General features: G+C 47.5%; 1 protein-coding gene across 2 annotated transcripts; it reads right to left on the minus strand.

Annotated features, from left to right (window-relative positions):
• Positions 1-1,223: 1,223 nt before the first annotated feature.
• PDE7A (phosphodiesterase 7A) lies at positions 1,224-53,866 on the minus strand. Of its 2 annotated transcripts, none has more exons than XM_054394783.1 (13): positions 53,729-53,866; positions 24,980-25,040; positions 18,760-18,843; positions 12,010-12,161; positions 11,044-11,107; positions 9,605-9,700; positions 8,167-8,267; positions 7,246-7,377; positions 6,858-6,949; positions 3,337-3,481; positions 3,112-3,208; positions 1,886-1,966; positions 1,224-1,444 (listed from the first exon to the last, which is right to left on the minus strand). In XM_054394783.1, the coding sequence occupies exons 1-13, from the start codon at positions 53,864-53,866 to the stop codon at positions 1,224-1,226; spliced, it is 1,464 nt and encodes a 487-aa protein (XP_054250758.1). The 2 variants fall into 2 exon arrangements, with proteins under 2 accessions (XP_054250758.1, XP_054250759.1); XM_054394784.1 differs by lacking the exon at positions 53,729-53,866 and adding an exon at positions 28,168-28,227.
• Between the last annotated feature and the right edge of the window lie 237 nt (positions 53,867-54,103).

The raw sequence follows: 54,103 nt of genomic DNA on the forward strand, positions 1-54,103 counted from the left end.
CCCCCCCCCGCAACCCCAACCCCAGTAAAGCCCAGACAGGGACTTGCAGTCCCTCGCCCCCTCCCCACCACCCTCTCCCCTCCCCTATGCTCCGCCTCCGCAGGGCCGCGCAGCGCCAGGGGCCTTTGTACCCTGCTGCTGTAGAACTCTCGTCCCACCCCACCGCATTCCGACTGGCGAATACCCTGAGCTGATGGTGGAGTCTGTTGGTTGTGTTTTCAGACATGGCCCCTGGCTGTGTCCTCCTCCTCCTCTTGCAGGTGCAGTTCAAGTGTGCAGGAGTGGGAGCCGCATGCTGTGCTCCCACTGCCCATCGCAATGCAGGCCGGACCCTTGCCCCCCTACACCCCAACCCCACCCCACAGTTTGTTTGGTTTTGTTCCCCCCCCTTTTTTTTTTTTTTTAAATCTTTTTCCCCCTTCCCAAATTCCAAAAACGTTTTGTTTTTCCACCAATAAAAAATTGCATTCCCATACAGCACTGGAGTGAAGCTGTGCTCAGTTCCCAGTGCTCAAACTGAATTATGGCAAACAGGGAGAGGTTTGTTTCTGGCATCCAAAGAGCTGCAGTCTCCAATTTGATCTTTCTGTTATTTTGTTTTCTTAAAAAAAAAAGTCAACTAAAAAAACAAAATCAAAACAAAACAAACAAAAAACCCCAAACCAATCCCAAAAGTTTTTCTTTTGTTAGTGGTTCCTTCACAGCCATGCGCAAAGGTTTTGAGTCTAGAACCGACAGTTTCAGAGTTCTTTTGTAAACATCAAGTCTTGCCAGAGGCAGCAGAGGATGGGCACTTCACATTTCCGTATGAAAAGAGGGGCTGAAGGCAAGGGGTCTGCTGTCAACAGGTCTCACTGAATCCCAGGGAAGTGGAACAATCCAAATCTTGGATTTTGAAGACCCTTTTTTTTTTCTTTTTTTTTTTCTCCAAACGAAAACAAGGAAAAAGAAGGAAGCCATGAGGCAGGATGAGGCTCTGGCACTGCTCCTCCACGGCTCAGTCCCTGCTGTGCTTTGCATATTGGAGGTTCCGAACGCAATCCAGCCGGGTATTGCTCTGGGTTCTGGTCTGGCAAGGGGTCAGATGGGCTGAGTCAAAAGGAAAGCTGGAAATAAATAATGCTGGCATCACTTCGGACCAAAACCTGGGGCTGGGGAGTGGCTCCTGTCATCCAACCCTGCAGATACCAAGGGAAGAGGCAGTTTTGTCATGAAGGTTGAGGTCAGGACAATCGAGGTTCCTGAGGTAATAAGTCTGAGTCCATCTCCTCGAAGGCAGGGTCCACGTCATCACCACCACCAGCACCAGCAGCCTGCTCCCGCTGCACCCCCTTCCAGCTGGCCTTGTTGAGTCCCAGGTGGCCCAGCATGGTCTGAGAGAGCCTCGTGTTGGAGAAGCGTGCCCACTCCCCGAAGAGGGGCTCCACCAGGTACGTCATGAAGCCTGCAAAGGACAGCACAGACACAGCCAGCTGAGAACACAGCCCCCAGCCGCCCAAACCAAGGGAGACCACAGCCCCCAGCCAAGGGAGACCACAGCCCCCAGCCAAGGGAGACCACAGCCCCCAGCCAAGGGAGACCACAGCCCCCAGCCAAGGGAGACCACAGCCCCAAACCACTCAAATGAAGTCTTTGATGCAAAAAAAGTAGCAAAAACGTAAAACAAGGCATCAGAGCTAACTGGGGGAAAATCCACTGCAGATTTTAGGGGATCAGAATTGTCGGGGTTGGAAAACCCCTCCAAGATGATCCAGTGCAACCAACACCCCCACACCACCATGGCCATCAGTCCCCAGGTGCCATGGCCATGGTTACTGGAGCACCTCCAGCCCTCCCTGTGCAGCCTGCCCACCAGCAAGCCGGGGCAGAGCGCCAGCGGCGTTACCGATCTGGATGTTGGCGATGGTTTCCGTCTGCCGGTCGCAGAGAGGACTCACACCCAAGTGGTATTTTTTTTCGATGTCTCCTGAGGAAACAGAGTTGGCAGCTGTTAGCTCAGCCAGTCCAGGCCCTAAGGGGGCCATCAGACACCACCAGAGGGGAGATGTGCAGGCTGCTTCACTGGGATGGTCCCTTGCAGCTGGCTGAATGCTTTGACTGATCTCCCCAAGCAGGTCTGTCATGACACCGGCAGGGCTTTGCATTGTTCATTAGATAGCAATGAAAAAAAAAGCCACCAGATCCCAGGACCCTGAAGGATTAACCCTTCCTAGGCTGCTGCAGAAATGACAAAGTGCCCCTGAGCAATGTGGAAGGGGAGAGCCTGGCCTTCAGACCCTCCTCTCCACAGCCACTTGGCTGCTGCTTCCCCATCACCTTGGTCACAGATTCACAGAGTGCATTCTAGGTGGAAGGGGCCCTCAAAGGGCATTTTGTCCACCCCTCCTGCAGCCAGCAGGGATGCCTCTGACTATCAGGTTGCTCAGAGCTCCATCAAGTTTGACCTTGAATGTCTCCAAGGATGGAGCCTCCATCACCTCCCTGGGCAACCTGTTCCAGCATCTCCAGTATTTGACCTCAGAAGCAGCCTCACAGGGTCAGCACCAACAAAGGAGCCTGCTCCCCACTGATAGCACCAAAGGAGCAGGTCTCAGGCCAGCTGAACCAGCCCTGGGAAAGGAGCAGCACATTTTGGTTTATTATTAAACCAATTTACTAATCCTGGAGAAAATCCTCTCTGTGTCAGTTAGAAGCTTTATGGACTGCTCACAGCAGCAGCCTTAACTGCATGGTAACCAAACCCCCCTGCTCAGCTCTCCCCTGCTCACCAACAGCCCCCACAGCTGCTTCAGCATGGAAGACTCCTGATGAAGGGGTCTCATAATTCACTGATACCACTCCATAAATGCTCAGTGAGCTCAAGTGTGCACCTGGAGCGCCCTTCAGGCTGAAGGCTCTCCCTGAACCAGCCCATCCAGGTCCTGATTCTAAGCAGCCTGATTGGGTTTCAGCTGCATCAACCTCTTCTAAGTAGAACCCATGAAGGTTAAAAGGAAAAATCCCCAAGGGCACTGTAAATCTGCCAGGCCCGAAGACAGAGCCCAGCAGTGAGTCAAGGTCTCTCTCTCCCCAGCACAGGAGGCACCATCAGGTCCTGCTCCTCTCACTTGCCTTGATGGAAGAACTCCTCTGTTACTTTTTCACTCCACTGCTTGCTCAGCTCCCATGTCCGGCAGGGGTTGCAGATATCAGCACACTTCAGAGCCATCTAGGAAGGCAACAGAGCAGTGTCATAGCAGCTGTGCCCCCAGTAGAGCCAGCTGTGGGCTGGCAGGAGTGCCCAGCACGGCAAGGGAGGGGCTTGGAACTCTCAAGTGCTGCTTGCACCCAGGTCACCTGGAGGATGAAGTGTCGGTGGTTGGCATTCTCCAAGCATAGGTCTCCTCTGTCCAGGTGGGATCGAAACATGGACAAGTACTCATTCTGCTGGCTGATGTCAGTGGCAAGAATCAGATCTCCTATCTGGCTTTCCATCAGCTGCCTGCAATCAGGGACAGCAAACACTCAGAAAGCAGAACAAACCACACCAGCAGCCAGCCCCACACTGCTCAGACTCATGGCAAATAGAAATCAGGAGCTTCAGTGTCTGTGTTTGCACTGGGCTCTGCCTCTGCCCTCTGAACACTTCCTACAACAGAGCTCTGAGGATGCCCAGCCCAGAGGTCTGAGGACGCCCAGCCCAGAGCTCCTGAGGACGCCCAGCCCAGAGCTCCTGAGGACGCCCAGCCCAGAGCTCCTGAGGACGCCCAGCCCAGAGCTCTGAAGACACCCAGCTCAGAGCTCCTGAGGACACCCAGCCCAGAGCTCCTGAGGACGCCCAGCCCAGAGCTCTGAAGACACCCAGCTCAGGGCTCCTGAGGACGCCCAGCCCAGAGCTCTGAAGACACCCAGCCCAGAGCTCTGAAGACACCCAGCCCAGAGCTCTGAAGACACCCAGCCCAGAGCTCCTGAGGACGCCCAGCTCAGAGCTCCTGAGGACGCCCAGCCCAGAGCTCTGAAGACACCCAGCCCAGAGCTCTGAAGACACCCAGCCCAGAGCTCTGAAGACACCCAGCCCAGAGCTCTGAAGACACCCAGCCCAGAGCTCTGAAGACACCCAGCCCAGAGCTCTGAAGACACCCAGCCCAGAGCTCTGAAGACACCCAGCCCAGAGCTCTGAAGACACCCAGCCCAGAGCTCTGAAGACACCCAGCCCAGAGCTCTGAAGACACCCAGCCCAGAGCTCTGAAGACACCCAGCCCAGAGCTCTGAAGACACCCAGCCCAGAGCTCTGAAGACACCCAGCCCAGAGCTCTGAAGACACCCAGCCCAGAGCTCTGAAGACACCCAGCCCAGAGCTCCTGAGGACGCCCAGCCCAGAGCTCCTGAGGACGCCCAGCCCAGAGCTCTGAAGACACCCAGCTCAGAGCTCCTGAGGACGCCCAGCCCAGAGCTCTGAAGACACCCAGCTCAGAGCTCTGAAGACGCCCAGCCCAGAGCTCTGAAGACGCCCAGCCCAGAGCTCTGAGGACGCCCAGCCCAGAGCTCTGAAGACGCCCAGCCCAGAGCTCTGAAGACGCCCAGCCCAGAGCTCTGAAGACACCCAGCTCAGAGCTCTGAAGACGCCCAGCCCAGAGCTCTGAAGACGCCCAGCCCAGAGCTCTGAGGACGCCCAGCCCAGAGCTCTGAGGACGCCCAGCCCAGAGCTCCTGAGGACGCCCAGCCCAGAGCTCCTGAGGACGCCCAGCCCAGAGCTCTGAAGACACCCAGCTCAGAGCTCCTGAGGACACCCAGCCCAGAGCTCTGAAGACACCCAGCTCAGAGCTCTGAAGACGCCCAGCCCAGAGCTCTGAAGACGCCCAGCCCAGAGCTCTGAAGACGCCCAGCCCAGAGCTCCTGAGGACGCCCAGCCCAGAGCTCCTGAGGACGCCCAGCCCAGAGCTCCTGAGGACGCCCAGCCCAGAGCTCCTGAGGACGCCCAGCCCAGAGCTCTGAGGACGCCCAGCCCAGAGCTCTGAGGACGCCCAGCCCAGAGCTCTGAAGACACCCAGCCCAGAGCTCTGAAGACGCCCAGCCCAGAGCTCCTGAGGACGCCCAGCCCAGAGCTCTGAAGACACCCAGCCCAGAGCTCTGAAGACACCCAGCCCAGAGCTCTGAGGACGCCCAGCCCAGAGCTCTGAAGACACCCAGCCCAGAGCTCTGAAGACACCCAGCCCAGAGCTCCTGAGGACGCCCAGCCCAGAGCTCCTGAGGATGCCCAGCCCAGAGCTCTGAAGACACCCAGCCCAGAGCTCTGAAGACACCCAGCCCAGAGCTCTGAAGACACCCAGCCCAGAGCTCTGAAGACACCCAGCCCAGAGCTCCTGAGGACGCCCAGCCCAGAGCTCTGAGGACACCCAGCCCAGAGCTCTGAGGACACCCAGCCCAGAGCTCTGAGGACGCCCAGCCCAGAGCTCTGAGGACGCCCAGCCCAGAGCTCTGAGGACGCCCAGCCCAGAGCTCCTGAGGACGCCCAGCCCAGAGCTCTGAAGACACCCAGCCCAGAGCTCTGAAGACACCCAGCCCAGAGCTCTGAGGACGCCCAGCCCAGAGCTCTGAAGACACCCAGCCCAGAGCTCTGAGGACGCCCAGCCCAGAGCTCTGAAGACGCCCAGCCCAGAGCTCTGAAGACGCCCAGCCCAGAGCTCTGAAGACACCCAGCCCAGAGCTCCTGAGGACGCCCAGCCCAGAGCTCCTGAGGATGCCCAGCCCAGAGCTCTGAAGACACCCAGCCCAGAGCTCTGAAGACACCCAGCCCAGAGCTCTGAAGACACCCAGCCCAGAGCTCTGAAGACACCCAGCCCAGAGCTCCTGAGGACGCCCAGCCCAGAGCTCTGAGGACACCCAGCCCAGAGCTCTGAGGACGCCCAGCCCAGAGCTCCTGAGGACGCCCAGCCCAGAGCTCCTGAGGACGCCCAGCCCAGAGCTCTGAGGACGCCCAGCCCAGAGCTCTGAGGATGCCCAGCCCAGAGCTCTGAGGACGCCCAGCCCAGAGCTCTGAGGACGCCCAGCCCAGAGCTCCTGAGGACGCCCAGCCCAGAGCTCTGAGGACGCCCAGCCCAGAGCTCTGAAGACGCCCAGCCCAGAGCTCTGAAGACGCCCAGCCCAGAGCTCCTGAGGACGCCCAGCCCAGAGCTCTGAAGACACCCAGCCCAGAGCTCTGAAGACGCCCAGCGCAGGGCTCCTGAGGACGCCCAGCTCAGAGCTCTGAGGACACCCAGCCCAGAGCTCTGAAGACGCCCAGCCCAGAGCTCTGAAGACGCCCAGCCCAGAGCTCTGAAGACGCCCAGCCCAGAGCTCTGAAGACACCCAGCCCAGAGCTCTGAAGACACCCAGCCCAGAGCTCTGAAGACACCCAGCCCAGAGCTCTGAAGACACCCAGCCCAGGGCTCCTGAGGACGCCCAGCCCAGAGCTCCTGAGGACGCCCAGCCCAGAGCTCTGAGGACGCCCAGCCCAGAGCTCCTGAGGACATTTTACTGGCAGCTCTCTGGATGACAGGAACAGTTTTCAGCTTTCCCCTCTCCCCCTTTTTTTTCCCCCTTTACAACTGTTTAACGTTTATTTCTTGCAGCATGAGGTGAGGAGGATCTATTTTAACCTGCAGCTGTGGTGGCAGAAGATCCATCTGCCAAGTTTGACCTGAGCAGGAACCTGACTGGATGGATGCAGCTGCAGTAAAGGTTACTTTCCAAATATCACACTGCCCCAGGAACTGCCTCTACCTCAACACTGTGGCACCCAGGAACCCTTAAAAAAGATCAGGATCTCCAACTTGGAGTCAGAGCTGCTGGCTGTGTGAGGCTGCCCCAGCCCAGCTTGCTCACCCCTGGAGCCATACCTGTTCTCCAAGGACATGTGTGCAAATAAACCAGACTCTCTCAGCAAGCCCACTGCTGATCTCCAGTGATGGTTCTCCAGTACTGAGGTATTCTGCCAAAGGAAAGGGGGTTAGAGGCAGCAGGCAAGGACTGAAGCTGCAGAGCTGCACAGCCAGAGCAGCACCAGACAGGTTCACTGGGGCTTGGGGATGCTGGTTTCCTTCTTTCCCTTCCCAGCCCCTGAACACTATGTTAGCTCACAGGTTTTTGGTACCCCAGTGGCATGGGAACAATGCCTGGATTCAAACCTCCCTCAGGCTAAACACACCACAACCCAAACCCCTTTTCCCTACTCCTCAGGCATTCTCCCAACCTGCCTTTCACAGACCAACCCCCTTTTGGCCTTACCTTATATAAAGTTGCTAAGTAATGGTTTGTTTTAATTAGGAAGGGTTGGTTAACACCTGGGTGATCCAAATCATGTGTGGCAGCTGCTATTAAACTGAGCAGGACATCCCATGGGGTTAAAGATCTGGAAAGCTGGAAGAGAACATCAAACATCCTGTTAGCAATGCCAGAGTGCCCTCAAAGAAGGGCTGGGTGGCTCTGTTTTAGTGATTAACAGCCACCAGCAGCTCAGAGGCACTTTTAATCAATTCAAACCAATATTCCACTGACTTCTGATAGTGTCTCCCCCCAAAAGGTACAGAATTGACAGAGTGTTTTGAGGATTGTTCTTCCTGAGTGGGAATGTTTGGCCTCAAAAGGTGCTGGCACACAAAATGCTACTTTCTGGCTGGTAATGAGCTCCCCATTTCCCAACCAGAGCCTGGAAAGCACCCAAGGAGCCAGAACTTCTTTTCTTCACCTCAGAGCAGAACGCAGAGCTGTGCCCCTCAGGGAATGCCAGACTGGGGATGATCTGCACCAAGGTCACAGAATCAGAGAACTGTTTGGGTTGGAAAAACGCCTCTAAGGTCATCCAGTCCAACCATCAGCCCAACACCACTACCATGTCCCCAGTGCCATGGGCACACACTTCCTGAACACCCCCAGAGATGGGACTCCACCACCTCCCTGGGCAGCCTGTCCCAGTGTCTGACCACTCTTGCAGGACAGAGATGTTTCCTGGGGGACAAGTTCACCATCAGCCACTACTAAGTGTGAACCCAAGGCCTCAGCAACATGCAGAGGACCTCCCTGTCTTTGTGTGCTCCAGAGGGGGTTCTGTTGGGGGTTGGGTTGGTTGTAATAAAGCCTGCAGTAAGAAGATGCACACAAACCAGCTGTACACACACCCCTGGTGAGGAGGTGAGAACATCCCCTTACCTTGGGCTCTTTTAAGTAACAGTGCATGGCCTGAGTCACATCAGCAGCATGGACTGCATTGTGATAGGGGTTCTGACTGTGATAATCTTCTTGAACCATAACTGGAGGGAAACAACAAATATCCACACTTCAGTAACACAGCAACGTTGGATGTGTCCCTGCTAGGCACAGAAACATCCCCACAGAAGTGTGCAAGTCAATAACTGAAGCACCAGGCAAGGGTAGAAGGTTATGTGGGAAGAAACAGCTTTTTCTAAAGGAAATCAAGGAGAGGAGAGCTCATCTCAGAGCAGATGAAACAACTGCAAATCAACAGAATCTGAGATATTCTGCCTTGGAGAACTTGCCTGGAAAGGCTCTCTTTGATCATGGATTCACAGAATGGGTTGGGTTGGAAGGGACCTTGAAGCTCATCCAGTGCCAACCCCCTGCCATGGACAGGGACACCTCCCACCAGCCCAGCTTGCTCAAGGCCTCATCCAGCCTGGCCTTGAACACCTCCAGGGTTGGGGAATCCACAGCCTCCCTGGGCAACCTGTTCCAGTGTCACCCTTACTGTGAAGAATCTCTTCCTAATCTCCAGCCTAAATCTGGCCTCCTCAAGCTTCAATCCATTCCCTCCCATCCCATCATCCAGCCTGCCTGAGGGACCTGAGCACAGCATGAAGATGATGCCATTTACAAAGCCTCAGGATGACTTCCTATCATGCCTGAAAACCAGACAGGGTCAGAGGGATTAGGGGCTGCTCTCCTGTCACAGAAGTGCTTCTCCTGCCCCTCTTCACCTATATGTACCTTGAAGTAGCCTAAGAGCAGACTTCTAGAATCATTTTCTTCACCTGCCACTGTATCAGTCCTGAAGGGCAGCTGATTGACCTTTTGGGAGCTGGAAGGAATTGAGTCCACTTTGAAACAATGTGAAAGGAGGCAGAGTTGAAAGTGGTTCAAGGTGAGAGAGAATGGAAATGATGAAAACAAAAAGGGGAGTGAAAACCTGAAACCTGGCCAAGCTTCAGCACAGCCAGGAAACCAGCACAAACCTCAGGAACTCAGCTTCAAACAGAACCAGAACTCTAGAGGGAGAAAGGAACTGCCCAGGCTTCCCCAGTCCCAAGGTCACAACCATTCCCAGCCACTGAGATTCAATAAATACAACTCAACAGCTGCTAGGAAACTACTACAGGGTTAACACCTCGTAGCATGGACATGGTTAGCACCTTGTAGTAGGGACATGGTTAATTCTTGGATTTAATGCAGATATTTCCACACTCCTGCAAACTTTGAGAGTGTCTCAATCAGCATCATTTAAAGCACCACCTGGAGTGCATCAGCTCTCTCCAAAACTTCTTGCTCAGCTTGGCCCAGCATTGAAAAGAGAAGGGATACAAAAAACTGGGGATAAACAGCAAGAGTCATTGTAATCAAAAGTTGTACTTACCCAAAAATCGACGGAGTTTCATCGTATCTAACTGGAAGTGTTCGATTAGTCCATGAAGATTAAACAGATGAAAGGTCAAGCTGACTAGACTGTTGCCTAAAAAGGAGATGAAAACACTCAATTCCTTGGCAGCCAGGGAAGCAGTGACTCTCAAATGCATTACAAAGTGCTCACAGACACTACACAAGCAAATGGTCAGGGGCAACACTGACAACTCAGGGCAGGAGAAGGCTCCAGGAGCTCTCTCCTCTAGAAGGCATCAGCAGAACGCATGAAGCATTCAGCTGGGAGGAGGAGGATGGGACTGGACACGACAAAGCCACAGCTTCAATGGGCAAACTGCTCAGTGGGACTCGGCCTCATCCACAGCAGGGTGCAAGACCTCACAGGCAGCCATGCAGCTTCAAACTGAGTAACAAAATGCTGAGGTGAGGAGGAAACTGCCACTGCTATTGCTCAGTGTGCACTGGGCACGTGCCAGCTGTCTCACTTCATCAGCTGCCTGGCCCAACTGCTCCTTGTTTCACCCAGGACATTTCCAGTTTCTGTAGGAAATGTGCACTATGAGAAGCTTACAACATCCTTCCCCTGCTCCCAGCTAGAAATGTCATAGTCACCTGCAGTGGTCAAACTCCAAGGCACAAGAGAAACAGAGGAACCTGTGAAGGTTTGCTTGCTTAATGTGCCTGCTGCTGACTAGAGACAGACCACTCAGTTGTGGCTCATTAGAGAGACTCACAGAATGGTCTGGTTTGGAAGGGACCTCAAAAGATCATCCAGTCCACCCCCCCTGCAGTCAGCAGGGTCATCCTCCACTAGAGCAGCTTGCTCAGAGCTTTGTCCAGCATCACCTTGAAGATCTCCAAGGATGGAGCCTCAACTCCCTCCCTGGGCAACCTGTTGCAGTGTTCCAGCAGCCTCATGGTGCAGAACTTGTTCCTCACATCCAATCTCAATCTGCTCTGCTCTCACTTCAAACCATTGCCTCTCATCCTGTCCCTGCAGGCCTTTGGGAACAGTCCCTCTGCAGCCTTCTTGTAGCCCCTTCAGGTACTGGAATGCTGCTCTAAGGTCTCCCTGGAGCCTTCTCTCCTCCAGGCTGAACACTCCCAGCTCCCTCAGCCTGTCCTTGCAGCAGAGATGCTCCAGCCCCATGATCATCTTTGTGGCCTGCTCTAGACCTGCTCCATCAGGTCCATGTCCTTCCTGTGCTGGGGGCTCCAGAGCTGGACACAGCACTGCAGGTGACTCAGACAGGATTTTAGCAGGATTTTAAGAGTGACCAGGCAGGTTAGGATTTAGATTCACAACTATTAAATCACCAAGTGCTGCCTGATTAAAATGTGTGTGTGAGTCAAGCAATCACATACTGCAACATAAGAGCAAGAGTTTTTTATGTTAAGACATAAAGCACAAATGAAATAGCAAAGCAAACTCACCATTTGTCAGTCTATCAAAAAGAAAAATATCAAAATTCCAATTTCCAACCTTCTCCAGCATGCACTGAAAGAAAAGACAAAGCTGTCATTTTCCCCTCAGTACCTCTCTTCCCATAGCCCAAAAGAGTATTTTAGATTTCAGAGACAAAGGCAAGTCTGAGCATTTCTACACACAAAATAAGTGGCACTAAGAGAAGAATGAAGTTTGAGAACTGAAACACTCTCAACTCCATGTTACAGATTAAAAGGCAAGCAGTGCCCTGTCAGACTGGCTGCAGATTCTCCCTTCACCTTTCAGCCCTAAAGGAAATCAGACAGTTTCCAAGACTGAGGTTATAACAGGACAACTCTGCCTTCAGCCTCTTTCACCTTAGCTTCTGCAGTGAGCCAGTCAATTCAGCTTGCTGCAGTCTTTCACCTTGGCTGATTTCTTTCTTTCCCTTGATGAGAAGTAACACCTGGATCTGATGAGAAGTAACACCTGGATCTTCTAGTGGACATAGAAGCCAAGCTTTTCATCTCATTGAGAAACTGACTTTTGACTGCCCAGCCAACTGAGCCAGCACTTGACTGCTCATGAGGAATCACAGAACAGCTCTAATCTGGGTTGGGCTGGAAGGGACCTTGAGGATCATCCAGTTCCAACCCTCTGCCATGGGCAGGGACATCTCCCACCAGCCCAGGCTGCTCAAGGCCTCATCCAGCCTGGCTTTGAACACCTGCAGGGAGGGGGCACCCACAATCTCCCTGGGCAACCTGTTGCAGTGTCTCCCAACCCTCCCTGGAAAGAGCAGTCTGTGATTTACAGACACAAATAAATGAACTTCATCCACACAGATCAAACCCTACACTTGGCTGCACTGTCAGCAGGAGTTACAGGCTAGCAAACATCCAAACAGATTTTTAAAAGGAATAAAACAAACAAACAAACAAACAAATTAAAACAACAAAAATCAAGCAACCAACCTTTGCTTGTCCGTTATAATCATCATCTAAAATGTTTGATGAGTTTGGAACAGTGATACCACGGAAAAAACGGGAAGATCTCAGGTACCTCTGGAAGCTAAGCAAGCGTCTCACATTTCTCGCAGACACAGACACCTCGATTTCAGAATTTGCTACAAAGGAAACCAAGAAAATCAAACACTCTCAAAAAGCCTGCACCAAAGAGAGGGCTGGGCAGGGAGGCTGGCTGCTGGGATGGGCTGGAGTCCAGCCTGCTGCTGGTGTTCAGTGCAGCGCAGGGGCTGTGCGGCAGTGCCAGCCACCAGTGACAGAGCTTTCCTTAGAGAGATGGAAGTGGTCTGTGTCAGCACCCTGTGAGGAGAAACAAGCATCCAAAGAGCTGAATCGCAGCTGTTTGAGGAACTCTGGCACTGAAAGGTCAGAAACGTTAGGGGAGTTGGGTACAAACACCCATCCCTGCAGACAGCTCCTGATGGCCACACACATCCCCAGCAAAGCTCCTCTGCTCTCATACCTCAGTGCCAGCCACTGCCTGCTGATCCAGGAGCTTTGACACAGATTTCAGAGCTCAGAAATTCCCTTGGCTGGCAAAGTTTTAACCAGAGTCAAGTGATTTGGGTGCTTCTGCAGACAAGTCTGCTCCAACCTCTCCTCTGCCAAACAAGCACCACATCAACTCACAGCACCTCCATTTCCCTTTCCCAGCACAGTGAATCTTTTACCCTCTTTCCCAATCCAAAGACTTCACTTTCTGGTTAGTTCCAACAAGTGATGCTGGCTTAAGCTTGATCCCACCTGATGCCTGGAGCGGTTCAGAAACAGTTTTGCATAAACAGTCAATAATCTTGAAACTCCCAATGCTACCCAAAATGATTTGGAGAAGGGAAAAGGAGGGGAGAAGGGGAAGGGAAAAGGAAAAGAAGGGGCAAAGGGAAAGAGAAAAGGGAGGCTTGGCATTATAACAACCTCAATTCAAGACCTGCCTTCTGGCAGAAGCAGTTTCATTCTCTCTAAGTCTTTATCCACATCAATTCTTCCCCCTGCAGATGTCCTAATGCACTTTATGTTCTCCATCAGCTCATTAGTCCATTAATTTCCAACCTCCACTAATCAAAGCCCTCTGGACAGCCCTGGCAATGCACAACAAGCCAGTATCTAAGGAAAGGCAGCAGCATTTCACACACACACACCCAGCCTGTGCTAGCAGAGATGCAACTGACACAAGTCCACAAAACACTGGAGTAAGGGGCTGGAGCTCCCACCAGCTCCCTAGGGCTCACAGGGAACTTCACAGGTAAAAAAAATCACCTTCAAGTGATCACATTCAGGCCATACCCCAGCTCTGGAAGCAGGTGATAAAGCTGCTTACAAAGCCACATCCACACACTCACAGCAGGGCAATAAAGACACTGTCACACTCTGCCCCTCTCCCAGCCTTTCTAAGCACTCTGGTTAAGGTGAGGAGACTGCCTGAGCACTGCCAGCCTGCAGAACACAGAGCAGGGAGCAATGAAACACATGGTTAAGCAACCACGGGTTGACCAAAGGCCCTTGCATTTAATCTGCAATGACAGGAACAAGTTGCCCATGAGAAAAGATTTTGAGCCCTACCAGCTTTCTGCAGCTCCAGAACACCATTCAGGGGGACTACAGCAGTCCAAAAAGCAAATTGCTCTCGTTAACAGCTAAACATTTGCCAACAAGACAGTTCAGAATAGGTGAGTCAGCTGTGGAGGTTTGACAGCTGATTAAATTCAAAAGAAAATGGGTGGCTTTCAAGGAAAGGAGGGGAAGGGAGCAGGAGAGAGAGGTTCCTCAGCTGCAGGAACACTGACAGCATCCATGGCTGCAGTTTCCTTTTCCTCTCAGACAACTTGGCATAAAGGAGACAAAACCCAACCACTTCCCAGCCCTGGCAGACCAAAGCTCATGGGATGGGCTGCTCAAGGGAACGACTCGGTTGTGCAGTGGGAAGTTGGTGTTTCCCTCCTGGCACAGGCAGGAAGCTCCTCTTTACAGGCATGATTAATTAGGGAGTGCCAGCCTGCCCTCTGCCATCCCCAGTCACCAGATGCTCGTTTGAGAGCCAGGTTGAGTAACAAGCTCATCATGGGAAGGAGGAGGTGCAGAGGAGGTTACAGCTGCTCAAGAACAAGCAGACTGCAAAACATGCCCTGTGTCATTTGGAGCCTTCAGTGTGCCAAACACCCCTGCAGGATTCAACAGTGACCATTTGAGCAAGAGGTAAGGGCAGTTTAAAGGACAAATTAGACACTACATAAATGTACAGGACGTGGAAAGTCTGGAGAACTGAATCAGCACCAGAGCCAGGGCAGGAGGCTGGGCATGGTAGAGAAGCTACAGCCCTCAGAAGCATCTTCCATGCAAGGAACCACAGGATTGGAACTGCAGCTTCTGTGCCTGGTCAAAAGCAGCTCCCCTGGGCCACCCTTCTTCCTTTAACTCTTTGTCCCCTACTTAAACAGCACCCAAAGTATTTTTTACTTCCAAGTTGTTTGCTTTGGTTTTTTTTCATTAAATGATGCTATTCTTGTTTCTAAGCATCCTAACTAAGCTGCTGGTGTGCTAAAAAATGCCTCTCTAAAATAAAGGACCAATTCTGTTCACTAACCTCAGTTATTTTGCTGATGTTCTGCAAAGACAGCAAGAAAAAATAATTCAAGTTGTCTTCATGCAACAGATTTTATGTTTTCCAAGACACTTATTTTAATCTCTCTTCCCACTCCCAATCTGAAGTGTGTTGTACTTTGTGAAAACCTGAAAAAATAATCCTCACATTTTAGAGGGATATTAATGATTTCTTTTTCCTCATGCTGAAATAAAAATACAAAATAAGTAGAGCAAAGACAAATGACAACCAAAAAATCATAACCTACTGATGACACACAGCATCTTTGCATCTTTAGTATAGCAAAGACAGGCACCAAGGGGAAGAGGGACAACTTGTTTATGGTTTGGGTTAATTTTTTATTCATAGAAACCTTAAATCCCAACAATATGCTTCAAATTGCTTTTAATACAGTGATAAAGCCCCAAAGCCTTGGCTGGGGTCCTGGTCAAGACAAGGCATAAGAACTCTGCCTCCAGGTCTTCCCTGCTACAGCCCAAAAGGGAAACAGGAAATAATCCATGCTAAAAATCATTGAACTTTGGGATTACCAAGAGGAAGAGTTAGCTGAGGACCTCAGGTAGGGCTGCCACTAGCAGAAAAAGGAATTAAAAGACATATTGGAGAGGATGGATGTTGTGTGAAGGTGGAAGCTGAGGTCTGCTGTGTGTGAGTTCACCAGAGGAGGGCTTTTCCCTTGAAATTCCAGGAAATCTCTTCTTTCCAGAGAACTCAGCCCTCACATTTTGCCCAGATCAAACCCAGCTGATCATTTGTACACAGCAGATACTACCACCAGGCTGCTGGCAGTTCCCAGCACCTGGAGATGCACACACTGGGCAGAAATGCTCATTCTAACAGGCCAGCTCTCCCCACATTTCTCAATAAAGAGCTATTTCTGCCCGAACTGAAGGCATTCCCCAGCACTTCACACCACTAGAGGGACCCAGAAGCATTCCAGCAGCAGCTTTATTCTGATCAAACCATTCAGAAAAGCAAGAGATGAAAACTAAAGCCTCATTTTAACAAGCAATGTGTCTTCTGACTGAGAGGAATCCAAACCACTTCACCTTCAAGAAGCTCTGCCAGTACCACAACTAGGAAAAACTCTACTGTGGCTTCTTCTTGATCACAGGATGGGGGAGATTGGAAGGGACCTCTGGGGATCATCCAGTCCAACTCCCCTGCTAAAGCAGGGTCAGCCATGGCAGCTTGCCCAGGACCATAAGGGCCAGGTGAGTCTGAAGGAGGCTCCAGGAGTTGCACTTAAGGAGGTGATGCCCTGCTGGACATCACCAGAGAATTCCTTTCCTGAAGAGTCTTACAGACTGAAATAGTGCCATAGATTCATAGAAGAGGTTGGGTTGGACTGGAAGGGACCTCCAAAGGTCCTTAGTCCAACCCCACTGCAGTCAGCAGGGACATCCTGCACTAGAGCATCTTGCTCAAATCCTCAACCCCCTCCCTGAGCAACCTGTTGGAGTGTTGCAGCACCCTCATGGTTCTTGTTCCTAACTAGAACTTGTTCCCAGCATCCAATCTAAATCTGCTCTACAAACTTTACTTTGGTAACTCTAGTTGAAGGTGAATGCCAGGAAACAGAGGTGATTAAAAAATACTAGAAAAATAACCCCAAGACCACAAACCCAGCAGTTTCCTGAAGATCATGCATTTAAAATTCAGTCCTCTTCAAACCTACCAATAAAGTATTGGGTTAAACTGGTGGGAAAAGAGAGGTGGTCAGCAGATTGTGAGCTGGACTTCCTGAAAGACATTCAACTTCTTCACAAGACATGACTGACACCGAAAAGGACATTGGACACTGGAAGTTAGCCAAGCACAAAACACAATATAGCAATAAGACTTCAACACTGTGAGCTACAGCCAGGACAGAAGCCCCCAGCAGAACAGGCAGGCAATGGTCACTGCAAAGTACTTAGAACCAGGGTGGGGAATTAGTGGAGAGGAGAAGTTACAGTGAAGCTCGACAAGGACCATGAAGTGTGTCCATGCACTACTGCTGGGGTGGATGGGAGGGAAGCCAACACTTGATGTGATTTGGTCTGCCTCAGCTGCAGAAAAGACCGTTTTCAGGGCAGGTTTTGCCCAAACTGGCTCCTCTCACACACTGCTCACTGCTCAGATGGGCCAACATTTCTTTGCCATGCAGCTCTGTGAAGGAAAATCCTTCTGGAGGACAGAGAGAATATCCTGAAAGTTAGGTCAAATCTGGCTCTCCACCTGCAGTCTGGCAGGAGGATACTAAAACTCATTTGCTTAAATTAAAGTATTACTGATCTGGACTCAATTAAAACCCATCATTTTACTGATGAAATTAATTCTGTAATAGATAATCTCACGATTCAGTGAGAGACTGGGCTGATTCACAGAATGGTTTGGGTTGGAAGGGACCTTAAAGATCATCTCATTCCAACCCCCTGCCACAAGCGGGGACACCTCCCACTAGAATTCCTTACTCACTGACAAAGTCCACAGTGTATGGAGTCATAGAAACACCTAGGCTGGAAAAGACCACCTTTAAGATCATCAAGTCCAACCAGGGAGCAGGAGTCTGAAGCAAAGCAGCAGTCCTGAACTGCAAAAGAAAATGTGACTCTACCACAGCAAGTCCCAGAGCTGCCCCAGCAGCTGACTCCAGAGGGAAGTTACAGCCAAAGAATTTTTTGGGCCTCCTAGCAACATTCTTTGCTGTCATCAGACACCACAGTTGATGTTGCTCGAAGTTGGTGCCTATGCCTGGACAAGCAGGAACAAGAAGAAAGGGTGTGAAAAGCCTTTTCCTGATTAGTCATGGGCTGCCCGGTGCACAGCCATCAGGAAAGACACAACTACCAACCAGGGCTGCCTTGGAGTGGAGAGCTTGCAATGTCATGGAAACATCTACAAGAAGATATAATTATGCAATTCCTAACTCACATGCTATTGCCACAGAGGATTTTTATGACACTCAATACAATTATCAGGACCTGAGACAGAATTCTCACCCTCTATTGAAAAAAAAAAAAAATCAAAAACCTCAGCAAACTCTTCAGACTTTGTTTTCTCACCTATTTTATGCCACTAACTTTTGAATGAAGCTCAGAGTTTAAGAGTTTTAAAGCAGTCATCTGCTTTTAAAGAGGAACTTAGAGATCAGAATATTAATCAGACCAGCTTCTGCCACTCATTTTTATTCATAAAGTAATTACAACAACCACACTTGTTACCATGAGAGAAGATTTACTAAATCAGAATGCTTGGACTGTGCTGATCCAATCTTAGTAGAGATACCTGATGAGATTTAATACATTAAATAGTATTGGCATCATTTAATTAAGGCTTAACTCCCCTGCACTTTTGCTGCATGTTGGTTATCAAAAGCTTTTATATTACTACTACTGACAGAGTTAGTTATGGAAATAGAGATGGAGGGGGGAAGGGGCGAAGTGAAATTATCCAAAATTATTCTTCTGCTAACAAAGAAAAAGCATGTTTGAGGAAAAAAAATAACGTTTCTGAAGAAAAAAAATAAAGTTTCCTTAAACAGAAAATTAATTATTTAATCTGCTCTTTACTTAGAACACTTCAAGATTTATTTAAGATTTGTCTGTGTCCAAAAACTTAAGTCCTAGCTTCATGCTTGAGTGAATGTAATGTTAACTGCTGGTGATGAGGTCAAGAACACTGCCATCTAATTGTCTTCAAATATCATCCTGGGCCAGGCAGGAAAATGTTCTTCTCACCTGATTGTGTGCACCAAGGAAGAACTCAGCACTCAGGGTCTTCGTTTCCAGAGGGATTCAGTGAGTTTAAACTCTATTTTTAAAGATAGATAGAAGTTTACAGATTCCCAGACTGCACTGGGTTGGAAGGGACCCTCCAAGGTCACCCTGTCCAACCCCCCTGCAGTCACAGCAGGGCCACCTCCAACTAGAGCAGGCAGTGAAGCTTTTCCCCTCATCTTTGCTGATGAAGTAGCACTAAAAACTCTTCTTAAGAAGCATAAAAATTCAGCCTTGCTATATAAGCTGCTGGCTTTAATTTTAAGAGGCTGAGGAGTTCAAAAACTGAGGGAAGCCTTTGTTTATTTATTTGTCATTGAGCTGCTTTTAAATACTTACAGTGAAAAATACGGAAATCAATGTATGGATGAGAACCTCTTCTCTCTGTTTCAAATCCTGCCCGACTTCTTACTCGCACATCTCCTAGAAACAGGGTCAAGAGTGAAATAAAAGTGTGGAAGAGTGGCAGAGATAAAATGCAAATGAACATAGCCTGAAGGGGGAAAGATTCAGGTACTCAACTGCAGGAGGGTTATTCAAACAATAGGCCGACTTCAATGCTCGCTGCTTGAAAGGTGAAACTCAAAACAAAGTTTGAAGACTTGGTTCACATGCAATCTGCGTGCTTGCTCCTCAGACTCTCCCCTGCCTAAGCACAGCTTGCCAGAAGCATGTGATAAGCATTCAGATGAAATTAGGGACAGCTTGCTACACCAGTATGGGCAAAACACATCTTCATACGACAGGAAACGAGAACATCAAAGGCTGGGTTGGCTCCTCAGTCACACACACAAAACAATAACATTTTGTATCATTCCAAAATAAAAACAGATTCAGGTCTAGAAATGGCAGCTTGGAACAAATAAACTGGGGACAAGATGGGGTTAGATTACACAGGAGAGTATTTTCCCACTAGCATTTACTTACTTGTACTCAGCTGTTTGAATATTACACAAGAGCCTAGTAAAATACCAAAACTCAGTATTAAAATGTTATCAAAGCCCTTTGCACTGCAGTCAGCTTCAGCCTGAACCCTGCAGCATGCCAGCTGACTTCTGCTCAGGCACTGGACCAGCTGAAAGCTGATCAGTATTCTCTGGTTAGATATCTGCACACATTCACCTGATTAAAGGCTTGCACTTCAAATCTCTGGCAGCCAAACTGGACAAACCTTTGAGGCTCAAAGGCAGCAGAGGTTCACTGCTCAAATCCTAACCAAGCGGTGGCATTTAAGATGGGAAAATGTTCTGGTGCCTAGTTGTGAAAATCCTTTCTGCTCTCCTCAAGCACAGCTTGATATGAACCCAAAGTTTGACACCTGCTTCCTATACGTTTGACTACCTGCTTCCCATGATCCCAAAGTTTGACATCAACTTCCTACAAACCCAGAGTTTGATTATCTGCTTCCCAAGATCCCAAAGGTTGATACCTGCTTCACATTAACCCAAAGTTTGGCATCAGCTTCCCATGAACCCAGAGCTTGATTATCTGCTTCCTATGAACCCCAAAGTTCAACACCTGCTTCACAGGAACCCCAACTATTTAACACTAAGAACTAATAGTGATTGCTGATTTCAGAACAAGATAAAATACAGCTATTTAATTTCCAGCAACTGCTAACTTCTTGAGAGCAGTTTTTCCCTTTCCTCTCCATCCTGCTCATCTGTAATGCTGAAGCAGGCAACTTGTCAGAAAATAGTTAAAGCCATTGAGTGAAACTTCAGTAACAGACTTCTAACACTTCAGAAGTGCCGTTCTAGAGAACCATCTCTCTGCACACTGCCATATCTGTGGTGACAGACTTCACAAGAATGTTATCTCATGAGGCAGGCTGGAAAGCCCACAAACCCTAAAGAGGCCAAGAGTTCCCCAAAGAATGAGTCTGAAGTTTATGTATCAGTAAAAACACACCAAACACACTTCTAACTCCTTTGGGGGGGTTCAAAACTGAAAACCTTGAGAGCTGCAAGGGGAAATAATCCAATTTCTACCTGTGGCTATTATTTTTCAGCCCACTGACAATGTATTGCTTATGGAGGTTTCAAGCATTCACCTGAGCAGAAGGCAAGAGGCAATACAGAGGCAGCAAAATGTAGAACTCATCTGCTGGGCACCCAGAATAAATCAATACAAAGGAAAAAGGGAGGAAATTTTGGAAGGGGAGGTGAATGTATTAGGGGCTGTGCAAGGAAAGAGCTAGAGGGAGGAGAATGCAACTCATTACTTCTCACTCAGTTATCTGGGCAGCCACAGCTACAGCAGGGTGAGTGAGCTCAGACTGAATTACCAGAGAAAAGTTAAGTTTTTACAGAGAAGATGATGCAGCTTTTGTGAATTGTGTGGTTTTCAAGGCAGTCTTAGCTTCCACATTTTACCAACCACAATGTGAATTAGCAAACAGCTTCAGTGTAGAAGGAAGTGTGGGTGAACAATTTACCTGAATGTGCCATGAGCAGCAGAATCCTAGAATGGTTTGGGTTGGAAGGAACCCTCCAAATCTCATCCAGTCTAATTCCCCCCTGCAGTGAGCAGGGACATCTTCAACTAGAGCAGGTTTCGATCCTGACAAGGACCACAGCCAGCTCTAGTTGCCAGATGTGGGTTTAATTTTAGATCTAATACTCAACCCCAAATTCAACCATGTGAGAGCCAGGACTTTGTAATACTGCTGCAGCCCTGAGATCACAGGTCTGCAGACTGCATGGCACAGGGGAATGTGTTATTCACTAGACATCATCCTTCAGGGCATGGCCACTGAGTCACAAACATGACAAAATAGCTGCTCTCCAAGTAGTTAGCTGCACTTTTTCCTACATCACCAGGACTGTGAATATTTTTAAGACAAAGCCTTGAAGAATGAATAAATAGCAGAAGGAGGAATGCAAGAAGGAGGTTTGCAGCTCCAGCTGAGAAGGCATCAGAGCCGTAATAAAAACTTACCTTGAGCCAGAGCTCTTAGTTCCTGCTCCCCTCTCAGCTTGCTGCTTACACAGCAAGGACAGCTCTGGTACTCAGGGGGCAGCTGAAAGGCCACAGCTGCCATCCCTGCCCATTAGGGTTACACAGCACATGCTTGGTTCTACCCTAACACCCCAGCATGGCACAGTAACGATGCAGCAGCTGCCCGGGGAACTGAGGCAAAAATCACAGAGAGCACAGAGAAGGGCTGCTGGGAGCAGAAATGATGGCAGACACCTCAAGGGAAAGCACCCAAGGCAGAGCTGTGAAGAGCAGGATTTCCAGCATGAATCATTAGCTTCACAGCTTAAAGCTCCTACGAAATTTGTTGGAGAAACAGAGGACAGGTCAGCTGAATGTGACAGAACTGCAGCAAAAGGAATACAACATCACAACTGCTACCAGAGAGGAGAGTGAACCTGTGCCCCATGGCAGCTTTGCCTCCACTGTTCTCTATCTGAAATGCTCAGGAACTCTGAAGGAGGTTGAAACACTCCAGTCTGAGCTGAGGTACACCTCATCAGTACAAGCAGTCACTCCAGTTTGAGCCGAGGTACACCTCACCAGGACAAGCAGTCACTGCCCCACTCCTACCCCATGCACAGCAGCAAAACTTTCAGGCAATATAAAAAACAAGAAGAAACAAAAGAAATCAAAAGAGCAAAGAAGAGCAAAATGAAGAAAGCAGCGAGAGGACACAGAAGCACTTACAGGAGCTGCTGAGAATCCCTCCTAGGTGCTGAGAGCGAAAGCTGACTGAGGTGAAGCAGCTCCAGCAGCCCTTCCAAGTGCTTAAAAGAAAAATTCTACAATGCTGCATCTGTATCTGTATTTTAAAATAGTAAATAAGGCACTGGGAGTGGCTTGGGGAGTATTTTGGGAATGGGGCATGACAGATGAGTCAGAGCCAACGCCATTTGTTTATATCCCTGCTGATGGGGACAGTTAAGTTCCTTGTTTGGTTTGTGTGCCCCTAAAACGGGCTCTTTCAAACTGCCCCTGGAAAGGCTGCCACACCACAGGGCTTTCTGTCCCCTTGGTGCCAGGAAGCAACTCTAGGGTCAGCACAACTGAAGAGAGGCAGAGGGAGGTGTCCCAGATACTCAGCTTTGTATTTGTGGTCTGCTAAAATAAACACCCTGTTGAGATCCATTTTATTAGTAGCTGCACTGTTTGGAATAATAACCAAGCAAGTAAAAGGCAAAACCTCTTGTGACTATGCCTAACCTGCAGCTAAATTACACCTGAGGATTCCTTACAGCTTACTCTGCTGAAGTGCATTAAGGCAAATAAAAAAAACTAAACTAAATCTCTCAATTCTGCAGGGGAAATGCAACACTTCCATTTTCTTGCAAGAAATGTGAATACATTCACTCATGAATCCACTCTGACCTGAGTGCTTCTACAGACTCTGTGTCCAACTGCTCAGCTTTCAGGCTGCTCTTTGTTACAGTCCCTTTATGATTCAAACACTAATAAATCTGTAAATAGCTGCTAACTCCTGCAGGACAGTGAAAGGAACAGCAAGGGAAATCAAGTGATCACCCACAAGTGAGAAATCCTTCCAAAGCCTCACTGCCTCTGAACAGCAACAGCTGCCAGCAGGCGTTCTACCATCCACACCAAGCACCCAGCACATCCTCTGATCATTAATACCAAGGGGAGAACAAGGGAAATTTTCACTTCCTTCCCATTCTGCATATATTCCAGTTCTGCCCAGGAGAATGGTCTGAGACTTCAGCACAAATGGGATTTCCCCTCAGCTGAGGGATACCCAGAGCCACAGGAACTCCTGCTTTGCTCTCCTCTGGATTTACTCAGGCATTAGCACAAAGCCTCCTGCAGAAAGGATGGGTTAACTACTTCATGGGACTGTTCAGCTTCCAAAGTAGCAAAAGAAACCAGATTCTTCTTCTCAGAAATGAGGGATTAATTTCTCACAAGCTGAGTTTCTATCCATAGCAGATCAAGTCTGAAAAGATGAACCAGACATATACTTCCAGTACCTTTCATTCAAGCATATCAGTGCCTTTTAAGTAAATCATTACAGATTTCCACTGCTTGGGAATTCAAAGTACTCAATCTGCAAGATTTTGAAGCAGAAAACCCAACTCTTTTCTAATTACAGCATAAAACAGAGATTTTAAAAAAAGTATCACAAAATCAAGACAACAAAACCCCCTCAGGCCTAAACTGACTTCCTTTTTCTTCTGGTTTAGAGCAGGAAAAAATCCCATTTTCAAGTATTCCAGCGTTCATCCTACCAAAAGGCGGATTAAAAATTAAAAGGTTGGTTTAACTTTTAAAATTAATCTAATTTCCTACAGCAACAACAAGCAGCTTTTCCAGTCAGCACTTAGATGCCCAGCATCTTCTGTTCTCCTGCCCTTTAAATCTCTGAAGCAATTCAGGACAGTCTCCGAGCAGAAATCCTTCAGCAGGCAATGCTGTGCTATTAACAATTTCAAGCTTCAAATGAAAAAAGAAATCAAAGTAACTGAGAAGATAAATTGGATTTCTAGATGCACAGGCACACATTTGCCTCCATACCTGGGCTATGAGCAGAGTTCATACAAACACAGGTGGACAAGGAGAGAGAGCTCACAACTGGAAACTCACAGGCAAGGCAGTGAGGAGTTTCTGGGAACCTTGAGAACCACAGAATGGGTTGGGTTGGAAGGAACCCCCAAAGGTCATCCAGGCCAACCCCCTGCAGTCACCAGGGACATCCTCCAGCTACAGCAGGTTGCTTAGAGCCTTTTTGAGCCTGATCTTGAGTGTCTCCAGGGATGGGACCTCAGCCACCTCCCTGGGCAACCTGTTGTAGTATTCCAACACCCTCATGATGCAGAATTTGTTCCTAACATCCACTCTAAATCTGCTCTGCTCTCACATTTCAAACCATTGCTCCCCATCCTATCACTTCTGCAGGCACACACTGTTAGCTCATGTCCAGTTTCTCATCCACCAGCACCCACTTTTCTGCAAGGCTGCTCTCAATCTCCTAATCCCCCAAGCCTGGACTGATATCTAGGATTGCCCTGACCTAGGTGCATTGTTTCAAATCAACATTATTTTATCAACACAATCAATATATCAAAGCATTATTTTCAGAACACCTTGAGCATTTCATAATCTTACTTTTGAAGGTTTTAAAAGTCTGTGGTAAGCTTCACACAAATGTTCTCTACACTGCAGCTTTAACCAGAAGGATACCAGCCAGAGGTGAGATAAATTCCATTGTCGAAATAAAAATCACTCATGAGTCACCTGGAAAACTTCACTTCTACCATAACAACAGATTCATTAGAAGAACTTTACATTTTCTTTAATATAAGAGTAAAACATCTGGTAAGAACTCTTCCTTTTAGTTAATGTAAAAGTAAAACATCTGGCATAAAGGTTAATGTAGGAACAACAAGAGAAAAGTCACCACACAACCCAACCAGCCCCACAGTCCCCACAAGCAAAACCCTTCTAAAGAATCTAACCAGCACAAAGGGAATGAGAAGTCGAAGAACACAAGAGTCAGATGTAAACCCATCCTTTGAAATCCATCCCAAGCATCAGAAGTCTGCAGTACAGAAGCTGCTGTGCTTACCTAGCATACGAATGTAGAGTGCAGTCTGGTCGGAGCTGTCATAGGAAATTGCTCCACGTCTCTGCCAAAAAAAAAAGGAAACAAAAAGTTCTGTTTTAGACAGGTCAGAACTGAATTGTTTGCAATTTGAGATGAAAATAAACTATCAGTTGTCCACTTGCTACTTAGCAAGAGCCCCAGAGCAGGCTGCCCAGAGAGGTTGTAGAGTCTCCTTCTCTGGAGAGATTCCAAACCCATCTGGATGCGTTCCTCTGTGACCTGCCCTGGGCGATCCTGCTCTGGCAGGGTGGTTGAACTCTATCTTGGCAGGTCCCATCCAACCTATACCGTTCTGTGATTCCATGAACAAATTCACAACCACTCTGCTCCTTTCCAGGCACGAGCACAGCCATCTGAACCGGGTGGGCTGATTTGCTTCAGCAGTGAAGCCAGAGAGAGAACTGGGCAGGATTGTTTATACTGGGCTGCCACTTTGAAAAGCTCACTTCAATTTCAGTTTCACATCAGCATGTCATTTACCCTTCCAAAAAGGCAGTGCAGTACGAGAAGCTTTTATTTCTCCTCTTTTTTAGCACACGCTTAAGGAAAAGGAACAGAAGAAGTTCAACAGTGGAAGATCATTAATCCTCCCAGAATAACAACAGAGGGACTCCCTACAAACAGGTGAAGGAAATACCTCCCAAAAGAGGAGATTTTTCAGGAAGCTCTGCCTTAAAATCTTTTCCCAAGAGGACAGGAAGTTACTAAAGGCCATGCAAGGGGGGTGAGGTGCCAAAATAGCACAGAGAGAGATATCTTCAAAGGAAAACCGCTTCAGTGATGCTGGGGAGCACAGCCTGGAACGCTTGGAAACGGAGCACCTGCTGCTGTTTGTGCCAAACAGAGACGTTTCCACTCACGTATCAGTTTAGCTCACGGCTTTCCCAATCCAGTTCAGAGCACAGCACCAGCAGCACTGGTGGGCACTTGGGTCGAGCAAGCACCAGCTCGCCAGCTTTTGGACTGGCAAGAAGAACAACTGCTGGTCTCATGCTGTAACAGCTGAGGAAGGCTGCTGAGCTGGTGGCCTTCGAAGCTCAGCACGGCCATCCAGGAAGAACCATCTCTGCTCCTTGGGGGAGTACACAGCACTCTGCACCTCAGCAGTTTATTCAGAAGCCAGAGAACAGCAGCACACCCAGGCAGGTGGTTTTTTACCTTCTAGGCTTTACCACCCAAGTTATTTGCCCAACAACCAGAGGATTGGTTTCAGAAAGAAAACAAGAAGAAGTTTGGAGTTTTATCTCATGCAATTTCTGCTTGTGCTGCCTCCAACAGACGACTTTTTTTTATATAGAATCCTAGAATGGTTTGGGTTGGAAAGGACTCTAAAGATCATCTAGTTCCAACCCCCTGCCATGGTTGGACCCCACTAGACCAGGTTGCTCAAGGCCAAACTTTGAAACCATTTAAGATCCCAAGACAGTTTATCAAGTAGAAGTCTCCAGAATGACAAACAAATTGGCCCAGATGTCTCCAACCACCACTGATTCCAAAGCAAACCTGTTCTTTAGCATAGTTCTCAGAATTATTTCAAATAATTCCAAGTTCCACACTAAGGTCTGATCCACAGTTTCCCACAAGGCATTTATCCACTCCTCAAAACAAGCTTTTACTCCCTTAAAAACACTGGGAAATGGTCTTCTAAAGCACTTAAACTGTCGTTGAACTCGGGCAAGGCACTGCAAAAACCCATCCCTGCTGTTATTTTCTGTATCCTTCACTGGAGTTCAGTGTTCTGAGAGTTTGAACCAGTACTAAGCTGGCACAGTTCATGTCAGGAAGATGACACTAACTGATGCCTCCACAGCTGGAGGCATCAGAGATGCCCTGCAAATACCTGAGTGTGGCAGGTTTGTATTTTCCTCCAGATAAAGCTGTTTCACATGAGCATCTCCCAAGGCACTCAGCTATACATTCAGCTGCTTTGAGAAATAGTTACCAATACCAGTGACACCTTAACAGCAGCTGTAGGGCATCTTCTCTTAGACAAGAGATGGGGTTGAAGCCCCAGCCCTGGAGACGTTCAAGATCAGACTCAGTATGGACCTGGGCAGCCTGATCTAGCTGGAGATGTCACTTCTGACTGCAGAGAGGTTGGACATGATGACCTTTGAGGGCCTCTTCCAACCCAATGCGATCTGTGAACGTGTTATCATGTGGCATCATAAGATTTACCCAAAGATTTGACAACACAAAAACTTCCAAGATTCAACAAAAACAGACAAAACAAAAGCTTGAAAAATTGATCATAAAACAGAGTGGAAAAAAAAGCTTGGTTGACTTGAACTTAGAACTTTAGAACTCAGAATAGCAGAAGGACTCAAAAGCAGCAGGAAATAGGAGGAATGGATGAGCACCAAAGGAATTATTTAAGAGAAACATCAAGCATCAGCCCATTTAAAAACACAGCCACCAACAGTAGAGGGCTTAATGCACTGTGGCAGCTACCTGGAATTCCTTCATTTTTCCCACCTGAACACAATCTTTGACACAAGTGAATTATAGACACAAGCCTTATTACAGGGGCAAATCTTTATTAATGGAGATGAATTATTAACCCCTTATTATGAGTATACTTCTATTCTTTAGAATGAAAAGAGGAACTCCTAACTCTGACACCAACACACATTTTGCAACTAGAGGCATCTCAGATGGGAAGGTTACAAAGTGAAACAGCCAGCACTTCACCCAGGCAAACAGAACTGGTATTTCCACTCCTGTAACCCTGAAATCAACAACACAAAAAGGATATCCTGTCCAGGAAGCAAAATGCACTGATTTCTACTATTCTCACTATATTTTAAATTGTTTTTCCTTCTTTCTACCAAGCCTTTAAAGCCCTAGAAAGCTGTACGTCTTGTTAGTAAAGGCAGGAGGCAAAGCCCTGCCATTCAGAAGCCATTTCAGCTCCCTACTCCCCGTCTCCTCCTAACTGGCACTGCTACAAACACACTTCAAGGCAAGGCAGAAGTTGAGAGCCACAAAATCATGTATGAACACTTAAACACAATCTTTAATAACTAATCATGTGTTGCCAAAACAGATTAGATAAAGAAAAAGATGGTACTTCTGAAGTTCTTAATGACTTTTCTCCCAGGCTACTTAAAAGCCCCAGTTAGTCCAAGCAGAGTAACAACCTGGCCTACCTTAGCAGTAATCCATTTGATAAGGCTCAGGGCTAAGCACCAGATCAATGCAATTCCCATTGGATCTCGCCACAGACCCGAGGCATAATCTCCTCACCGATCCCAGCCCGTGCTGGAAGCAGTGTGAGGTCTGAGGAGCAGAGGGCAGCAGGCAGGGGCTGCCTGCACCCAGCAGCTGCTGTCAGCTGACAGCCCAGCAATGTGCTCCACGTGAGCGGCGCTGCCCAGCGTCCCACTGCCAGCTCCACGCTCAGCGCCAAGCTCTTACAACCAGAGGGCACAGGCAGGAGTAAAACCTGAGCAAGCCCCGCAGAAATGCTGAAGGAAATGAAAGTCATCATCAGGTGCTTCTGAAACAGATTTTAATACAGCAAAACTCTGGCGAGACTCTGGAACAGGTTGTGGATACCCTCTCCCTGGAAGTGTCCAAGGCCAGGTTGGGCTGGTGGGAGGTGTCCCTGCCCATGGCAGGGGGTTGGAACTGGATGATCCCTTCCAACCCAAACCATTTTATGAATCTATGATCAGCACTCAAAGCACCAGAGCCCATTCAGGACAGCAGGCTATGAAGTGCCTGTTTCCAGCAGATCTCATCAGGGCTGACGTCCGTAAGTTGCTTTTATCTCTGCCACCTGGAGAACTGCTGTGAACTGGACTTCAGAACATCTCACGCATTGACAGAACGGGTTGGGTTGGAAGACCAAACCACCTGCTGCCGAGGTCTTTACACCTATATTGTATAAAGACCAGCAGAGGTTTTTTGCAGGCCACATTAATTCAACCTTTCTGAACTGGAGCCCACAGCACAGGAGGTGCAAAGCTGCCAAAAAGTACCCAGAATTGGTCAAACCCCTAGGATTCTATCAAAGATTAGAGTGCATTTGGTACACACAAGACATGGCATGGCTCAGTTTCTGTTGAAAGGAGCCTAAGTTAGCAGATATTAAAACCACTCTGGAAAACAAACACCTGGAGATGATAAACAGGGACAATGAGGTGATTTGCTTTGAGCCTGAGCTCTCCTCCAAATAAAACTCCCACACAAATAGCCTTAAACACTTCGAAAGGTCAAGTATTTCTCTGTCACCACTATTTTCAATCCCTGAGTAGTCTTCTCTCTTTTCATGTCTCAAAAACACATGGAGGTGTTCTTGGAGTGTGGGGATGGTCTTGCATGGAGCAAGCCTTTCCTCCACTGATATGGAAACAATATTATCTTAGCAAATGTAATCACCCTTTCCCTCCTTTGTCTTCCAATAGTAAGTGGTGTAATTCAGGAGCTTCCTCTTACTGAAAGCTTTTCTTCATTGTTTCATGCAGTTTCATACCAGAAGACAGAAATAAAAATCCTTGCCCATCTGTTGAGCACCACTCCAGCAGTATTTGCTTTAACTATGGCTTGGAAAAGGAAAGACTTTCAGAAATAAGATTCCAAATTTGGGGACAAATGAAGACCAAAAAGTGTGAGAAGTAGGGGAAATCAACAAAGAAGCTGAAGTGCTTCTCTTGGGGAAAGCACTGCTTGGAATAACATTAATGATGAGCAGAACTACTAACAGTAACAAAGCTAAAGGGAAGGGAAAATAAATGATGGTTTACAAGCAACCGAAGCAGTGAGAGCAGCAGTACAGGGACAGGATTCTGTCCCTCTACTCTGCTCTACTGAGACCCCATCTGCAGCACTGCCTCCAGTTCTGGTGCCCCCAGCGTAAGAGGGACATGAAGCTGCTGGAGCAGGTCCAGAGGAAGCCACAAAGATGATCAGAGGGCTGGAGAAGCTCCCCACACCAAGTAGAAAAGCTATCACAAAATGCATGTTTGGTCTCAAAAATTAGAGACATTCCTCAGGCTGCTTCACTTTCTCCCTTCTGTTTTTCCTCTCTTCTTTTTAGCAGGTTCTTTTTCAGCTTTTCTAGAACTCATTGTCTCAGTGCATGCAGAGATCCCATGTTTGATGAGGATTGGAAATCTTGCCTTAACACTCAAATCTAGCACACAAGTCATTCTCTAGTTCCTCTGGCCTTGCCATCAGCTCCAAAATCCAAGTGTAGTTGCTGTCTCCTGCCATTTCCAAATGGCAAAACAGAAACTTCCCAATGACTTCAATGCAAACTTAATGGTATGTGACAGTGTGGATGCATCTGAGCAGCAAAATGCAGGTTTTGCTACCTTTGTTGTGTTTGCTGAGTAAACCTTCCTGTGCAATTCCTTCTAAGGCCAGAATTCATTATCTGATTGGCAGAAAGCATCTGGGGGCTCACAGAGTTCTTGCCAAGGTTCCACTAAGGAATCTGCTGAAGACACCATTGTGAGAATGGCATCTCATGGGCCCAGCCTCTATGGACTCAAAGCAGCTCTCCATTAACATATAATTTGCAAGGATCCCATGATTTCCATGGATACTCCCAGCCATCCACAAGGCTGCACATGGAAGCCCACTGCCATCTATCAGCATACTCTGGTCTCTCAAGCAGCAAGTGCAGGGTCCCAGTTTTACTGGTGGATTTCTAAATCCCCATCTGTTCCCATCCTTTTCTCTTTCTTTTTAAATCCATTCCAGCAGTCCTGAAGAATGACTCAGTGTTGCCTTACAAACCCCAGTAGCTACTATAGCTACTGAAGAGGCTTTAAATGCTCCCCCCATGAAAACCATTTCATTAACACCTACAGGAAAGGCAGAGCTGAGGCAGCAGCACCATATTTCAGATATCATGATGCTCCTGTTGAAGTGCAGCAGGGTTTCTCAGATCTGCATAAAGCCTCCTGTGGTGATGGAGAAGTTCAAGGCCCGTTGCTAATCTCCCTGCCTTTGCAGACTGACCTGATTTCACACACTTGTACACCTGGCCCAGAAATGAGATCTCCGTGGAGTCTCCTTTGCCCTTCAAATGGCACAGAACAGGCAGAGAACACCAGCTGGTGGCACACTGATTTCTAGGCTACACTTCTGACTGGTTATGGACCAGCCAGGGAAGTTAAAAATGTAAAGACAGCAGAGGAATAAACCCATCATTCACCAGCTCATCAGCACGGAGTGACAAACACCACAGCTCTCAACTCATTTCCATCCTTTCATCGCTTCTCTCCCTCATTATCTATCATGTGTGATCTCTCTCTCCAGCAGACTTCACTAACAAAGAATAATTAAATGGTAATCTGTGAGAAGGATTCTTGTAACAACTGTGGGCTGCTATTACTGCAGCCCAACCCAACCACTGAATGCTGCACTCCAGGGAAAAATCAATTCCTACTATTCTAGCTGCTTAGTAATCGAGCTACACATCAGGTAGTAAGCAACAGGCAATGAAAATTAAAGGCAGTTAGCAAAATTCACCTCCTTTACTAGACATAAGTCAACATTATTTATTGCAACTCCAAACGCTGGCTGATCTCAAACCATAAGCTTAGAACTCCAAGGCCAGGTTGGATGAGGCCTTGAGCAACCTGCTCTAGTAGGAAAGTTGTCCCTGCCCTGACATGGGGGCTAGAACTCAATCTTCAAGGTCCCTTCCAACCTAAACCATTCCATGAATCTATGAAATTCCAAAACATGGATTCCTGAAGCCAAGGAAGGCTATAGATGCAGAGAGCAGAATTTAGCAATTCCCTGAAAGATCACTTTTCAGTTTGAGAGATCTTTCAGTTCAGTCTTCAGTAAGATAGGAAAAGAATTCTCCCTAGAAAAGGAGGGATCTGGTCTCTGTGAGGGGAGCCAACAACCTACATTCCTCAAACTGTAACACAGAATCACAGAATGGTCTGGGTTGGAAGGGACCCCAAAAGGTCATCCAGTCCAATCCCTCTGCACTCAGCAGGGACATCCTCCGCTAGAGCAGCTTGCTCACAGCCTTGTCCAGCCTCACCTTGAATATCTCCAGGGATGAGGCCTCAACTACCGCCCTGGGCAACCTGTTCTAGTGTTCCAGCACCCTCACGGTGCAGAACATGTTCCTAACTGGCAGGATCAGTACAGTATCCAGTTCAAGAGAAACAAGGAATTACTGGAGGGAGTCCCATGGAAGCTACAAAGACAAGGAGGAGATTGGAGCATCTCAGACATGAGACATCATCTATGTAGCTTTTTCTGGGCTAATCAGCTGAACAGATTGAATAAAAGCTTTTCTCTGGCCTGTGGGTGATCTCCTGCAGCTGAGGGCTCACCTCCTTCTAAGCCTAAGAAACATCCACCTGCCTGGTTCTGGACTGGCAAGTTCTCCCTAGTCCAGCACTGCTAAAACCCATTTCAACATTTCCCTAGGCACAGGGGCATATGCTGAAGCTCAAAAAACAATGAAAAATGTTTAAAAGGCTGTAATAAAATCATCTTTGTTTCTGGTTCCTTGCTAGCCATTACACTGAACTATTATGTTGTCAAAAAAGATTAAATTTCCAGGGGAAAGCTGGAAGTCTCATTAATAAATTAAGCAGAGATGGCAACAGAACATCTGAAATAAATCATCTAGGGGGTTTTCATTCATCTCCTCTATCATCACTGCTATTAAAATAACTGAAGAACTACACAGAACCAACGCTGAAGCTGGTCCCACCATGTGCTATCCAGTTCACAAATCGATAGAGGATTGTATTTACAAACAAGAACAACTTCGACAGTCACCACAGAGTTTATAAAGAGATCCAAAGAAAGATCACATTGCCCATGCCCCAGCATTTCACAACAGAGCAAAGCACAAAACCAAGCAGCAACACAAGGCATCTGGGATACAAAAAAAGCTGAAGAGAAGTTATGTTGGCCAACTACATTCAACTTCCTTCTCCTCAAAAATCATTACAAGCTCAAAAACCCAACACCAAACAAAAGAAAACCCCAGCATTAGCAGAGGCAGTTTCTGCTCTTGCTTGTGCACCATACCAAAAAACGCTTGGAGCCTTCCTTGCAAATCCCCAACACCTAATTAAACCTACACTCGTTAAGGTTAAGCTGCCCAATTACAGCAGAACTGGTTAAGCAGACCAATTTCAGCTGAACTGGTAAACCCTGGACAGGCTCTAAAGAGCTGGTGAGCAGAAAACCAGCCCCTGCAAGACCTTCTCCCCTTGCCAACAAAGGTATTTTCATGCAAACCCGAGATTTGCAAGACATTTACACATTTATAAAGCATGCAGTAACTGCCTTCCATTAACACTGGGTGCAAGCAACTCATGAATCTAAAGACTTCTCATCAAAACCCTCAGCTATTCACTTCAGCATCTCGCCCACCCCAGCTAAAGCTGACCCAGTAACAGCCAGAGCTATTCAGTGGTGTTGTGGCTTCAGTCTGCAGGTGTTGAACTGAAAAAGGCTACTGTGTTTGAGACCAAAATACACTGAAAAGGTTCAGCCTTCCATTACAGAGACGTCAGCACAAGAAGTTTTTCTTTTGAGCACAGAGAAAGAGGTTTTAGTTTGTTTTAAATACATCAGCACTAAGAAAGAGGCAGCTGACAAAGGAACAGAGGAATTAAAAGCTCAAAACTAAGAGGAAAAAAATTCCCGATGATTGCAGTCCCCCGTTAGGGGGAAGCATGGAAGGAGGGATGGCAACAGGCATACAAAGGAATTGTTCTATTAATAGATTAATATATTTCTTATACACTTCACAACTGAGACAGAAAAAGAAGGTGGAAAGCTAATAAAAGTTTAGGGATGTCTTCAAGTGCAACTAAAATCCTTCCACAGCCTTCTCAAACACAATATTTTCATACAGGCCTCTCATCATTCAACTGCATTTTATGGTATTTACAACATTTTCAGGCCTCCTACAATTAAAACCCACTTAGAAATACTTTGTTCTTGCATGGATTTCACAGCAGCAACCCTCTGAATTTAATGTTCCACTGTGGAAGGCAAGAAGATGCTCCTTTCAGTGAGGTGAAGAACCTAGCATGGAAATAAAGCTCCTTCAATAGGATCGAAAAGATTTACATCTGCGAAACCGAGTTCCACCGCACTCGAGTTCTCCCGCAGGGATGCTGAAAGAAAGCCACACAATTATTATATTGTTTTCTTCAAGAAGCAAGAATTGTAGCAGTACCAACAAGAATGTTTCTCTCTGAAGCTCCTTGCCACCCACTGGACACCTGTCAGTCTTGGCACTGGCCTTGATGTGCCCATGTAAAGAAGATTTTGCATGGCGTAGCCCTCTCTTGACCAAATTAGGCTAACCTCATCTGCATTGACATCAGTGCCTATAATTTTGGAATCTCATCGACAGAAATAGCTTTATCACAGGGCCCAGCATACAAATTAAGCATCTGTATAGGGCATGCTGAACTTGGGGAAGTGATGAAAAGCTGGAGTGGAAAAATCTTCGCATACGCTTTGAAGCTCTAATTAAGGCAACAGTTAACGGCTTGGGGTGAATTTATTATTTGAAGCCTTGGGTTTAGCTCACTTGCAGTCTTCTGTTTGCACACAAAACCTCTCGTTTTTAACCAAAAACTCCGAATGGTTTTGAGCTTAGCAGTGAATATTTCAGGTATTTAGAAATCAGACCACTTTTTGGCACAACGGTTGGACTCAATGATCTTGGGAGGTCTTCTCCAACCCAAATGATTTTGTGGTACCAGATCCCAGTTTTGTTTTCAAATTTGGGGTCTCATTCTGGGAAGAGTCTGAATTTCAGCTTGGTACAGGATTGACTCTGTGCACCAAAACTAAGAATACTAACAACAAGTGATAGAAAGTGAAGAAATGGCCTGAAAATTGCACCAGGGAGGGTTAGGTTGGAGATAAAGAAAAAATTCCTTGCTGCAAGAGTGGTCAGGGATTGGAACAGGCTGCCCAGGGAGGTGGTGGAGTCCCCACCCCTGGAGGTGTTGAGGAAACCTGTGGCTATGGCACTTGGGGACATGGTTTGATGGCCATGGTGGTGTTAGGTTGAAGATTGGACTTGATGATCCTAAAGGTCTCTTCCAATCCAAACCTTTCTGTCAATCTATGAATACCAGGACACAATAAATTCCATTCCTGTTGTCTGATTTAGGCAGTAAGGGTAAAGTCTGTGGTGCTGGCTCAATCTCCTCATGGATGCTGTGATCTAATTTCACAGAGGGATTTTGGAAAGTAGAATGATGAAACAATTCAGCTACATAGGCAACCTCAAAAAAGGCATTTGGGAAAATGAAGGATGAGAAAGAGGAATAACTTGCACAACTGTAGCATAACTCCAGGCTCCTCAAGGCTCTGTCAGAGCTGGGAGTTTCCAGATCAAAAGGCATAGAGCTGTGCTTGTCCCATTCTCTGAGGGAAAGGAGGATCTGCTGTCACTTACTTCTCCACATATGATGGAAGACAGACACAAGCCTCAATATAATTAAAGCCTTTCTCATCTTATGAAGGAATTTGAAGACTTGTGGAAATAGAGATGAGCATGTCCAACTGAAGATCAGAACAAAAGATTAATAGAAAACACTGAAAAGCTTCTTTGCTTTAAAATAGTTCCTGGATATGGATGTCACTGCTTCTGAAGGGAACAGTGCTAGAAGCACTGAGCCTACCCATAAAGGCTTGTAGGAAAAAAAGAGAGAATCAGAGAATTCTTTGGGTTGGAAAAGACCTCCAAGATCACCCAGTCCAACCATCAACCCAACACCACCATGGCCACTAAACCATGTCCCCAAGTGCCATGGCCACACGTTTCTTGAACACCTCTAGGGATGGGGACTCCATGCTCCCTGTGCAGCCTGTTCCAATGCCTGACTAAAGAGAAATGCAACCCCAGGGATCCTAAACCACAGGCTGCTTGGGGAGGGAACACGAGGAGCCAGCCTGTGACATACACAGCACAACCTTGCTTCCCATGCTCTACATCAGCCTACCCACGCCACAATTAACCAATCCCTTTCTTTACTGCTTCCTACACAATTACAAGTTGCTCCTCATGCCTCTAACCAGAATTTTCCAGGTGTAATTAAAGAACCTGTTCTCATCCTTCTGTCCCCTCTTGTCCATCATATCCCACCAAATATTAGCACAGGAGAGCAGGGAAGGAAAAAGTACCAAGTACCTGAGGTGGGTGTCAGTTTCTTCTCCCTAGTAACAAGTGATAGGATGAGAGGAAGTGGCCTCAAGGTGCACCAAGGGAGGTTTATGTTGAATACTAGAAGCAAATTCTTCTCTGAAAGGGTTCTCAAACAACAGAACAGGCTGCTCAGGGAGGTGGTTGAATCCCCTTCCTCGGAGGTGTTTCAAAGCTGCAGAGATGTGGTGCTGAGGGACATGATTGGGCTCCATGCTCTTAAAGGGCTTTTCCAACTGAAACAACCCTGTAGTTCTCAGAGAAGCCAGACATCATCTTGCCTCCCTCAGCAAGCAGCAAGGAGACTGTTTTCCCTCCCAGCTTGACAGTTCCTGCTTTGGCATGCAAATGCAAAAGCACATGCATGAGCTGCACCAGTTTGGACAGAGTTCTGCAAAAGTAACCTATCCAATTTCCCTGCATTTATCAACCTGGCCTGGCAGAGAGCTGGAAATCCTTCAGAGAGCAATGTGGTATCATGCCCAGCAAATCAGCACGTGCTGGGCACCCAGATCATTTGGTGTGATAGAGTCTAGGAGAGTCAGCAAAGGTTATGAATATGGGAACAGCCTACATGTGTGCACCAAACCTGTGCATGTCAAAGCCTGCCACACATGTGCAGAAGGCTCCTCAGACTCCTAACCACCTTCTCCAAGGGAGAATATGAGGTGACTCATTTCCTTCATGTGTACATGCAGCGTTTCAGTGCAGGTAAGAGACTGGTTTTTTCTTGCTTTTCCTTTTTTAACTGCAGATATTGTCAAACTCCATCAGACCAAACCAATCTCACACAAGTGGGGTCCCTTGCAATGAGAGGAGTCATGCTCATAATCATTTGGCAGATCTGGTGTCAATCCACATGCTTGAAAAAAATAGTTTGGGGGAAGAGAGGGAGCTGATGAGGAGGGAGCTAATCTGGCTTGCTAGAGTAACATGGGGTATTGCACCTCTGGTCAACACTGACAGGAGAGCCACCAAAGAGTGTCCAGCACACAGAGCATCCTAACATGAGGAGAGAACAGAAAAGAGTAGCTAGAAGCAAGAGATGATGTCAAGCATTACACAGCTCCCTGAACAGCCGTGTAACACACATGAAATGGCTTAGCAATCAAGTAACAGGCCCATTATATCTGTTGATATAAAAGGCTAATTCACAACATCTAAAGGCAGTTTAATCTTTAACAGAACTGATAAAGCTCTCTATCTTGATAAAACTGCCTTTAGCATCCTGGACAAAACTATCTCCAGTTTCCTGATAAAGCTATCTTCAGTATCCTGATTTAGGTGCTTTCTAAATCCACAAAATACTCCTCAGGCATGCCACCAATAGTTTTTTCCTTGCCCCCCTGTCTAGATTTCTGCATCTTATCAACGACACTGAACTTAATTCATGTGTCACAAGGCAGCTCTTTAAGAGAAAGGATGGCAGATTGTGGAGCTGTGTGCTGCTGACTTTACATGAGGTTCTCTATTGTGCTGGCAAAAGAACAGTCTGTCTGTTAGTGGAACCAAAACTCATTAATCCACACAAGTTGCTCGTAACAGCAGAGAAGAAAGGCAGTCAGGCACTCAGCGGTGAGTCTGTCCCCCAGCCATCCCCAAAACAGGGGATTTCTAAGAGAGGTTGAGGATCTGCTACCAACAGGCTGCTTTCAGGAACAGCACCTATCCATGCCAAAACACTATCACAATAACATACTTGGTTAGATTATAGAGATAAAAACCTGGTTTAGAAAGTTAAAACCTCCTGAAAATGTAATAGTCAGTCACCAATTTTACAGTGCAACGTCCAGCAATGTTTGTCACATTAAGGCACAAAAACGCTTTCACTTCTGCTTTTTCCACCAACAGAAAAACATCACAGAATCACCTCGAAAGATCATCCAGTCCAAGGCCCCTGCCAGAGCAGGATCACCCAGAGGAGGTCACACAGGAACACATCCAGGTGGGTTTGGAATGTCTCCAGAGAAGGAGACTCCACAACCTCTCTGGGCAGCCTGCTCCAGGGCTCTGGCACCCTCACAGTGACAAAGTTTTCCCTCCTGTTCCCGTGGCACCTCCTCTGCTCCAGCTTACCCCCATTGCCCCTTGTCCTGTCCTTAGATATCCCTGAGCAGAGCCTGGCTCTGTCCTCCTGACACTGCCCTGCACATCTTTATCAACAGCAACGAGGGCAGCCCTCAGACTCCTCTGTTCCCAGCTCCCTCAGCCTGGCCTCACAGGAGATGTTCCAGTGCCTGCAGCATCTTGGTGTCTCTGTGCTGGACTCTTTCAAGTAGTTACCTGAGGTCCTTCTTGAACTGAGGGACCCAGAACTGGACACAATATTGCAGATGTAGCCTCAGCAAAGTTATTGTCACAGAAATACTGAGAAATGGAATGAAACCTTCAGAGTTAATGAAAACATGCAATCTTTAGAGGAAAGATGAAAAATAGGGGCTGGATTTAAAAATAAAAAAAAAAAAACAAAAACAACAAAAACAAAACCACCAAGAGATTGTTCTCTTAGCTTTAAAGCCCTCCACTAACATGAACAAAAGCCTGGGGATAAAAACCTTTGTGGATTCCACCAGCTCTCATTGTGCTGCTTCACCTGCTGGGCTTGAATGAAAGCAAGAGAACACAAAATAATTTGGATTTGCCAGAAGGTATTTTATAAATCAAATTCTTTAAATCAATACTATCCCTAATGGATGGTTCATGCTGGCAGAATGGTGAACTTGGAAGGAAGCTGACTTTTCTTTTAAGAAAGTCCTTCTTTTAGGAAAGGATTATCCAGCTTCTGTGAGCCTGGAAACTCTTGAGATAGTAAAAACTATTCAAGTTGCAACTGGAGTTGTTTCCATTTGCAGGTACAGATAGACACAGCTCCTGGAGAGCTGCTCTGGGAGCTTTCAGTGCACAGCCATGCCTGCCTTCCAGGCAACACCAAGGCAGCTGGGGTTACCTATAAAACCAGTTACAAAGGACAACACAGACCCACCAAAATCAACCCTGCAAGTTCACTTCAGAAGAAAAATTACATTTATCTTTCTCTGCATACTCTGACAAACCAGTTTGCAGGAAGAGACCCAATACTGAAAAACATTCTGTAGGTCTCATCTTCCAGAAGGGAACTTAATCAACAGCTGCTTCAGCTTCCCTTCTTCCTGCTTGGTTTCCTACAAGCACACTTTCCTCACCACAGGCTCTCAAGTAACTGACACCAATTCCAAAGACACATCACAGCATCACTAAACCATATCCCCAAGCACCAGGCCCACAGGCTACTTGAACTCCTCCAGGGATGGTGACTCCAGCACTGCCCTGGGCAGCCTGTTCCAGTGGTCGAGATCCCTTTCAGTGAAGAAATACCCAGCCTTAACCTCCCCTGGTGCAGTTTGAAACCATGTCCTCTAGTCCTGTTGCTTGCCACTAAGGAGAAGAGGCTGCCCCCTCCTTGCTCCAACCTCCCTTCAGGTAGCTGTAGAGAGTGATAAGGTCTCCCCTCATCCTCCTCATCATGGCCAGACAAAACTGATTAAGAAGATACAGTGCAGCCACACCAGCTTCATCTGAGGGTGTGGGAGGAACCCACACCGGTGCCAGCACATTGATGCAATGTGGTCCCTGCAGAGGTTCACATGCTTGGAGGTGTCAGCTGCCTTTGGAGATACACATCACAGAGCAGGCTGGCAACCTAAAGAACAACGCTCCAGGTGGTGGTGTGCGGACTGCAACACGGCAAGGCATCTTGAGAGACACGCTGGGCTATCTGCCCTGTGGATTCCAAAGTCCTAAAAACCTCAATGACACACACCATCGTGGGTTAATTAGAATTCATTTGTGCCCCATGGCCTCAAGAGTCACTCTCAGAGCACTTGAAATTCCTCAATATCTTCAAGACCTCCTTTTGCCATCATTTTGGCTGTGCATGACAATTTAAAGCAGTGAATCTGGAAAATTTCTAATTCCAGAGCTTCTCCATCCACACAAACCATTTTTAAACACCATTATTTCTTGTGTTAGTGTGTGCCAGTGTATGTGCACCTGATGGAATGATCCATCTAGTCTGTGCCTTTACCACTGGCCACAGCTGCACCTGGGCCACTTTTTGTACTCTCACAAAGAATTAAAGGACAAACTCAAAGCAGACATAGCTGTTAAATACCACCACAGAGAAACTCCCATCCCAAACATTTGAAAAATCTACACAAGAACATCACTGGTTTTTTTCTTTTAAATTACAGGTTCTGCATTGCCTTTTACTTTGCCTTCCTGCTAGCTTCACCTGAACAACAATTACCTGCCTTCCCCTGTTACTGAGCACTTCAATCACCACAGAAACATGGAATGGTTTGGGTTGGAAAGGACCTTAAAGATCAGCCAGTTCCAACCCCTCTGCAGTAAGCAGGGACATCTTCAGCTTGACCAGGCAGCTCAAAGACCTGCCCAACCTTCAATGCTTCCATGTGGAGGGCATCCACAATCTCTCCGGGCAACCTGTGCCAGTGTCTCACCACCCTCACTCTGAAGAGCTTCTTCCTAATCTCCAGCTTAAATCTGCCCTCCACAAACTTCAAACCATTGCCTCTCATCCTGTCACTACAAGCCCTTGTAAAAAGTCCCTCTCCAGCTTCCTGGAAGCCCTCTTTAGGTACTAAAAGGCTACAATAAAGTCTCCCTGGAGCCTTCTTTTCTCCAGGCTGAACAATCCCAACACTCTCAGCCTGGCCTCATGGCAGATAGCTTCCAATCCTCCCATCATTGTTGTAGCCTCCCCTGGCCCTTCTCCAGCAGTTCCTCATCTCCCATATGCTGAGAACTCCAGCGAAGCAGCCCACAGTCCAGAGACAGGGCCATGCAGCTGCTGGTGCATCTGCTGGAGCTCCAAGGCAAACCAGCAGCACAGGAAGCCCCAAACCGGGAGCACAGTTCATTCTATCATCTCCAAGACAACACCACTGAGCAGATGGACACGAAGCACTTCACACCCTTGTGAGGCCCCAGGAGAGGTTTAAAAGACCTCCTGCAACAAAAGAGTGAGAGCTGTCTCCCTGCTCTGGCAGCACTAGAGGCCACTCCATGGTTTCAGCAAGAGTGTGAAAATTGATACAGAGCCACTGCAGAAGTGGCTGAGAAGCCAGCTCGATGTTGGAAACCGTAACTCAGCAACTATTGCCTCACTGGAGGCTGCTCTGTATTGTGTAGGCACTGTCATACTCCCTGCAGCACGATCTTTTTTCATCCCCTGCAGAGAATCAGCAGCACAGCCCACAGCCAAAGAATCTCTCTCTCCATGGAAGTACCACTGTGTGACAACACACACACAAGCCTAGGTGCCCACAGCTTTCTCCTGCTGACCAGAGCTGCTGCCTTCTTTCTCCCAAAGCAATGAAATTAGAGGAATTCATAAAAAGTAGAGATCTGCTTCAAACCTCAATACCCAATCCCTGCATGAGCTCCACTTCCAAACTCTGTCATTAGCACTTCGAGTCAAGTGAAGCACCAGACTCCATAAAGACTCTTGAAATGTTCGGAGAGTTCAAGAAGCTGTATCTAGGCCTGGGCCACCATGCAGGAACGTGAAGAAAGCCATGCCACAAATCAGACCCGAGATGGGGATCAATGTGCACGTTCAACAGCCCCATACTGCTCCCAAAACAAAAGGAAGAGGCAATATTGTGCCATCAAGCGCTTGACACAAGTTATCTGATCAGCTATCTCCGAGGGGGACAGGCCCCAGAAGGCACTGATGTCACAACACTGACTGCTTTTAGTCCTAGGAACAAGTGACAAGACAAGAGGAAATGGCCTCAAGCTGCAGCAGGGCAGGTTTAGGTTGGACATTAGAAGAAACTTGACTGAAAGGGTTCTCAAACCTGGAACAGGCTGCCCAGGAAGGTGGCTGAATCCCCATCCCGGAAGGTGTTTAAAAGCTGCAGAGATGCAGTGCTGAGGGCCATGGCTTAGCACCAGATTTGGCAGAAGGGTTAGATTGGATGATCTTAAAAGTTCTTTTCCAACCAAAAGGATTCTGATTCTACAATTCTAGTCAGTCACTGTTTGCTGGGGACTGCTACAAAGCAGACGTTCACACAGCACCTTGGGCATGCATCACTTGTCCCATCCTCAAGCTTCATCTGCAGAAAGATCATCTGCAACCCACCAACTCTTCTCCCAGCTGCCAGCATGCTGAAATGAAAGCCAATGCATTTACTGCTGAAGCTTCTTCTCTTCTGTCATGATGCAGGAAATCTTATCTTATCTGCTGCATGTTGAAGGCTCCCAAGAATGTTCTCCTGGTGCTGCACTGGGCAGACCGGTATCTGGCATCCAAATTCCCTCCAGGCACTTCTCCTGAGGGAGGGGTTGGGTTCCACACAGCTCCCCCCAACAAACCGAGCCATGAAGACCTCTGCACAGAACTGGATGCACTTCAGGCTGGGATTCAGAAGAGTTCTGCCAATCAAGATGCTCAGCATGCTGTGTGCTCTACTAAACTCAGAAGAGCCAGGTGGTGAACAACTGTGCACACATGGATTCAGGCTGGGCTTGGCAGCTCCACAGAGCTAGGGCATGGCTGCCCCGGGCCTGAGATGTGCTGCAGGGCAAGCTCTGCACTTTGGAGGAGATAAGTAACAACCAGGAATCTGGACAAAGGAGGGGGGAAAAAAGGCTATAAAGAACAATCCCAACAGTTACCTGATGTCTTTCAGAGGCACTTAACACCAGCATAAAGCTGAAGTGTCCTTATCTACTCTTCCTTCTGACCAAGTGCTTCTAAAACCTTGCTGGACATTGAAGGGCAGAGATCTAATCACTATCAACTTCTTGATTAGAAAGATCGAGTGAAAGCAATAAATTATCCTAAATATATATATTTCTGGACATGATTCTGTACTGTGACTTGCAGGACAGCATGGCAGCAAATGGTGCAATGAATAGAATGCTAGAATGGTTCAGGTCAGAAGGGACCTCAGAGATTGTCTACTCTAACCTCCCTGCCAGCCAATGAAGGTTGCTCAAGGCCTCAGCCAGTCTGGCCTTGAACACCCCCAGGCAGGAGGCAGCCACAGCCTCCCTGGGCAACCTGTTCCAGAGTCTCACCACCCTCATACTGAAGAACTTCTTCCTCAGCTCCAGTCTAACCCTGCTCTCCCTCAGCTTCAAACCATTCCCCTTTGTCCTGTCTCCAGACAGCCTCACGAGAAGTCCCCCTGCAGCCTTCCTGCAGGATCCCTTCAGGCACTGGAAGTCAGCTCTAAGGTCCTCCTGGAGCCTTCTCTTCTCCAGGCTGAACTCCCCCAGCTCCCTCAGCCTGTCTTCATAGCAGAGGTGCTCCAGCCCTTGGATCATCTTTGTGGCCTCCTCTGGACTCACTCCAGCAGCTCTTTCTTATGCTAGGGACACCAGAACTGGATGCAGTATTGGAGGTGCGGTCTCAGCAGAGCAGAATCAAGGGGCAGAACATTGTTTGCTGATTCTATGCAGCACCCACCATGCCCTCACTCAGCTACCACAGCTTCACAGCTATCTATACATTTACTCTCATCTATCTGTACACACACCTCCACACGCTCCAGCAAGCCTTCCAAACATTCTGAGCAATTCTCCAAAGACAAAGGAGAGGACTGATGCTGAGGTTCTGACATTTCATGTCTAAGCTGTAGCAAGCTGAGCTGCTCTGCAGCAGTAAACACAGAAGGGAAAGCTGCTTTCAGTGTCACCTGAAAACAACCTCTCATTTGTAGGTTATTTCTAAGTGTTCTGTTCATACACAAGAGGAAAAAAAAATAATTCATAGTTTGGAGATCTCTGTTAACCCAGATTTCCAAATTGGATGGTTTACAGTCAAAAAAAAAAAAAAAAAAAAAAAGGAGAGAGAACTAGAGATTCTTTGGACAGAATGAACTTCAGCAAGCCTTTGTTCAATGGTTAACAACAACCCTCATTCTTTTCACCAAAGAATCAGAGTCCAACCCTCATGTCCATCTTAAGCCTCCCCTGGCACAACTTGAAGCTGTTTCCTCTTGTCCTCACTTGATCCATGGCAGAAGAGACCAACCCCCACCTGGCTCCAAACTCCTTTCGGGTTGTTGCAGAGAGCAACGTGGTCTCCTCTCAGGCACCTCTCCTTCACACTAAACACCCCCAGCTCCCTCAGCTGCTCCTCACCAGCCCTGTTCTCCAGACCCTTCACCAGCTTCACTGCCCTGCTCTGAACCCACTCCAGGTCCTCAATGTCCTTCTTGTAGCGAGGAGCCTAGAACTGAACCCAAGATTCATGGTGTGGCTTCACCAGTGTCCAGTACAGGAGGACAATCCCTGTCCCAGTCCTGCTGGCCACAAAATTTCTGATCCAAGCTGGGATGATGGTGGCCTTCTTGGCCACCTGTGCACACTGCTGGCTCATACTGAGCCTCTGTCAATCAACACCTCCAGGTCCTCTCCCACTGGGCAGTTTCCAGCCACTCTGCCCCAAGCCTGCAACATTCACAGGGTTGTGACCCAAGCAGAGGACCTGGCACTTGGCCTTGTTGGAACTCTTCCCGCTCATCCAGCCAGGGCAGATCCCTCTGCAGAGCCTACCAAGTTAAATCTGTCCAACATCTGAAGAACTTAGGAGTGTGAACTCATCAAATAAAGATGAAACTACAGATTTTGAAGTTCTGAGACTGCTGATGTATGAAAGATGGGGGGGGGGGGGGGGCACAAGGCTTGTTCATGAATGAAGAGCAGAATCCATGCATCAGTGAATTTGAGGAACACCAGGGAATTATTCAGCCCACTCTTGTTTGGGGAGAAAGTGAAACAATTCCACACAGTTGTCAGCTGTTCTGGACATTCCTCCAACTGCAGAGGAAACAACTTGAGTCAGTGTTGCCACACATGGTGCTGCCTCTGACTGCATGTCCCTGCTCCTTCCCTTGCACCAAGGCTCCTCAGATCCCACAGGAAAGCCAGGGAGAGCCAAATCAGCAGGAAACTACTGCTCCAAGAAGGAAAGGGCTTTCTGCAGGGTCAGAGGAGTGCAAATGTCAGCACAAGAGGAGAAGATAGGCAGCTAGAAGTGATTACAGTGCAAACAACCCTGCTTATATTTAACACCAAAAATGCCTTGGAACTGTGGCTGCAGACGTTAAAACACCCAGAAAAAGAAGAATTTCTGTTTAAATTAACATTAGCAATAAAAACTGCAGCTCCATCAACCACTGTGCCTCTCTCAGCACAAAGTGCAGCAGTGTCACATAAGGCAGAACAAAAAGAATTGCCTTCCTATTTTCCAGGAAACATTAAAACAGAAAAAAACGTAACTTGAACAACCTTAACTTGAGGAGTGTCAAAAACCTTATGTAAGCTGTGTTGTTACATTGAGAAATAAGCTTAAGATGTGTTCCTCAATTTAATCAATTTCAGCCTCCTTCTGTGCTAATCAGATCCTTTGCCACATTCAGCATAACATGAAAATTTGACCTCCTCGCCCCCAAACTGGTTTCAAGACAACCAGCTCTGGAGCATCCTCAGCACAGGAAGGACATGGACCTGGTGGAGCAGGGCCAGAGGAGAACCCTGAAAATGATCAGGGGGCTGGAGCACCTCAGCTACAAGGACAGACTAAGGGAGCTGGGGTTGGTCAGCCTGGAGAAGAGAAGGCTCCAGGGAGACCTTACAGCAGCCTTCCAAAACATGAAGGAGATCTACAAGAAGGCTTCAGAAGGACTGTCTGCAAAGGCCTGCAGTGATAGGACATGGGGCAATGGTTTGAAGAGAGAGAAGAGTGGAGTTAGGCTGGATGTAAGGAACAGCTTCTGCACTGTAAGGCAGATGGGACACTGCAACAGGTTGCCCAGGGAGGTAGCTGAGGCTCCATCCCTGGAGACATTCAAGGTGAGGCTGGACAGGACTCTGAGCAAACTGCTCTAGTGGAGGATGTCCCTGCTGAGTGCAGGGGGGGTGGACTGGATGACCTTTGGAAGTCCCTTCCAACCCAACCCATTCTGATTCTCTTTCCTCTACTTCCATATGAACACAACAGTATTAAGACTATAGGAAAAAAAGCTTTAAACTCTATTAGTCATAATAGTCTTTCCTACCTAGCCAACCAATCATGAGTAATAACTTCTCCCCTAATCCTCTCAAATCATCTCTCCCCAAAAGCTCGTGAACGTGAATTAGCCATGGAAGGCACAGCAGATTATTTCACTCACAGTCTAGTCTACCAAAAGGTGGTTGGTGAAGAATTTTAACCAAGTTTAAGACTGAAAACATCCCTCTGAGCCTCAGCTTCAGCAGCCATAGCACCCCATGAAAAAGCAAAATACCAAGGTAACCTTAGCTTCAACCACTGGGCACTCCTGGGTGAAGCCTTTCTCCTTTAGAACAGCCTAAAACCCAGTACAGATTCTAGAGGGAAGCCAAATACATTCTGTGCAGGAAAAGCTTAAGCATTTTAGCAAATCACAGGTACTACATTTAACTTCTGGCCTTCATTTATGGTAGGCTGCAAAAGAAATCATAGAATCAGGCAGTACTGCAGGTGAGGTCTGACCAGAGCAGAGCAAAGTGGCAGCATCACCTCAGTGATACAGATCTTAAGTGACAAAGATACATCTGAAGATATTCAGAAGAGAATCAGCCTCCTTTTTTGGAACACAAAGCACGAAACACCACAGGCCAGGACAAACACCGGCCCCTCCACTACCAGACTATGCTATTAAGCCCAGAGTACTTTTTGTGTTAACCCTTTCTCATCCTGATAGAAATCACTTACTTGCTAGCATCCCACCCTCACACCTACATCGATTTTTAAGCCAACCAAGAACCACCAGGTAAGAGAGCACTAAACCTCCCCTGTTCCAGGGCTGATCCTCCTGCTGAAGTCTCAAGCTTTTCTCTCTCAGCCTCGGAACAGGACCCTGTAGCTGTTCTCTCTTCCTTGTTATCTTTTTCCCCCCTTGGGATAGAGTTGACCCCTTGCCCTGAAAGTGGGCAACAGGCTGTGTTTCAGATGTATGAAATATGCAGTTTTACCAGTCAGAGCAGCCTCCAGCTAGGTTTGCTACGGAAAAAATAATAGCAATTAAAAAAAAAAAATCACTGGTAGAAGCAAAAGCCGCCTTCTCTCCACGTATCATCTGGCAGCAAAGAGTGGGAGAAACAGTAACATTTTCTGCTAATAAAGAGCTCTCTCCATGACTCTCACTGCAGCACAATGATGATGGGGCAGGCAGAGAAGGGACTGCTGCAAATTTTGGCTCCTTCACGCTTCCAGCAAGGAGGTGAGAAAAGAATTTGCCCTCTGCCTTAAGATAAAAAGCAGGCTCCAGAAATCTCTTTAATTATAATTACTGTGGGAGTGTGGTCAGGAAGATAATAAATCAGATGGCTGTATCACAGGTGTACAAAGCAAGGGGAAGCAGGAGGGAAACGGGAGCTAGGTTGCTGTTACAGGAGTGAAAAATTCTCAGGGTCTAGAAGGGAGGAGGGCAGGGAAGGCGAGGTAACAACCACAGATTAACGTCCAACCAGAAAGAACACAAAATATTTGGCTACAAATTCCTTTACAATACACCTAGGATGCAAGCACACAAATACACAATTCCCCAACTAACTCTTCAATCCAGAACTGCATGTTTGTAACAAAACCCTTGGTCTCTGGCAGGCTGCCTGCCTGGATTCCACGGGGCGCTTATTTACACCGCAGCAACTTGCTAATGACATAATCAGAACAAACTGAGGAGAGATTCACATCTAACCAAGCACAAACTCTTCCCAGTCACCCTGTGAGGATTTCTGTGCAGAACACTCAACAGCAATTGGAGAGGTCTAGGTTCAGTTCCTGGTTCTAAGACTCATGTGTGCATGAACACACCAAGCATGTGCTTGTATCTGCAGCTCCTCCTGCAGAACTGAGTGTTTCCCTCAGCTCCAGCCCTCTGATCATCTTTCTCACCTCCTCTGGAAGAAGTCCTGGCATATCACATGGCCAAGAAAACAAAACTGTTTTGGGGTCACTCAATGCTGGGGACAAGTTCCTACAAAAGAGTGCAGGCTCACCAGCACCTTCCTCACTGGAGGGGCCTCCCCATTGGTACAATCTGTCTTTTCAAACCTACTTCTCACTAAAGATAGCATCAGAAAATTGAGGTTCATAGCAAGCACAAAACATACTCTTCCACAATCTGGACAAAGAAGAATTGATTTCTGGTGAGCTAAGACAAATTAATGAGGACTTTGAACTATTATTCTGCCTTAGATCTTACACAGGCAATTACAGGCCATGAAATAAGCTGCTATGACTTTTTGCAGAATGAAAGTACCAATGGTGCTCTACACTACAAGACATGAAAAAGTTAATTGGTCATAAAAGTCAGAAAGCATTTTCAAAATGAACTGCCACAGAAAATTACTGTAGTGCTCGAGAGCCCCGATCAGAACTTGTCCATGCTGTGTGCAGAGTCAGGCTCTGCCTCTCATCTGAATAGATGCAATCTCAGCAACCAGACACAATAAACACAAGATGAAGGGAATGGCAAGCATAGCAACAACACACAGAATTAATTCCAGAGGCTAGGAATCACAGCAGGAAAATTATTTCATTATTTTAACTTGTTAATTATTCACGCAGCAGAGATATGGGAAACGGCAGGAGAAAGTTAATAAAAAGAGCGAGCACCTGAGGTGGAGAGGATGAGAAAGGTGAAGACAAGTTAGGAAGCCCAGTGGATGAAGAAGGGGGCTCCACAATAAAAGGGCCAACCTGAGGCATTCCTTCTGTCTCCCCACTGCTTGCTCCTCCTGGTCTAGCACTGTGCTGCATAGCTTCCCCCTTACTGACAGTGAAACTGTGCTGTGAGTCAGCTAGGGCTGAAAAATAACCTGAGCAAAAAGAAAAAGAAGTTGACACAAGGAAAATGCAGAAGCAGAAACGAGCAGCTGCAAAGGAAAAATAGGTCAGGCCAACACTCCTCCTAGCAAAAAGGTGCAACTGTGGGATTACAGACCTGCGTCTGTCCTCAGACCACACAAACGCACCTCACCAACCAGGTCTGGTACTGCTACACACACAGCTACACTTGCTTGGGTGACACCAGGTGATGACTGAAAAGAGAAGTACACAGCAAAATGGGACCAAAGCACTGGGGGGATGCTGGGGATGCCAGTTTTCAGAGGCAGCACACACCTGAGGAATCCACCAGTGCAGGGTACTCCCAGGTGCTCTCACTGACTGTTTCCCCACTGCACCCTGTGTCACTCAAGTCCAGGACTCCATGTGCATGATCTTACTCTTTGTGATGTGTTTCTGTCAATTAACTTTGGGGGAGAAGTGTAATGCAGGGCACAATCTAGAAGTGCTTGCAGCCATGTCTGTAAAGTGGTTTTCATTACAAACCCTTAATCAGACTAAAATGTGCACACTAAAGTACAGGTTTTGAAACTTTTTATTACTGTTAAGAGAAGTGAAAAAAAAAAAGTAGATGAGGCAAAGAATCCCAAAATTGTCCTTTGAAAGTTCAGCTTTAATTTACAAACCATTATTTTGCAACATTTGGAATAAGCACCCTCAAGGTAGGATCCAAGGTGCTACTTAACATCCACTTGATCTCACAGTGAACCCAAATGCAATCCCACCAGCAGGAAACGTCCCAGTCATTTCAGCAGTTACCCCTTCAAGTGCCCTTAAAAACAGCTTTTAACACCAGCATTTCAAAATTATTTCATGTTCCAAGACAATTATTAACTCCATCAATTGTATAAACCTGTACAATAGCAGCTTTTCACTTGGCTGGACTCGAACAATAAATATCACAAATTACCCCCAGGTAACAGATGTCACTTTGCTTATTCTTGTTGCTAACGCTTTGAAATTGAAGGAAAGAGACTATAGGGAAAGAATCCATACACGAAACTGCAAAGAGAACAGCAATAAGCTTTTCTCTCCATTTACTGAGGTTAGGAGCTGGTGTAAACCACCACAAGGAAGATCTCAATTCAGGAAGGAATTAGGAAGGAACTCTCTCATGACAAGCAGAGTTAAGCACTATTAAGAACTTCTGTGTTCTGAGACTGTGGAATTTCTATTATGTGAGGCTTTTATGGGTTTCAAATCTGAGTGGTAGAAGCTTTGCTTTTAAACCAGTTCCAACGAACTTCCCCAAGCCTATTCCATCCAAAGACACTGCAGGCAGCTCCCCAGTTTCCTGCTTGAGTTACATCTCTGCGGCTTTGGTGAACTGAATCAGCAAAGCACCAGAGATGGCACAAAGGAAATGACAATAACGAAAGCCCAATGTCAGGACTTTAACCTTCAAGAGAGTTATGTCAGCTCAATGCATCTTGTAAGAATGGATCTTAATTAAGCAAACAGATTAGACGCACATCCCCTAATAACTTTCTAAGTACAATTTATCCTTCCTGGGGCTGAGAGGAGCAGACCAGAACTCTCCAGGTCATTTCCAGCACCACTTCATTTAAGGTTTAAAAAAGCAACACACAGTTCTTGTAGTACCCATTTAGTGTAACTTTAGCAAAACATTAAAATTGAAACTTCACTTATTAAAAGAGAGAACTATTTGCCTGCTTAGCACTGCCACAGTTAAATGCTGTCTAATATAGCATGCAGTGTCTCATTTGAGTTTCTCGTGTAAAATACTTTCACCATCACAGAATGGTTCGGGTTGAAAAGGACTTTAAGAGAAGAAAAATCTGCCAGATGTGTATTAACTGCAAACCACTGGCTGCACCAAGCAGCTCCTTGAGTTTGGTAACACCCATCTCTAGCTTTGCTTCTTTTGTCTGCAGAAGACTTAAAGGAAGAAGAAAAAAAAGGTAAAGACAGAAAAACACTCTAATCTGCTGGCTGATATTAGCAAAGACTTCCTCCAAATTACCTTTTATTAAGGCATTAATTTCATTCAGTCCTTCACTCCAAGAAGGACACTGAGTGGCTGGAGCAAGGCGACAAAGCTGGTGGAGAGTCCAGAGCACAAGTCTTGTGAGGAGCAGCTGAGGGAACTGGGGTTTTACAGGCTGGAGAAAAGGAGGCTGAGGGGAGACCTTTTGGTTCTCTACAGCTCTGAGAGGAGGTTGGAGGCAAACAGGGGTTGGTCTCTACTCCCAAAGAACACTTAACAGGACAAGAAGAAATGGCCTCAAGTTGCACTACGGGAGGTTTAGGACATGAGGAACAATTTATTCACTGAAACAGTGGTTAAGCCCAGGGCCAGGCTGACCAGGGCAGTGGTGGAGCCCCCATCCTTGGAGGGATTTAAAAGTCATGTAAACGTGGTGCTGAGGAACATGGTTTAGTTGTGACCTGGCAGTGCTGGGTTGGACTTGATAATCTTGGAGGTCTTTTCCTACTTTAATGCTTCTGTGATTGAACTCAATGGCCACACACCACTTGGTCAAGCACACTCAAGAATTTTCACTTTTTTTTTTTTTTTAAGTATTCAAGCACCTCTCCCTGTGACTCATTCCAATACACCTGCAGCACATTGGTCAGAAAACAAGGAATCTATTGAGGAGCTTGAAAGTTGGAGAAAAAAAAAAATACATCAACCACATTTAAATGTCAATCCTGTATTGAATTTGATAAGCTTGTATACACTTCATGCGTCACCTGCTCCAGAGCCTGCACGGGGAAGGAATAAATACCACCTATTACCTTGACCACTCTGCCTGGTCCTTCTCCCAGAAGACCAAGAATGCTTCCAAGAAGACTCTTCTCTTATTTGCACAGGACAAAATGAGCTAAAGCAGGGTGGACTTCTCAGAAGCTTTCCACCTATGGAAAATTCACCATCACCAAGTACAGCTCGGATCGAGCAGGACAAACGGAAAATGTCCTATCCCAGTCGCTACGTGGAAAACTGATTTGTCATAAACCCGAAGTTTTTGTCAATTCTTAGTCATAGCCAGGGAAGAAAGGGTTGCAAACATATGTTCATCTTCACTTGCTGGCTAATACTAATTTCCATATGCATTAAAATTCCTGGTAATTAACACTGTATTTTGTTGATTCTTCCTTCCCAAACATACACATCTAATGCACACACACTGAGCCTCACTGCTACCAAACCAGAGACAAAGCCAGAAGAGACTCACAGCTCTGCATGTTCTACATATGAGGCAAAGCAAGTCATGAATCATACAATGGGTTGGAAGGGACCTTAAAGATCATCTAGTCCATAGGCAGGAACACCTCCCACTAGACCAAGTTGCTCAAGGCACCATCCAAGCTGCCTTTGAACATCTCCAAGGCTGGAGCTTCCACAAGTTCCCTGGGCAACCTGTTCCAGTGTCTCATCACCCTCATGGGGAAGAATTTCCTCTTAATGTTTCATCTGTATCAAGCGCCTTCCAGTTTGAAGCCACTCCCCCTCATCCTGTCACTCCATGCCTTTGTCAAAAGCTCCTCTCCAGCTTTCCTGTAGCCACCTTCAAACACTGGAAGGCTGCTCTAAGGTCTTCCCAGAGCCTTCTCTTCTCCAGAGTGAACAAGCCCAAATTTCTCAGCCTGTTTCCACGAAAAAGCCAAATAACTTTGTAAGATACCCAAAGAAATGTGCACAGCAAAAAGTGACCATTACACACATAAAGAGCAAAGACAACGTCTTCCGAGGACAGCATACTTCAGAGCACTCAGGTATCTCAATCTTGTTACTATAGGAAATCCCTGGAAGCCAAAACGGGCTGAATCCCCACCAGAACACATCCTTCCCACCACAATTCCAAATTTTCTCCAAGCCAGAAAATAATTTCATCTCTGTTTGCTGGGAAACCACTATGAGCCATGTTCAGAAATTTAGGGCAGCCTTCAGAAGAAAAACCTCCCTTTTGTCCCAATAGTTCTAATGAACTTTTTTTTTTGGGTAGCATTTCCACCACGACCAGATGAAACAAAATACAGAGTAGCTCATCTTGTGACTGATGTAATGTGGGCAGGGAACAATACCGTGGAAATGGGAAAGCCAAGGATCTTTGTCTCTTTCTAGAGGAATTGCCAAGTCTTAATAGTTGGAGGGAGAACCAGCTTAGCATCCCAAATAAAACACTGCAATGCATGTTCATTATTTCAGTAAAGTCACTGCAGCTTTTGGCAACCCTATAGGAAACTTAGACCCTTCGAAGAAAGCCCAAGCTGGAAAACAGCCCTAGTTTCAAGATCACAGAAGAAATAATTCACCGGCTCTGGAAATAAACTCCAAGGTGTTCACTCGCATTACAACCGATGCTAAAAAGATAACCTCGATGATAACTAGCCATAAAGCCATAAAATGTGGCATTTTCTCGTCACCGCCACTGGTACCTGCTAGCAGACAAGGAATGCTCGGCCGGGGAAGCAGCCAGGCCGCTCGCCCCCCAGGGTTGCTCTGCCACCAGCCCACCCCCGCCGCACCGGCCCGTTACCACCAGCTCCCCACTGACACCGAAAGCAGAGCCTGGGGCACAGCAGCGGCACGGCGAGGGCTGACCGGAGTCACCTGCCCGGGGAGGGGACCGCGGGGGACACCGAGCCCGGCGCAGACCCCTCCGGCGGGCCCGGTGACGGTTCCTACCTGCGAGAGCTGCCGGGGGTTGGGGCAGCCGAAGAGCGCGGAGCTGGAGCTGAAGCTGATGGCCCCTCTGCGGCTGAGGACGTGCTGCGGCACCGGCCTGTCCAGCGGCAGCACCGGCAGCTGGTAACATACTTCCATTGAAGAAGCCTCCGTGCGCCGACCCGCCGCAGGGCAGCGGCCTCACCCGCCGCCGCACCTGCCCGCGCAGTGCTCGCCGCAGCGGGGCGGCGAGGGGAAACCCGCGGCAAAACCCCCGCGGGGCCCGGCGCCTCCTCACCGCCCCCACACCCCCCGGGGGGTCGGGCCGGGCCGCGCCGGGCCCCGGGCCTTTGTCCTCCGCCGCCAAAGCCTGGCGGGAACCGCCGCCGGGAGCGA

This window comes from Indicator indicator, chromosome 31 (genome assembly GCF_027791375.1).
Source record: "Indicator indicator isolate 239-I01 chromosome 31, UM_Iind_1.1, whole genome shotgun sequence".
NCBI lineage: Eukaryota > Metazoa > Chordata > Aves > Piciformes > Indicatoridae > Indicator > Indicator indicator.

Bases quoted from the DNA above. Each gene is read 5' to 3' on its own strand.
- PDE7A (XM_054394783.1), bottom strand. From the start codon at position 53,866: ATGGAAGTATGTTACCAGCTGCCGGTGCTGCCGCTGGACAGGCCGGTG. The intron at 3,482-6,857 runs GTATGGCTCCAG...CCCTGATTGCAG, and splicing joins CACATGTCCTTGGAGAACAG to GCAGCTGATGGAAAGCCAGA. The intron at 1,967-3,111 runs GCAAGTGAGAGG...CTGTTTCCTCAG, and splicing joins AGAGGAGTTCTTCCATCAAG to GAGACATCGAAAAAAAATAC.